The sequence below is a fragment of the Coenobita brevimanus genome, chromosome 23 (genome assembly GCF_032717465.1).
Source record: "Coenobita brevimanus isolate Jiangsu-jjx chromosome 23, ASM3271746v2, whole genome shotgun sequence".
In the NCBI taxonomy this organism is placed as follows: Eukaryota; Metazoa; Arthropoda; class Malacostraca; order Decapoda; family Coenobitidae; genus Coenobita; species Coenobita brevimanus.
This window is the reverse complement of record NC_136976.1, coordinates 11,597,062-11,669,150: the sequence shown is the minus strand read 5'-3', so window position 1 is coordinate 11,669,150 and position 72,089 is coordinate 11,597,062. Positions and strand designations below refer to the sequence as shown.

The following is a 72,089-nucleotide window of genomic DNA, read 5'->3' as shown; positions in this document are numbered from 1 at the left end:
AAGGTCAGATGAGCAGGGATGACGCATAAGTGGGGAGAGAGAGAGAGAGAGAGAAATTACTGTAAAAAGACCAAAGGCAATCAACATGAATATCACAGATATGAAAATAAATTAACACAATGAGTTGATCAGAGACAGTGGGAAGAATAAGAATGCCTGAAAAAATTGCACATTTGTGGACAAAAAAGAAATAAACTAAAACCAGAAAAAGAGAAATATATATTAATGATTGTCAAAGGATGTGATAATCAAAATATGAGTACCACAGACAGGAACTAGAAAGGCCAGTAAAAAAATAGTTTTACCCGCTACACACACACACACACACACACACACACACACACACACGCACACGCACACGCACGCGCGCGCTCATATTTAGTGAAACAGTGCAGTACGTGACAATACTGTTACCTTTCATGTTTTGCTTTCTACATCAGGGCTGAAGTACCGACACTGATTCCAAATATACTGTCTTGGCTTAAAGTTATGATAAGAAGCCAGAGTTATTGGAAGGTCGCGTCCTAACACTGTAATTATCCTAGTTCTCCAAGTCTTCATAAATCCTTCCTTCAACCCCGATTGGACACAAAGCTACAAGACGAAGGAAGTGGATGAGAGCTGAATGTGAATGTGTGTTAGTGTGAGTGTCTATGAGTGTGAGTGGGTGTTCATGTGATTGTGTTTGGATGAGTGACAGTGTGTGAGAGTGAGTGTGTATGGATGGATGACTGTGTGAGTGTGATAGTGAGTGGATGTGTGAGTGGATGGGTGAATATGAGTGAGTGTACGAGGAAGTGTGAGTGGACGTGAGGGTTTGAGAGATTGTTTGAGTGTGAGAGTATATGTGAGTGTGAGCGAATGTTTGAGTGTGACTGGATTGTTGAGTGTGTGAATGAGAGGATGAATCTATGGCTGAATGTGTGAGTCTGAGTGCAGGGGTTAACATGAGTCACAGTGTGAGTAAATAAGAGAATGTGCGACTGTGAGAATAAGTGTGAGCAGATGTGCGAGTGAGCGTGAGTGTGGGTGTATGTTTGCTTATGAGAATGAGTGTGAAATCTACTGATCAAAGCTAAAGGGGTTTTTAAATATTGCTCGAAACCTGAAGCCTGTCCATAAACGCGAAACTGATAGGGAAAGGGGAGAGGAGGCTGTACGTTTAAAGTTACATTTTATTTGAAAACCATGATATTTGGTTGACTCCAGTTTACTTGAGTAATTTAGCTTAGCAAGACATTAAAATCGAAATTATTATCAACCGGAATGCAATGAAAGCAAACAGTATACTAGAGGAACAAGCATCAGGAATGACAGTCACTAGTATCTTATTCCTGGTATCAAATTAATCAGGAATTGCATAGACTTTATTGAACTGCGATATTGTACACTGGAGCGCAATGTATTTTTGAGTTTGAAGAAATGCATCCCGCTACTCGCATCAGTGTTGTGAGTTGGTTATGCAGTACTATTTCCAAGGCCATCGTCACACTGAGGTGGGAATCAGACATACGGTGACGCAAATTGTTCCATCGTGTAAATCAAGGTAAAATCTGGGACTCATCCGTTTCATTGGGCCATGTTTGGTCATTTCAATGCTACACAATGATGCCGGTAACAGTGAGACGCGTAATGCTCGGAGCCTGGCCTTATGAAACAGTTTTTTCTTCAAACTTTTACCCCGACCTAAACGATCGCACAGTCTGCATCACAGTATGTCTGATTCCAACAATCTGAACAGGCTCTAACATGGCCGTCTGATGTCCAATTTCAGTACCCTTTAGAACAAACAAGTAATAATTATCACACTCTCGAGCTTTTTCACCTCACTATTAGACGGTACTATTAAAGATACAGTGGTGTCATTAACTATGTCATGCTCTCTTGACCCACTCATCGGTCAGTAAAATCGTCCGGTGTTGGAAACATAAAGCTGTCCCGACTATGAAGGCGATAATGGTGACAGCATTAATTTTCTCATATTTCAGATGCTCATTTACATCGGAGTAAAGTTGTGTGGCTTTTATCAAATATCACTCGATTAAACTGTGTTAAGTTGAAAACAAATGCATCTACCTGATATGAACAATATCATCATTTATCTACACACACCATGAACTGTTTCTGTAATACTCCGAGATACATTGCAAATCCAGACCTTCTTAGAGAGAGGGAAACAACTAAAAATAATCCTTTCTCATGCTAGCCAAGCACCGGCCAAGAAGACGTATCTGTGTAGTGTGGAAGTCGATGTGTTATAACTGATAAGTTATTGTCTACCAAAGATGGCATTGGAATACACCAGTAAGATCCCACACAGCAGCTGCCACTGTATATATCCGCACTTGCTTGATTTCGAACTCCAAATTAGTGTCACAATAAGATTGGGATTATTACGTGGATTATTACAAGGGGGAGCTCAACAGGTTGTTTATCGTCACCAATCAACCCATCTTAACCTAACCTACCCTAAGCTGACGTAAATTAAGCACTGACAGAATGACAATAGAAGGATAGCCTTCTCTTACAACTTTCAGATGACGTAATTATTCGGTTAGTTTGGGTTAGAGTAGGTTAATTCTGGTTAGATTAGGTAAGAGTTTGGCTAGGTGTGGTTAGTTTAGGTTAGACTCGGTAAGAACAAAACACAGATGACTACCTCAGGCTGAAAAGTTAAAGTAATGGTAGATAATGTAAATAATGTCCTCGGGCGGGATGTTATAAGTAATGGCAGCGCAGCGCTTGTGCTCTGTATACTGATATTGTTAATCTGTCTACATACTTTTTCCAGATCCTGTATCTTGTAAAAGGTGACCTCGATGTGTACATATCACCATTTCTTCCAGATCACGCTTCCCACAACATATCATATTTCTTCATGTGCTCCACTCTCATGCATTCCCCTCATCAGTTTGTCGCTCTCTTCGCTCAACGTGGTCAGTAGTGTTTCCACTATTCGCTTTTCCCTTTCATGGTAGGAGCAACTTTAGCGTCTGGTTCCAACTAACGCCAGGCAATTTTCAAACAGCTACGAGTGAGCCATGGCCGCTTGTAAATGTATAAATTGGTACCATTAACCGCCTTATGGCCGAGAGTACTCCGGGATCCTATTCCGGCAAACGACAAGCGATTTTATTCAACTGAGAGTGAATCAAAGGAGCCTGAGAGTGTTATTCCTTCATTCTCTATTTGTTCCTTGTGGTCGAACCAATTTCTATTTATTACCGGTACTGTCTAATCGCTCCATATTATATTTATCCGCTGGATTATGGGCACAGATTTGACGGTCCATTCCCTAAGGAACAACAAATTCTTCCATGTCGTCAATACTTCACTCATAACCACTGCTGGCCGAACAACCCTGATGGTGTTTCAATTTATTGTAACTAAACTAACGCATGCAACAAAACTGGCAGAAGAAGAATAGCATCAGTGTTGAATTAAGAAGTAAGTTCAGTTTTTTTCACGACAGTATCTGATTTTATGAAAGTTATTGCTTACTCTAACCTTCTTGAGTTACTGGGATGGGGATGGGGGACTGTGAGAGTTTCCGTTTTTTCTGTCTGTCTGTCTGTCTCTCTATCTGTCTTTCTGTCTGTCTGCGTATCTATGTTTATCGATCTGTCTGTTTATCTACCTATCTATCTATCTGTCTGTCTGTCTGTCTGTCATCCAATTCCTGTTTGCCTTATCAGAAGGAAGGGATCTCAAGAGTATGTTGTCTTTTTTTTTTTTTACTACCTATGTGCGATTTTTTTTTTTTTCTGTTTCAGTCATACTCTTTTCTTCAGCTTAGGAGAGCCATCTTTAGAGAGAACAATTGAAAACAGCCTCTGTTATCCTCTATGGAACTTTGACTAACATATTATTCTTCTTGAGTCAGGGAGAAGAGTCAAACATTCAGTTATTAGACCATTTGTGGGCTGCGGGTGTCCCACTCACTGGGTGCTCCTTCTTGTTCTTGTTTCTGAAATAAATACCCGTTCATAGAGGAAGGGCTTTCTAACTTTACCTAAGTAACTTAAAACTAACTTGCTCAGTATAGTGATTATATTATATTCTTGTTACGTCCAGTCGGCTTCATTCAACTTTGGAAAGACGTCTCAAAGTGAAGAAGTTACAAAAGGCTATGTATCTATTCCTTCCTTTTCAAAAAGTCTCTCGTGCTGAATAATATCAGCTGGGGAAAGAAGAATAATGTTAAAGACGTCGCCGTATTGAATGGGTTACAAACTAATCCTTATACGGCTGCCAGACATCGCCAGTTCTTTGTCTATAATTATATACATTTCAGGATGTTCCACATATCGAATTTAAAGATCTCTATATTTTCTGGGATGGTATATACACTTTCCTATTTATATCAGGTTTTTATAATTTTAAGGGTGTCTTACATAAGGAATTTTCTGTACCTTTCAGGTTACTCTACATGAAGTTTTCTATGCACTGAAGGTAGTTCTGTCGATCAATATTCTATATTCCTCCTCCTCGCCACACACACACACACACACACACACACACACACACACACACACACACACACACACACACACACCGCCTCGGCCCTCCAACACAGGAGTCCATCATTAGAGACTGAATCAGTATTTGGGCTGCTCTTCCGACCCGCTAATAAAGTATCCCAAGGAGCCTCATTACTTCCGGTTCGTTGCATCATCCTACTTGTTGGAGCTCAGGCCAGGAAAAAGGCATAACACTGAGTCATTAAGAGGGGATAGAGAGCAACAATAGTCCTCTTACCTTTCTATATTATGTGAAAATATTAAAAAGTAGGTTACGATCCCACTTTTTTCCGGGCGCTGGGCTTGTCTTAACAATATACCGTTTCGTAAGTATCATTTTTATATACTAATTGGTAGGAATGGTTAGAATAAACCGAGATACGCTACACCGGAACATACGTGGTGAAAGATGTGTTGTTGATATTACAATGAATCGAAGATGGTGAACAGTTTGAGGTGGAAACAGGGTCGTAAGGTTGAGTGGTATAGTTGGTCCACCTTAATTTTACAAATATTTCGTTCTTTTGCAGCTCATTTCCCATAGCTCAATTACAGAACTAGACCATATTTTGACTTTACATCCTTTCCATAATACCTTTTCATGACCAAACACCATTCAATGAGTGCTGAGTTCTGGCAGCGCTGGTGGCACCTAGACGAAGATGTATGTCGCTGATTGGTTGGCGCTAACGTCACCAGAACCCCAGTGTCCGTCCTTGTAACCTTTCTTCACTGATTTACGTACCCTACTCCTTTACCTGTAACTCACCTATTAGACGGGATACACAGATTTTGTTTACTGCAAAAGACACACATACACGTTCTCTCTCTCTCTCTTTCTCTCTCTCTCTCTCTCTCTCTCCCCCCTACTTGCCTCGTTCCATCCCTTCATTTTCTCCCTCTCCCACATAAATATCTCCATCTTTTCTTTCCCCCTTCTCATAGTTGTCTCGCTTTCCGCCATACCTGTCTGATGTCTATGTGTCTGGTAATATATAGCTCATTTTACTAGGTTTTCAGCAGTTATCCGAAATTATTAGCTTTTTTTTTACGGAGTTGATATGTCCGTTTTGCCTTCTGTCTGCATTAGGCATGACTCATGAGTAGCGTGCCATAAGACTTTTTTCTGGGGTGAAGGCAGATCTATCTATCTGTCTGTCTATTGCCAGACGCCTTAATCCCGTAAGGGGTGGCCACAAACAAATCCCCTCCATGTCGCTCTGTCTCCCGCCATTTCACTGCCCTGCTCCCAGCTCACACACCCCTCTCTCATATACCTCTCCACTCCATCCCTCCATCTCATCCTCAGCCTCCCCCTCCCTCTCCCTCCCTCCACCTCGTTCACATACACTCCTCTTATCAGTCTCTCACTCTCCATCCTCTCCACATGGCCAAACCACCTTAATGTGTTTCTCCTAACGCTTCCTATCACATCCACATCCACACCACAACGCTCCTTCACTTCCTCATTTGTCAGTCTGTCTCTCCATGTGACTCCACAGGCTCCTCTCAAGTAACTCATTTCCACTGCTCTCACTCTTGACTTCTGTCCCTCCAACAACGTTCAAGCTTCACTTCATACGTTAGAGTTGGTATAACAATACTATCGTGTAGTAGCTTTTTCACTTCCGTGCTCACTTCCCTGTTTCTTATCACTGCTTTCAAGGAGCCAGCAACCTTTCTTTCTTGTTGCACCCTTTCAAGCACTTCACCCTCTAAACTTCCATCCTTACTCATCACACTACCCAAGTATTTAAATGCACTATTCACCATTTCCTCCTCATCCAGTCTCACTGTACATTCACTAACTTCACTTCTCTCGAAGACCATAACTTTACTCTTCCCTATATTCACCTTTAGATTCCGTTTCTTACACACTCTCCCAAACTCATCCACCATGCCTTGCAGCTCCCCTTCGTCTTCACTTAACAACACAGTATCATCTGCAAACAACAGTACAGGGAGTTTCCAAACACTGCCCTCTCTCACTAGGACCACTCCAACATCCACTGCCCTACCTTGTATCTCTTTTATAACCCCATCCATATACAGATTGAACAACCATGGAGACATGACACATCCTTGTTTCAATCCAACCTTCAAATAGAAAAATTCACTCAGTTCACCATCCACACGCACTGCAGCCTTGTCACCCTCATACATACTCTTCACGGCATTCAACAACTTCCCATCTACTCCATATATTCTTAATACTTTCCACAATCCTTGTCTGTCCACCCTGTCATATGCTTTCTCCAAATCCATGAAGGCTGCATAGGCTACAACTTCTTTCCCTTCTCTAGAAATTTTTCCACTAAGGATTTAAGAATATCTGATCTACACAACCTCTTCCCTTCCTAAAACCTCTCTGTTCTCCTCCACCTTATTCCTCTGTTATTTCCCTAACGCTGCCAGTAAGTATCCTACCATATACTTCTCCTATTACACTAAGAAGGCAAATGCCCCTATGATTACCACACACTTCTTTTTCCCCCTTTTCCTTTGTACAGGGGAACAATTATACCTGACTTCCAATCCTCCGGGACTCTACCTTCCTCCCAGGCAGTCTGCACATCTTCCACATTCATTCTACTACTATCTGTCCCCCAGGCTTCAGCATTTCACCACACACTTCATCAATTCCTGGGGCTTTCCCCATTTTAACTTTCTTCATTGCTTCCACAACTTCTATCCTACAGATTTCTTCCTCTCTTCTCACACCTCTCCTTCTCCCAGCCATTCCCCAGCCAGTTATACTCGCATTACTTTCATTCTCTACGTTCAACAATTCATTGAAGTGTTCTTTCCATCTGCTCACTTTTTCACTCTTCTCCACTAGTAAACTACCATTTTTATCTTTCACTCCCCAACTAACTTCTTTGGTACCCTGTCTAATTCTCTTTACCTCTTTCCAGAGCATTTTCTTACATTCCCTACACTTTACTCTCAGATTCCTTCCAAATTCCTCATCCACTCTCTTCTTTCTCACACTAATCTTTTCACCTCTCTCTTCCTCTCTACATACAACACTCTCTTCCGTTTCTCAACTTCTTCCACGCCCCTGTTTCTCATCCACTCACCATATGCTTTCTTCTTTTGTGCCACAGCCTCTCTCACCTCTTCAGTCCACCATGCTGTTCCCTGCATACCCTTTCGTCTTCTCTTCACCCCACACACCACCTCACATGCTGCACAAATTTCTTCCGTGAATATCTTACACACACGTTCCACGTCCCCCATTTGCTCCAATTTATATTTACCCAATCGCTCCTCCACTTCCCTCTTATATTCTGCCTTTTTTCCATCCTCTTGTAACTTTTCTACCCTCCTTGTAAGAACTACTTCCTCCTGTCCTTCCCTTCTTCTATTTCTCCATTTCATTTGTACTTTCATTTTGACCACCACCAAGTGGTGGTCTGAAAGTCCACTCCCCCAACCTCTATATACTCTTGCATCCATTACACACCTTCTCATCCTTTCATCCGCACACACATAATCAACCATTGCCTTCCTTTCATTCAGTTCACCATCTACCCTTCTCATCATTTGCCATGTATACCTGTGGATCATTTTGTGCCTGAAGAGGGTATTAGCTATCAGCAACCCCCTCCTGGCACAAATGTCCACTAAAGCATTGCCATTCTCATCCACCTCTTTAGGCACACCCCACTCACCAACTACTCCATCCACCTTCACATTCCCTACTTTTCCATTCATATCTCCAATCAAGAACACTCTCTCATTCTTTTCAAACTTTTCCAAGCACGCTTCCGCATTTTCCAAAACTTTTCTCTCACTCTGCTTTGGCGCATACACACACATAATCACCCACATTTGTAGTCCAACATTCACTCTTACCCACACAATCCTTGAGCCAACTGATCCCTACTCTCTTATGTTTTTGTTGTTACTCACAACAATACACACTCCTTCTTTTGCCCTCTCATTCTCACCTACTCCTGCACATATACCCCATCCATACTCCCATTCTCTCACACTCTCACCTCCCCATTTAGTTTCAGTTAATCCATATACTTCCACTTTCGCAACCGCAAGCACCTGTACAATCTCTCTCTCTTTCACCTCGTCATTCGCACCCCTTACATTCCTTTTAGCTATCCGTACCAAGTCCTTTGCTCGGTCCTTAGTCGTCATCTTTTGGTCAGTCCTGGTCCGAGGCCTCATGTTCGTATTATTAGTTAGTTGTTTTCCGGGGAGGGGCACTAACCCTCCGCCAGCCCACTTGTTTTCACGTAGGGAACACGTGTTGGTTGGTTATGAGGTTACCACCCAGCGTTGTAAATTATTTCCTGGTTTAGAGGAAATCATTTGGCTTGCCACTCAATGTGGAGCTACCCCCCAAAAACAGGGTATCACCACACCAAGTGGGTGGATGATCGGCGCCCCCACCTAATACATGACGCTTGGCCGACCAGCTTTGCATAAGATTTTCCGATTAAGCACGCTACACTGTGATAACGCACGGTTCTCTTATTATGCTAGAAGACGAGTTTCTGTTATGATTCACCTATATCCCACAGAAACTGGATTATTGTGCACTGCTTTTCTTTGGCGCAGACACACGGCGAGGCAGACGTGTTAACTTCGCAACAACGACACTACAACTCACCGCTCAAGATTGTCAGTACCTCACAAAGACTGATAGTTTGTGTTTGTACCTGCTTGTATAATTAGCAAACAATTTATTCAACAAGGATACAAAATTTATTGTCTCCAGGTCTTGGTTCACCCTCCCATATATTGCATTTCCATATATTTTCCACATATTTGTCTTACCCCTCTCCTCTCCCCACTAATAACTTCCTCTCACTCCTCTTCCCTTATCTGGTAATTCATTTATCCCACTCCCTTCCTTATCTCCCCTTTCGTTATCTACCCGTCAAGCCCTTCCATCTCCTCTCCTACCTCCCAACCTTCCTGATCCCACCAATCAAATCTCATCCTTCTGAATCTCCCTTCTTCCGCGTCCACCGGAGCAACGAGAGCTGAAGTTAGTCAGGCAGGCAGACAGGCTGGGATGAAGATGAGGGATGGTGGAAGGTGAGGCAGGGTGCAGGGTAAAGCAGGGTGCATGGTGAGACAGGGTAGGGATTAGGCAGGGCATGAGGAGAGGAAACGAGAGTTATAAGTTAAGCAGCCAGGGTGGAAGATGAGGCAGGGTACAAAGTATGGCTGGGTGGGTGGCTAGCAGGGTAGAAGGAAATGCAGGGGAAAAAAAAATGTCAAAATGAGTAGAGGAATAGGATGAACGAAAGGTTAAGGTGGAGAGGTGAAACGATTTACACACACACACACACACACACACACACACACACACACACACACACACACACACACACACACACACACACACACACACACACACAAAAGCATTCCAGTATTACAGCGCTTGGATGTAATAAAATACTTTCCCGGTTGAAATGGCAAAAATTTTTCTCAGATAACAACAGGAGTGGGAAATATAACTGAAGGTAATAGGTATGTTTAACCTTCCTTTCCTATGCTAGAAGTCTCAAATAATCCTCAGCTTGATTTTTTAAAAATTCATTCACTCTCCTAATTCATTTTAAGCACAGGAAATGTCTTTCATGATGGTGAAATTGAGGAAAATGTTTAATCTGTTCAAGAGGTTTCCCTCAAGTTATATATTGCTGTTTGGAGGCGGCATTAATTTATTCACCACTCTGAAAGCATTGTCAGTTTAATGAAATCGTCTGACACTATCTGAAATTCATTACTGTTGTACTGTAGTTCTGACCATGAAAGAGAGTTGAAGATATCAGCATTAACTGTACCAGCATTAACATTCCCAGGCTCCTGTGACACGCCTAAAATCGTCTGGCATTTGCTGGAATAGACTGTTAGAGCTGTCCCGACCATGAGTATTAAAATTGGGTTCTAGTGTTGAAGGGGTAAAATGTTTCATATTCTTTATTTTTCTCTCCCCTCTCATGACATCCTCGGCTGGAAGATGTTACGCCTTCCCAATGTCCTTTTTTTTTTTTTTCCCATCCCTTTCATCTCCATCTCATGTCACTCCACGATTTCCTCCGCGTTCTCCCTCCTTTGATGCTCAGAAAATAGCTCCCCAGATGTAACCCAGCCTTCTTCTCTGTCCTCTCATTATGTAACTGTGACTGCATCCCCACCTTCTTGGGCATCTTATAAAATATCCCCACCAGCATCCGCACCATCTTTCTTTTCTTTAAAAAAAAAATAATAATACTAAATAAATTTCAACTACATTCTCTTTTTTTTTTTTTTTTTTGGTCATCTCTTAAAGCAACTCTTATGTTCATCTTCTGTGACTTACGGAATAGCTCATCACCTTCCCCTATACCATGTCATAAAATAACCACGTCCTCACCTGGCAGCGTAACTAACAAATTCATTCCCATCTTCTATATCGTTTTATAAAGTGACGTCCCACCATTATCTCTTTCTTTAATGAAATAACTCTCAAATTTATCCTCACTTAATAACTACTAACTCTATCCCGTCCTTACATAATAACTTTCAGATGCACGTCCGCCCTCTTTACGTATTTTCATAAAAGAATTCCTCACCTACATCCCATCATCATCTTCTCACAGAATAACTCTCAGCTTCCTTATCTCATAACTCCCCGCCTTCTTCATCCTCTCATAAAATAACACTCCACCCTTTTCCTCTACTCATGAAATAACATCCAACATTTTTCGTCACCTAAAATAACTCTCCAGCCGCAACCACCCCAGCCACCATCTCCTTCTTCTTCTGCCGCGTCTTCTTTTAATCAAGCTGGGTCATCTCAGGCTGTAATTTCCTTTTGGTCTCTGCCGTCTGCTGCTGCCAGATTTACCTTTCATTACTCCCATCAGCGTCCTCCCTTTCAAGCCCGTCTCCTGTTCGCTAAAAATTGGGTACGGGGTCAATCGGAACTCTTACAGTCTCCGAGGGCTTTAGTGGGGCTCTTTTGAAATGGAAGCCTGGGTAAATTTATCTTTTCTTTATACGTTCTTGTCGTTAGCTCAGACGAGGCAATGGCGGATGTTTAAGTCTGATATTGCCGAGGGGACGGGGAGGAAAAATTGAAGCTTGCCTAACGCAGAGGAATAAATTTTCTCGAATCAGTGCCGTAAAAATACACAGGAGGAATTTCTCACTGACTGTACAACCAATAAAACTGGGCTTAAAAAATAAATAAATAAATAAATAAACGAATACATGGCTAGAATATAACCTTCCATCAAAGCTTTGTAGTCTACAGTTATATTATTTCAGTAACATAGCCACGATTGGTCGCGTCTTTCGCAATATATTCCTGTTACGCGTCTGACAGTTTCATTCAGCTATGAGGATATATCATAGAAGCCAAAGAGTGTCAGTACTTTTACCGTTAATCCTCTCTTCGTCGGGAAAGCGTCTGTATTTTTTTCCTAGCCAATTTCAGACGTTTTCATTCAGCTGAGAGTTATTCGGGAAAACTGAAGATATTAAATAAATCCTTCCACCAGCAACAGTACTGTATTATGTTCATGGTACTTCCATTTCTTACCATTTACCTTCTCCCACACTAACGCCGTCAGTACGATATTTATTTCATGTATGCTTCCGACATGCAGTTATATTCAGAGTACGAGAAACTCTTTGAAATGAAGAAGCAATAAACTTGTCATAAACCCCTTCAGTACAATGGTGTCTGTTATGTATGTTAGAGACGATTTTTGTCTGGTTTGGAATGAATCCTTGTACTGAAGGTACTACAGACTGATGGTGCCTTGGAGGTTATAACGATTTCACAGATTTTCCCCAATCTCAGTAGCAAAATTGTCAGACTTCATTTGGTTTAGGTATGTGCTGTAAAACACTTAATATCAGCTGGATAGATCAGAATAAATACATACAAGGCAGTCCCTACAACGTGCCCCTCTTGTCATACACCTGGTGAATTTTCGCATGTCGTTCGACTCTATCAGTTAGGTGTCTGTGAAACTACAGAACGTGGTGAAATTTTTTTGGCCTAACTGATGGAGCCAGGATTCCCTGGGCTTGACTGATGAGTGATTGGAAGCGTGGTCCATTGAATTGGGCAAACTTAGGTTGCTACTCCTCACCCTGCCCTACGGTGGGAAAGGAGGTCCGGATGATGATGATGATGATGATGATGACCCTCGACGGCCGTATTACAAGTGCCTAACCTGCATCACTTTCCACTCCCCATATCCCTTTCTCTATCTTAGTATAATAAGTCAGAACAACGGGTCACTGGTTGCATCATTTGTACACGCATGGATAACCCACTCCCACTCCCAAACCAGCAGACTGAGCCGGAACAAACAAGATACGCAACATACGGACCTCCATGCACACCCTCCACCACTTCCACCTGTTACAGTCAGCGTTATCATTCCCGTAAGTGCGAACCCAGAGCTGGTTGAGTTGTGTTTCGAGCCACTTGTGATGAGGGGGAAAGGGCAGTCAGAGAAATTTTTGGACGATGCGTTGGGGGGGAGGAGGTAAGGAGGAGGATGACTGGGTTTGGTGTTTTAGGGGAATGAATAGAAAAGCTGGATTGGAAAAACGAAGGACTTGACTACACCAAAATACTTAATACACTTAGGAACATAAAAGAAAAAATATATAGGGTACGGTATAATATATTCTCACAATTTATTTTACCAATTTAGAGGACAGATTAATACCGCACATAACAGACTCTGAGTAAACGCGCGCACCCGCACACACACACACACACACACACACACACACACACACACACACACACACACACACACACACACACACACACACACACACACACACGCACATGTATGCACACATACGCACACACACACCTATTCACACAACCACACAACTTTACACACGCGAACGTGCTCTCTGGCGCCGCACATCTAATCGGTCGGTGTATATACCATCTCGGGCCTTCCGTCAACAGTTCGTAGAATCATTAAAGTTTCTCGTGTTGATCAGGGTAATTAATATATTTCAAAGGTTCCCTTCCGAGAACTTCTTTCGTTTATCGCAGCGCCTCAAAAACATCCGTTAACTGAAAGCCAAGACGCCAAGAAAACAGCTTGTTTATGAAGGAATTACTGTATAATGAATAAAGAATCACAGACGCTCGAGGTGTATTATGTGTTGCTGGGATCAGCCTGTTCCGTGTTATGAGAAAATAATTTTCCCATATGAACTCTTAATCATTATATACCAAGAAAAACACGATGACGACAACAGAGGAAATGAAGTGCCAAAATAAGAAATATAAAAACAAAATAGATAAATAAAACATGTTTCATAAAGTGACGGGCTATGTTTATCCTCAGAGCCGAAGAATATTGGCAGATGTTAAGCAGAATTAAGAGAAAGGAGACGTCGCGTGGCTGAAGGTGATGGAAAGATTATATATCCGAGTCAGCTATGGAATATTGATAGTCAAGCCATCAGTACATTATTCTCGTTTCTTTCCACTCCTGGGACTTATATCTCGTCTTTCTTCATTGACTTTCCCATTTTTACGTTGTATTTCATTGTTCACTAAACCAATCCATCATAGCTCCACACACACACACACACACACACACACACACACACACACAATTTAGCTAGATAGATAGGCAGATAGATAGATACTGTATATGCTCCACATTTCCACAAAAACCTATCTATCTATCTATCTATTGCCAGACGCCTCAATCCCGTTTGGGGTGGCCACAAACAAATCGCCTCCAAGTCGCATTGTCCCCCGCCATTTCACTGCCCTGCTCACAATTCACATCCCCATCTCTCATATACCTCTCCACCCCATCCCTCCATCTCATCCTCGGCCTCCCCCTCCCTCTTCCCCCCTCCACCTCACTCACATACACTCTCTTCGTCAGTCTTTCACCCTCCATCCTCTCCACATGGCCAAACCACCTCAGTGTGTTCCTCATAACGCTTCCTATCACATCCACATCCACACCACAACGCTCCTTTATATCGTCATTCGTCAGCCTGTCTCTCCATGTGACTCCACAGGCTCCTCTTAAATAACTCATTTCCACTGCTCTCACTCTTGACTTGTGTCCTTCCAACAACGTCCAAGCTTCACTTCCATACGTTAGAGTTGGTATCACAATACTGTCATGTAGTAACTTTTTCAATTCCATGCTCACTTCCCTGTTTCTTATCACTGCTTTCAAAGAACCAGCAACCTTTCTTCCCTGCTGTACCCTTTCAAGCACTTCACCCTCCAAACCTCCATCCTTACTCATCACACTACCCAAGTACTTAAACGTACTCACATTTTCCAATTCCTCACCATCCAACCTCGCTGACTTCACCTCTCTCAGAGACCATCACTTTACTCTTCCCTATATTCACCTTTAGATTCCGTTTCTTACACACTCCCAAACTCATCCACCAAGCCTTGCAGCTCCCCTTCGTCTTCACTCAACAACACAGTATCATCTGGAAACAACAGTACAGGGAGTTTCCAAACACTATCCTCTCTCACCAGGGCCACTCCAACACCACTACCCTACCTTGTACCCCTTTTATTATCCCATCCATGTACAGATTGAACAACCATGGAGACATGACACATCCGTTTCAACCCAACTTTCAAAGAGAAAAATTCACTTAGTTCACCATCCACACGCACCGCAGCCTTCGCACCATCGTACATACTCTTCACAGCATTCAACAACTTCCCATCTACTCCATATATTCTTAACACTTTCCACAATCCTTGTCTATCCACCCTGTCATATGCTTTCTCCAAATCCATGAAAGCCGCATGCCACAAAATCCCCTTCTAATAAATGCAAGAGTATTGTCACCACTTAGCATATGATTCTCCCAATTCCTCACACTAACTCGCTCACGGTGATATACTCTTGTCTTTCTTCAGGCGAAAACAATCGTCTGGAGGTAGCAAGACTATAGATCCATTTTTGGTGCTTAAGAAAATTCACTTCCATCTTCTCCACGAGACAGAACTACAGAGGGCATCATACTGTATTTGTAAAGGGATTAACTTACATACCTGGTCTCCTCTATTCTGTTTTCAGTTGGCACTCCTTTCTTTGTAGTCATCTGTTCATTCACACACTTCCTTCAAAAAGAGGTTGTGAGTGATTATCCTTCTAATCTTGTAATATCTACTCACTCCATCACCTGTATTTTGCTGTACTTAGCACATTCATGAACCTCTGTCCTCTCACCTGCCTCTTGTACTCTCACATTTAGCAGTCTTATCACACACCAAGCACGATCTATGTACCCCTTCCACAAACTTTTCTTTTATGCAAAAACAAAGTAAAATAAAAACAAAATCAAAGGGAAGAAGCTTGAAAATATGACCAGCCCATAGAAGGCTTTTAAAATATCTAAGTTCTTGATCAGTTTCTCTAAAGGTATTTGACCATAGCGTTAAATTAAGGAAAGACTGGTCATAAGCAGAGACAGTCTAACTAAGGAATATTTCTGCCTGCCTGAGGGACAGAAAATGGATGTATGTGTTTAGCTAGATAAGTTTTGCGTACCCAACTTAATGGGAAGAGATGCAGACATATTTCAGAAGAGCATTGACATCTATCTTTCATTCTAACCTACTCCTCCGCCACTTTCCTCAATTTTGCCCATCCTCCTAGATTTCTCAACCCAACTGTCCATCCATCCATCAATCCTCATTCATCTATCTATCCATCCACCAATATCCACTCATCTCTTAATCCACCTTCCTGTATTCACCCATTTATCCATCTGTCCACCAGTCTTCACCCATTTATCCATCCACCCAGCGCTCATCATCCATCAGTCCATCAACCTACCATTCATACCTAGCTGTGCATCCATCAGCCAATCACTCATCCCATCATTCTCCAACCATCCATCCATCTGTCCACCCATCGTTCGTCACCCATCCATTCCCCCACGAATCATTCTCCAACCATCTATCCACTCTTCCACCATTCTCAAAATTCATCCATCCACACACCTCTCTTCACCCATCTATCCATCCAAGCACCACCTCTCACCCACCAGTCTACCTAACCACCTCTCTTTCCCGGTAGTCCATTCAACCACCATTCTCCACCCATTTTTCATCCACTTATCTCTCTCCTCCTACCCAAATGCTCACCCAGCTGTCTCTCCACTCACGTATTCATCCACCTACCATCACTTTTCATCCAACTATCCACCCAGCCACCACTTCACCATAATCACACCTACCTGTCCAACCCACTCACCCACCTATAGTGACTCCCCACCTACCCACTGTCTCACTCTCCCAGGGTCAAAGGTGTGTAGAGTGCTTGATCACCTCGGAAGCACTCCTGGATTCCTATGATTAATTATGTCCACCGAGGCGTGCTGAGTGCCCCGTCGGTGTCTGCATGCTCCTAGGTCTGTGAGCTGGGATATGGCTGTGACTATGCGCTGCTGTGCCTTTAAACTGCTGTGTTAGTATGCTGTTGTGTTTCTATGCTGCTGTTCTCTATGCTGCCGTGTATCTATGGTGTTTTGTGTGTTTGGTGCTGTTTATGTGGTTTTTGTGATAAATCTTATTCACTTGGTCGTGCTGGGTGGGTGTCTGTGTCCGTATACTGTGCCTGTGTGTTGGGGTCTGTGTGTGTCTTTGCTGCGTGTAGAGTGCGTGGCCATCGCACGCGTAGCAACCATCAGTTCGGGATTGCTGAGATTACGTTTACTAGAGTGTGTCGAGTGCTGGGTGTGTGCCTGTGTGTGAGAGTGCTGAGAAGAGTATGTGGGTGTGTGATGATATGACAGTGCTGTGCCGGTTTTTGTCTGAATGCTGATTTGTGTGTGTGTGTGTGTGTGTGTGTGTGTGTGTGTGTGTGTGTGTGTGTGTGTGTGTGTGTGTGTGTGTGTGTGTGTGTGTGTGTGTGTGTTGCTGTGTCTGTATGATGTAGTGTCTGTCTTTCCTAGGGGCCGTCTTTCAATATATGCTGTCTATCTGTGTCGATCTGTAATTTCTTGTGTCAGTGTATGTGCGTAGTTGCGATTTATCTATTTGCTGTCATGCGATTCCATAATCTGAGTGAATCTTTGGAGTCTGTGTGTTGTCTTTGTTATAATGTGTCTGCGAGATGGGAGCTGTCTGTGTCCGTGGATTGGTGTGATTTGTGTTGGTGCAAGAGTCTGTGTGTTAAAATATCTGCGTCCTTGGTTGAATGTGTGTAAGTATGGCCGCATGGTAGTGTGTGTTAGTTGTTATGACTGTGTGGTGGTGGTGTTGCACTGCACGTACCCACTGACTATCGCCATTAGCCTGTTCAATTGATGAGTTGACAGAGGGATACTGACAATTATTGGACTGTTCACTGGTACACGGTATGGTGCTGAAGTGGTGGTGGAAGTTAAAAGTGATTATGCTTATGTAAGGAAGGCAATAGTGTTTTATTCAATAGAAGTGTTTCATTTTGTCTTTTTGAGAAGTTGGGGGTGTGGAGAGTAGATTCTTTTGTTTTACTTAATCACCTTACCAACAGGAGAAATGAATATCTACTTTAAACCTTATTTTAATATGGTCAGGGTATTAGCTTTCCGCACAGTCCCATTATATCAACATAAATGAAAGTGTTGTATTCCATTAGTGATATTAAATACAAGATTTTTCATCCAGACCTCTGCCACAAAGGAAAATAATATGATTGGACCTTCAAAGAAAATAATTGAGGAACCTTGGAATAGAAAGTTGGGGTAATCATAGAGTGATGGTTGTAGAGGCGGAGTGAGGTGAGGGCTGAAGGGGGAGGGGGTGATGAGAAGTGATGATTGTGGAGAGGAAGCCAGAATGTCTAAATGTGGGGAGAAGAGGAAGGCTTAGAGATCATGCCAATTTACTGCACCAGGGGCATTACAGCAAGCAATCTCTTACTAGAATAATACCCTCATTAGTCGGTTACCACCCAGATCACCAGTTGCAATGCTTGGTGAATGTGGATGTGGAGTAATCATTAAGTTATTTAGGAGGGAGGGAATGTTTAAGTGTGGGTAAGAGTGAAAATGTTTGGAGATCGGTGATAAGAAAACGTTCAGAGGAGAAAACGTTCTAATGAGGGCCGAGAGAAAACGTTCAAGTAATAGTGGGGGAGAAAACGTTCGCGTGGGTGGGGGAGAGAACGTTCAAGTGTGGGTAGGATGAGAAACGTTTTATGTGAGTGCGAGCGAAAACATTAAAATGAAGGCGAGGGAGTAAACGATGAAGTGTGAATTGTAAGTAAAAAAATTACGCTGGAGTAATAAGAGAGAGAGAGAGAGAGAGAGGTGAAAACTTCTAAGTGCGGATACGTGTTAGCAATGTGGGTATATCAGACAAACTCCTGACGAACTGATGGGTCGTATACAGCTGCAGAGTCAGAACAAGTGAAGTATTTGTGGGTGAAAAACCAAACCACCAACCAAAGAGCCGCCACACGTATCTATAACATGGGTAAATCGTGTGTGGAACAGATAATGCTGGCAACCCGGCTTATGATTTAGCTGGTTTTCAAAAAGTGGGAATTTGGATGGAGAGCTAGGCATAAACAACAGAAAAAAAAAAAAAAAAAGCTAGCCCTCTTATGGTCAGGGCAACTAGAGTCTTTTATTCTAACCAACGCCAGATGATTTTTTAGTTGAGAATAATTCATAAGAACCGAGTGTGTTGATACGTGCATCATTAACTCTTTTTGTCGGGACAGGTCTTCTGTTAAGTTCCAGCCGGCGCCAGATCATTTTCTTCATCTGAGAGTAAACCATAAGAATCCGGGAATGTTGATATTGGTTCGTTACCTTCCAACAATCCAAGAAGCCTATTTCAGCTATCGCTAGACAGTTTAATTCAGCTGAAAGTGAGTCATTAAGAACTCGACGAGTGTCTTAGCAATCAACAGCCATTTCTTTAGGCAGTTGCTATGTCAGTACGGTAACGTTTTCTGTATAATATTTTTTCCTGCTCTATACGATTTTATGCCGGTCAGGAAACTCCACTTGTACTGAAGGGGATTACTAAAGACTACAACTCCCCCTCTCAGCTCGAAGTCTCCCCTTCACTGAATAAAATAACATGGCAAAAACACAGTAAATAAGACGTAACGAGACTGAATATATTAAGGTAATTCTGGCGTTACTTTAAACATTCACTCATTCAACTTCTGAAGTATTCTCATCGTTTAAGAAAGCACCCTAACATCTCTCCCTTAGCGATTTATTTTTGGATATGGCCGGTTAATATCCCTTTTTACGTTACTTATGCAGAGTATGGCAATATGGGAAGGACTTATGGAACACAGAGGAGGACAGGAAAGTGTAATTTACAAAATGATCTCTTAGGGAGAGGTGTTATGGAGTTTCCTTTACCAACGAGAATACGTACCCTAGATTAATGCCTTTCGGTTAGAGGAGGATCAGTAAAGCACAGAATTATATATATGTATATTTTTCTGTAAGTCTCATTCTTTTCCCATACTACGACATCCAACCGACAAAATAACAATCTAAGTTCTTAGTTTAGTTATGGATACAAGCAAGTTAGGGTAAAGAACCTGTGAGTACTAAATATGTCGCCACATTATCCAGGCTATAGAAACACCAGTATTTTACGAAGAACATTAAGTAAGACGAGAATAACAAAAATAATTCACTTACGTTAAGTAAAATCATCAGATAATGGCCAGGATTGGTGTTAGCCACATGAATCTCCCTCAGGTAAATGTAAATGTTCAGAGTTCGTATTAAAAAGAAAAAATCATCTATGTACAGCCACAGAATCCCCCACCAACTGAATAAACTCATACGGTGTTGGCCAAAATAAAATACCAAGCGATCAGTATGGCGTCAGGTGTTGTGCCTCGTAACCACTTCACACCCTGGTGCTAAATGCTTTGCCTACTTGCCATGATGGGGAATTAGGAGAAAGGGTGGGGGTGTGAAGTGATAGTGCCACCTGGGGAAGTCTGAGGATAATTATTTACGAGTACATGACACAAAAACTAACTCCAAAAACAATGATCGCTGAACCATGTAGAACGTAATACCATAATAAAAATATCCTTAGCATGAAAGTATTGTCCACACAACTTTATAACTCTTAACAAATAATTAATAACACGACAAAAACATACGCCACCCCTCCCCCTTCCCCTCCCGCCAGGCTTCAGGACCTCGTTACTTTGAAGCAGCAGTTCACACCCAGGTGCTAATCGCTTGCCCCAGGGGAGGATTAGGAGTGGGGGAGGGGCGGCGGTATTGGGAATGAAGGGAGGGACACGCATGGGAGTTGCCTTGGTAGAATCTGTGGCCCTGGGTTCCTTAAAAAAATAATAATGATAATAAATAAATTAAAAATATGTAGATCCCTCTCACCTTTGTCCCCTCACCAGCACACACACACACACACACACACACACACACACACACACACACACACACACACACATTTTATTATTATTATTATTATTATTATTATTATTATTATTATTATTATTATTATTATTATTATTGTTGTTATTATCATTATTATTATAATTATTATTATTATTATTATTATTATTATTCACTACTATTAATATTATTGTTTTTCTTATTAATTTCATCATTACTCCCACTACTACTGCTATTATCATTATCATCAATCATCATCATCATCGTCATTATTATCATTGTTATCATTATTATTACAAGAAAAGTAATTACAATTAAAAGTAATACTGCAATTTTATCTAGCATTGGTAAGGCCACATTAAGACTTCCCAGTACAGTTTTGGTGTCCTTACAATAGAATGGATATAAACTCGTTAGAAAAGGTACAGAGAAGAATGACAAAAAGTATACATGATGTTCGGAACCTGCCATATGAACAGACTAAAAAAAAAATCTGAGTCTGCACTCAATAGAGAGGCGTAAAGGAAGACTTAATTGAGGTGCTTAAGTGGATGAAGGGTATAAATAAGGGAGATATTAGCAAGGTACTTAAAGTGAGCATACAGGAAAGAACTAGAAGTAATGGTTTCAAACTAGAAAAATTCCGTTTCGGTAAGGAAATAGGCAGAAATTGGTTTGGTAATAGAGTAGTAGACGAATGGAAGTAAAGTAGTTGCTGCCTCTTCCATTGAGAGTTTCAGGCATAGGCTAGACAAATATATGACCTATAATGGGTGCGTATAGAACAAATAAAATCTAAAAACCAGTACTAATTCATTCTTTTTCCTTCTCAGGTTACACTACGATAGTCTCTTTTTCTCCTTTCACACTTTCCTATAAAATGTCCAAGCCAGTTTTTCTATACTGCGTGGTGTTCTTTCTGACTTTTTCCTGTCGGCTTCGGCTGGAGGGTTTGGAGGGCGGGGGATAGCCTTCTTCTCTGCTATCCCTATCTCATTCTAGCAGTTTAGTTACTCTTCTAGGAGCTGCCTAGCATGGGCCAAGCGGCCTACTGCAATGTATTATTGCGAGAAATATAGCAAATAGGTCCTAGGATTTATTTCGAGAAGCGTGAGCAATAGGTCATCAAAAGTAATACTGCAACTTTATCTAGCATTAGTAGGGCCACATTTAGACTACACGGTACAATTTTGGTGTCCTTACTATAGAATGGATATTAACTCGTTAGAAAAGGTACAGAGAAGAATGACAAAAATGATGCATGATGTTCGGAACTTGTCATATGAAGGCAGACTGAAAAGATTAAGTCTGCACTCACTAGAGGCGAAGAGTAAGGGAAGACTTAATTGAAGTGTTTAAGTGGATGAAGGGTATAAATAAGGGAGATATTGGCAAGGTACTTAAAGTGAGCATACAGGATACAACTAGAAGTAATGGTTTCAAACTAAAATTCCGTTTCAATAAGGAAATAGGTAGAAATTGGTTTGGTAATAGAGTAGTAGACGAATGGAATAAGATACCTAGTAAAGTAGTTGCTGCGTCTTCCACTGAGTTTCAAGCATAGGCTAGATAAGCATATGACAAATAAGGGGTGAGTATAGAAAAAAAAAATCTTATAACCAATACTAATTCATACTTTTTCCTTTTCAGGTTACTCTACAATAGTCTCTGTTCTCCTTTCACACTTTCCTATAGAATGTCCACGCCAGTTTTTCTATACTGCGTGGTGTTCTTTCTGACTTTTTCCTGCCGGCTTCGACTGGAGGGTTTGCAGGGCGGGGGGGGGGGGAGCCTTCTTCTTTACTGTCCTTATCTCATTCTAGTAGTTCAGTTACTCTTCCAGGAGCTGCCTGGCATGGGCCAACCGGCCTACTGCAGTTATCCTCTCTTCCTATGTTCTTATGTTCTTATTTAAACATACAGTACCTGGTGAAATACTGGGCATAATGTGTGAATGACACGCAATGACTGCTATAAAATGAAAATATAGTACAGCAACACTATGAGAAAATGAGAAAATAATATAGCAAAAATATGAAAAAAGGGTGCCACTAAAATCCGAGAATATAACAATGCGAATCACGCCGAAAAACAATGTATACTACGAAAACATGAAGAAAAAATAACAAGGATACTTGGGAAAGTAATTGACGGGTATGAGAAATTATCTGAATAAAATACCTCTCAACAGCGAACAATTTATGGGGAATTCACCAGATGAAGAGTTATTAAAACGAAAGAATATCCGAGTGAGGGTAAAACGAATTTTATGGAATCACATCAACCATGGCGAACCGCAGCTACTGATCAGAACTGCTAGAACGAAAATCACCTCGGGCAGAGCAATAAATTTGGATTCATTGTCCTCCCTTTCAGTACCACGCTGGTTTTTACCCAGTTTTGTGCGAGTTCATCCTCTTCCCTCCAACCCCCTCCTTGATTTTCCTATTTCGTCTTCTCCCCTCTACCTTGCCTCGCCTTCCAATGTCCCTTCTCTGAGATCCCCTTCCTCTTCCTCCTCCCTCTCCCCAGGGTCCTTCTCTCCTCCTTCCGTCTTACTCTCTCTCCCGCCCCTTCTCATTCCCCCCCCCTCCAATTCTCCCTTCCCTTTCCCCTCCAGATCCCCTTCTCCCACCCTCCCTCCTCCCCTTTTCCGAATCTCCCTCTCCCTCTCTCTCATTCCTATCTATCCCAGTTCACCTCCTCTTCCTTCCCTCCCTTAGTACCTCCTCTCTTCCTTCCCTCCTCTATGTACCTCCTCCCTTCCTCTCCTCCCTTCAGTTCCTCCTCTCCTCCCCTTCGTTCCTCCTCGCTTCCTCCCGTCCCCCTGTGGCCCCTCTCCTCCCATTATAGTTTCCCATCCCCTCCCGTTCCCTCCTCCTTCCACTTGCGCCTCCCCCTCTTTGTAATTACCTCTCCTCCTCCTCCCCTCCCCTCCACCAACATCTTCCATTCCTTCCCTCTCTCCCTACCTCCCTCCACCAGTCTCTCTTCTCTTCCCCTCCCTAGCAAGACTGTGTGTGTGTGTGTGTGTGTGTGTGTGTGTGTGTGTGTGTGTGTGTGTGTGTGTGTGTGTGCGCGTGCGCGCGCGCGCGCGTCGTCTGTCTTTGTATAAGCAAAATAATCCAAACAGTTTTGATATTATTTTGACCAAACTTAGTGGAAGTGTTGATCCCTCCCCCCTTTTTTTTAGAACAGCAAGTGAAAGGGTAACACAGCAAAGTCATCCTGAAGCATTTTTGTTCGATTTAGACCAAAAATTGAGGAAGGGTTCAAGTAAGGCATGGATAAAGGGATTTGGCTTTGAGAATAGTCAGTCGATGGTCAGGGTTACGGGAGAGGTCAGATGTCAACGTCACAGGCAAGGTGAAGCCAGTCAGGTTTGATTCGACTTGGGGGAATTAAAGGTGAGGCTTGATTAATGCAATGCCGTCTTGAGAACAATCAGAAGGTAAAGTCACAGGTCGAAGGTTAATCTCCAGTCACTACACCAACTGGTTTTTGCGTATGTTGGAATCTCCGAGTACTCCTTCGTGTTCATATCATCTCCGGTGATTTTATACGTCTTGCGTTAATTGGAATGGCATTACTGTACCCAAGCAGGGTTTTTTTTTATCTCCCTCTTTTAACTACAGAATGTACAGGTGTGATGCATGAATGAAAAGGGATCAGTTCAATAGTAACTCTTTTATCTTCGTAACAATATTTTCCGTATGTGGGTAATACTCTTCACATGAACAAATTATGGCACTGAGTTACACAAAGCACGAGAATATCGTATTGCAGTTTTACACACACACACACACACACACACAGATAAAGTCTCTCTCTCTCTCTCTCTCTCTCTCTCTCTCTCTCTCTCTCAACTTTTCGTACCTTTCTCTCCTTTCCTCTTATCCTCACCTCCTCCACTCCAACTAAACTCTCCACTTCTTTTCCCCTCAACTTGCCTTAATGATGCTTACCTCCTCCTCCTCCTCCTCCTCCTCCTCCACCTCCTCCTCCTCCACCTCCTCCTCTTCCACCTCCTCCTCTTCCACCTCCTCCTCCTCCTCCTCCTCCTCCTCCTCCTCCTCCTCCTCCTCCTCTTCTTCTTCCTCCTCCTCCTTCTTTAAATGTTTCTCCTTGTTGTTGTTCAACGTTCGCTTTCTCCTTCTTAAATGGTCTCACCATTTTCTCTCTTAAATCCGCAATTCCTTCTACAATGTCACCTCCTCCTCCTCCTCCTCCTCCTCCTCCTCCTCCTCCTCAGGGTACATCACTGAATTAACGGGTTATAAAGCTCTCCTCATCCCTTATACCGTGCCCTTGTTTTGTTCTCCAGTGATGTGATCCATTCTTCGTTTTTACTTTTTCTGCCCTTCGCTTTTACTACAGTTGATCTCCTGTAAAGCTGAAACAGATCGTGTGACCGCACACAAAATATGTTATAAAAGACAGGAACGTATTGAGAAAATTCAGTATCTTCCCTTTTATTCCACTGAAATTTTCTTTTCTTCCCCAGTTAACCCTTCATCCAGAGGACGTCATTTTTACTTAACATTCTTGGTACCTCGCTTCTAGGGGATTATGTTCATCTTAGGGGAGAACTTTTGCAGGGATGTGGCCACTGAAAGCCATATCAAACCCCTTCTGCTTCGAACAGTTTTTCCTAAGCTGAACTAAACTGAATGTGTAATAGAGAGCAAAAATTAAATATAGAATGCGTTATCACAGAAAAGAGGTTAAATGCTGTTATCCACAGTTGTTCACAACTCTTCGCTAACATCTATTCCCCTCCTCTACCATACTCTCATCTTTCCTCCTCCTCAATTCTCCATCCTTCCTCAACTTCCCTGTTCCTCCACTCTCCTTTCTTCCTCTCTTCCAGCATCCTCTCCTTTCTCCCTTTATGATGCATCTTCCAATCCTCTCCTCCTTCCCTTCACTTCCCACCCCCTACACTACAGCCCTCCCCCCCTTCTCCACTCTGTTATCCGTCACTCACCTCTCGTCCATTCTTATCTCCACAACGCTTTTCTCCCCCACAGTCCTTTCCTTCACTCTTCTCTCCTCCAAAGTCTTTTCCTCCACTCTTCTCCCTCTACACTTCCGTTTCCGCTCTCCTCCACTTTCCTCTCCCCCACATTCCTCTCCTTAGCTCTCCTTTTCTCACCGTTCTCTCTTCCACTATCTTTTCTTCCACTTTCCTTTCCTTCACTCTCCTCTCCGCTCTTGCAGACTCCTCTCCTTTTCCTTGTAATGCTATACTCGTCCTCCTCCACCTGCTTTCCCCCTCCCCTCCCCTCCACTCTCCTCTCATACACTCTCCTCTTCTTCCTCCTTAATGCTGCGCTCCGCTACTCATCCTCTCTCCCCATCCCCCCAACCCCAAGTTGCAACCGACACCCCCCTACTCCACTCCATCAATCCCCACTCCTTTCAGTTCTTCCCCTGTCACCCCCTCCCACTGCAACCTCCCCCCACTCATGAGCAAAGGCCAAGACAACCGTGCCATTAGCAGTTCAGTCTACATAATTACTGAAGTGACCTCATGACGATTCCACGGCCTGGGATGCATTTTACGGCCCGCTTCTGACATGACGAGAGACAAATATGGAATGATCAGGAGTAAAATCAGGTAATGGATTCTGGATACGTACGTAATTCTGACAAAATTTCGTGTGTTTTATTTCGCACTTTTTTTTTTCATCATATTAGTTTTTGTATGAACTCTGAAGGGGCTAACCTCATGAGTGCATTTTTTTTTTTTTTCCCCGAGTCTTACTGCTTCCAGAGAGTTTTATACATCTTAGAAGACGCAGTGAAATGGAGGCGTTAGATACAATTTCCATTAATACCACTGCTACATCGACACTCCTCTGAGCTGAGTAATATACGGTATCTAGAAGGAAGAATATGAACTAGAAAAGTCACTGTAACGAAGTGGTCAACAACTACCGGTACTTTAGTATATAGGCTAATAATTACAGTAAACAAGGGCTGTTCAATTTGCGGGCCGCGGGTCAAATTCGGCTCTTGAGTAGTTTTGTTTGGCCCTTTGACCGACTCAGAAGAATAGGATAAACAAATAAGTATAAAATAGAAAGATTTGCCTTTTTCTTTTTATTTGTGTATTTTGCGGATGTGTAAACGCAAATAATATATGAATTTCTCGTGTCAGTTTGTGTATAAGTGTTTAAATAGTGGAATAAAATACAGGTAAGGTAAAATAATGTATGTCCCTTTTGTTAATCTGAGTTTCATAATTCTGCCCTACGTCTAGAGCAGTTCAATAGCCCAGCTGTAAACAATTTCTAGATAAGGATTTCTACCCACTGTAGCCTGCCTGTTCGGATTCACGTGTGCATATAGCAAATATATGGCACATCTAGGTGTGTTAATTCCCTTGTGTGATTCTGATGTTAGCTAGGCTGATGTTATAAGAAGGGCATATCACACGAAATAATATCAAGGTACAATGTACAAAATAAATCACTGAAGAAAAAGTTCTACCATGCCTCTAATGCCAAGAATACAGGACACGAAGAACAACCCCACCACTGTGGTTAAGTCTTGCCACCACAAGACAATTATCCTAAACTCCAGGGAGACGTTGTGAAGTGAAAGGCTCAGATAAGGCTATAACTAACTTCTTCAGCAGATAGCCAGATTATTATGAAACAAACACTGTAACACTGTGCAGCCCAACATCACAAGCGTCCCCATGAAACCTAGGCTCAGAGCAAACGCAAGTATTATAGGTAGCCCTAAAAAGATATCCGCAACAATACCAAAGTTAGACCTAAAACTGTTTGGTGTAATGAAATGCTCTCCTTTCCTAGATAACACTTTATTTATTTATTTATTTATTTATTTATTTTCATTTATTTATTGCCTTTCTAAATCCTCCTCCTCCTCTCCCTGAAAAAAGAGTACACCTTATCCCATTCCCCATGCACGCTGTAGAGAGGGAAAAATTGCTTCATTCCACACCGGAAGAGGTAATCTTTTTACCGCGAGGGTGTATTTTGTGTTTCATTCTTTTATCTCCAGGTGATTTTATTCACCTCACGATAGATTTTCGAATTGCGAATCTGAAATACAACTTCCATTAACCCTCTTGACTTCTGGGGTTCATTCCTAAATCGAAGAAACATAGACTGATACCAGCAATAAAATAAAAATGACGTGTCTTGTTGAATATTTAAGGACTTCACTCCAGCGACGCCTTTTTTCTCATTATTTTCAATTTTTTTTCTCAGCTCAGAAGGTATTAGAAACTGAGGAGTTAAATGTAGCTTTCATTAACCCCCTACCATGCGAGAGACCTTTCCAGTCGAGTAAAATCGACTGAAGGTACCAAACAGAAAACGAAAAATACGCCATCGGATTTCAGTGTATATCTTAACTGCATTACCCTCCCATCACATCTGACCAAATACGCATGTTTCCCTAAATAATTATACCCTCTAATGGCTTAATCTAAACCTAACCGCCGTGCTGATAAAATATAATTAGCTAAAGTTCATAAAATATTTACACGGACTTCTTTCACAAATTTACTGGAAACTTGCATCGTAGGAAACATCTGGCCGGACCCCCACCTATTATCAGCGTTACGTGACACAGTTGGTAAGGTGACTAGCTTTGTGTAACGTAAAAACTGCAATGGGAAGCAATGACGAGGAATTGCGGTGTGGAGTTTGTGTTTTGTGTGGTTGGGGAATTTAAATGTAGGAGAAGGAAAAAATGCTCCTGAGAATAAGGGATAATTTGTCTACTTTCCACACCATAGATTCTCAAGATGAGGGAAAAGTTGGAAGCAGGTTTTTATAACAGTTTCCACGAATATGGAAAATTTAACTACTTTCCATGTTATAACATCCGAGAACGAGAGAAAATTTAGCTACTTTTCATCCTGTAGTTTTCAAAAATAATCGGTAACCGAACTTGAAAGTTGAGTACTTTGGCACAGTTTAAAAAATACACTAATGGGTAATGATGAATTGCGGCTTTTTTGTGAGCTTTGTGTGGCTGGTGAAATAAGTGTTTTAACATGGGAATAATGTAGATATCTTTCACTATTGAAGCTTAATTTTTGGAACATTATGCTGCTTTACAATTGATCATTTTTAAGAAACTGCTTTACACACTGTTTTCACAGTGTAAGAGTACCTTACATTCAGCTATTTTCTATATCATAACTTCTGAGAATGAAGGAAAACTTTGTTACTTTTCATCCAGCAATTTCCGAAATAAGCGCTACGTGACAAAATCGCTAAGTTGTTTTGTTGTTGCATAAATTAAAAACTTCACGGTCGGTACTGACAATTAAATGCGATTTCCACGTTTTGTACGGCTGTGTAATTCTAGGTTTAGCAAGGAAAAATTTATGTACAATCAACCAAAAAGTATCACACCCCTGGGGACTGATGGTTGTCAATTTAGGCGAGTTTTGCAGACGCCTATGAATCTTTTAACAAGGTACTTCAAAAAACATACCGCTCAATATATGAAGATTTAAGCGATTTCGGGTCCTAATAATTACCAAGGACGATATTTGCATTTACGAAAGGGTTCCCCCGTATACCACAGTGCCTGGTTCATGTTTCAGAATGATACGTGCGGTAAGATGGCCAATACTTTTTCGGCTGACTCTGCTTCCCATGCCATAATGTGTTAGGGTGAGAGAAAATTTTGTAGCAAAATCCCATTTAGTAATTTCTAAGAATATGGGAAAATGAAAAACTTTGGATATTACAGCTTCTGAGAATATGAGACGATTTAGCAGTTTTCCGTACTACAGTTCCAGAAACAAAGGAGAAAACACTGTGTTACTTTTCATACTACAGTGTCCGGGAAAAATCTTCACGTGATAAAACTTGTAAATTGTCCAGCTTCTTCATTACTTAAAAACCTGCAAGACGGATGCTTTCTAAATACCCCGATGTTTCCTATGGGCACACATGCACATATTCTCAGAATCATCGGCTGGTTGATAGGAGTTTGGAAAATGTGGTTACGTCAAAATAATGGTTGGTTCAGCCTACAACTGTCACATAATTTGCCCAGCCACGCATTTCTTGTCAACACGACGGAAATTTTGGATATAGTCCTTTGTGGTACTAAAGTAGGTTGTACAGTACAGTATACCATGCCATCAGTGTGTATCCGAGAGTTTATATTACAGTACCGACTCTCTCGTTATCGCAGCAATGCAAGTATAATGTATGTTATTTAATCTAAAACCAGAGGATTTGATTCTCCTGAAAGTGAGTCTTAAAGCTCTGAGTGTTAATATTGCTACCATTAACCGTCTCATGGTAAAGACAGCTCCACAAATTTATTACGGCAGCCACCAGACCTTGTTAATCAGCTTAATAATGAGTCCTATAGTCTCACCAATCTTAAACCCAGGTTTGGGTGGGGTCTGGCGCTGGGTGCAGCCATGCCATACTTCTTAAACGAGCGATGAGTAGATTCTGTTATATATGTAATAGGCATCACAGATAGGTACACACATACTAATACAATATAAACGTAAGTATTCTAGCATATAAAAGGAAGGTAAACGTGTAATGCATATGGCTCTTGTACATCAATAAAGAAACGTGGCATACATATTTTACAGTGGTGCTGAAAAATATGTAGTTACTTTTACCGACTTTCACGGTAGTTCTAAGTTGGGTAAGTAATGTAACAATTACGTTTATAATATAATTTGAAGGAATCAGTAGAACATACGCTATTTTCTTAATAGAAATAAATAAGTTAAAACACTCACGAGCGGCAACACCAGGCCCATACTGGGAGTTAATCCATTGGAGGGAGATTTAAGCTTCTGTCAGGTGCTTCCACTATTCACTTTCTATGTTGATGCAGACACAATGGCAGCTACGCCAACTCGCTCGCATCTACATAGTCAAGCCAAAGAAATGGCCTTCAACATAAGCCAGTATTTTCTGCAGGAGAAGCAGTACGGAGGAATTTTTGGAGGAATTTTCGATGATGTTTCAAGGGCAATTCATCGAACAGCTGCAGCAACAGGATTTAGCAAGAGCAGGATTGAAGCAATACGCAGAGAAGCAAGAGATAATGAAGAAAACAACTCTCCAGAGTTTACGTCTCCCAAGAAAAGGCAACGTGTAAAACCAATTGCAGACTTTTTTGATAACTTCAATGAAGATGTGTTACGCAGGACTGTTTTAAATTTCTATGACAGAAAAGAAATCCCTACCCTTGAAAAAATCCACGCAGAAATGAAGAGTAACCTTTCTTACCCCAGCGGCCGTGAAACTTTAAGAAAAGTTATGAAGAAAATAGGATTTCGGTACGCAAGCGTTGATGGACGGAAATTTCTAATGGAACGCAGCGACGTAACCTCTGCCAGGTGCAAGTTTTTGAAAGAAATGAAGGCACTTACAAGCTCTGACAAGACTATCGTCTACTTAGATGAAACTTGGATAAATCAGAACCACACGGTTTCTAAGTGCTGGGTAGACAGCACCTCAGGAAAAGCCGAGGGAGTGCGGGTACCGACAGGGAAAGGTGGTCGCTGGATTATTCTGCACGCCGGAACCAAAAATGGATTTGTTCCCGAAGCTGCCCTGATATTCCAAGCAAAAAATGTCGGGGATTACCACGATCAGATGAATGCCGAGACATTCGAGAAGTGGTTTCAGGTACAACTGTTACCTAACATTCCTCCCTCTTCAGTTATTGTGATGGATAATGCATCCTATCACTCAAGGAAAAAGCATAAACCACCAACAGGTTCCAACAATAAAGCAACGATAATAGAATGGCTGGAGAAGAAGGGGATAACAGTACCAGAGGGTCTCCTGAAAGTGGAACTTATGGAACTTGTGACTCGCCACATCACTGCTGCCGATACAAATTACGTCATCGACAATACTGCCTCAGAGCACGGCCATCGAGTTGTACGCCTGCCTCCTTATCACTGCCAGTATAACCCAATAGAACTCATATGGGCTCAGCTTAAAGGCTATGTCTCAAAAAGGAATACATTCCGGAATGCCGATATGAAGCCACTTATTCATGAGGCAATTGAGAAAATTACATCAGAAAACTGGAGAAATGCCGTTATACACGCAGAACAAATTCAAACAGATGATGCAAAAAGAGATGTGGCAATTGATAATTTCATTGATTCTTTCACTATCACTCTCACCTCTTCTGATGAGGAGGATTCATGATAATTTCTTACATGCTGTAAGAGAAGAGGAATAGGCCTATCGGGGAAATCTCTTAAAAAAAAAAAAAAAACGCGCCGTGACTTTTACCTCTTGGGTGGTGTGGAAAGAAAGTCTAAGTTTTAATATGTAGAGTGTAATTTAAAGGCTATAACCAGGTAAAAAATCATAAATTATATGAGAGAGAGAGAATGCGACTTTTAAATTCATTATTTTGATTATATTTATAACTTAAACTAGTTTGTCTTTACACACACACACATACACAAACACACACACACACACACACACACACACACACACACAGAAGTGGGTGAAGTCATGTCAGGCCAGGTGGCGAGATGGGAGCGGACGAACTCTAACGGTGTCAGGTCAGCCACTAGCCAATGAGAGTATAGGAAACAAGGCAACGCTGTACGCCGGGAAATCCCCGGCTAGACTCCACCCAAACCTTGGTTTTAGATTGGTGAGACTATAGGAGCTTGAGTGTTTACCTGTATTGGCGTTCTTTGTCAAAAATGAAATGATAAACAAATCCCTTACTTCCTTTCCACTTGAATACCGTTACATCTTTCCTGACAAAATGTTGAAGGCAGCAGCAGCAGCAAAAAGAAAATCGCCACAACACTGAAGGAGCTTGTAGATTCTAATGGATTCTGCAGTCAGACAAGTCCTTTATTGGCTTAGTAAAATCGTTATAAGTAACAAAGCAAAACAGAAGGGTGTAAAAGTTTTGAGGTTAAAGGGTTAAAAACAAATATTGAGCCTCCGATTTTGCAACCTCTTCTGCATCTGCATTAAAGACGAAATTATCTTTATTTTTCAACCCTCAGATAATGTCCTTCATTTACATAATGTTGCCCAGGGATAGCAAAATCTTAAAAAAATAAAATCCTCACGATGTTGTCCCTCTAATCTTGCTCGCGTCGCCATTAAGGACGGGAAAGAAAAAAAAAAAAAAAGGTCCTCAGATTTCACAGGTCGAATGAGCACTCAAGCCCCGGAAAGAGGTTGCCAGGGGTCTACAATATCACGCAAGATTGTGAGGTTATTAGACCCCCGTGTGGCCTCCAGTCCTCACCCACCCTCATCCCATGGCCCTAAAATTATCCATGCTGCTTCCTTGGATTTTGGTCTAATTCTGTCCTTCCTTGTTTTGATTTTCTTTGTTTAGCTTGCTCTCCTTCCTCTTGTTGGTCGTCGGTTTGGGTGTTACCCCTCGTCTGATCCTGTTCTCTGATTTTTCCTTCCTTGGTATAATTCTGTGTTTTTTTAATATAATTCTCGATTTCTTTTATCTGATTATCTTTCTTCTGTTGACTTTCTGTGCCCACCATTCTTCACCTCAGCGTGTAATTGTTTCACAACAAGCACCCCCTTCCCCCTACACACAAGCTTCAATTGTCCACAGTGCTGCCTCTTCCCTTGCTCTTATACTTCCTTGGCTTGGCTCATTCTTGATTCTCCGCTTCTTTTAGCAGATTCTCTGGCTTAGGTCGGACACTTTTTTTTTTTTTTTCTTGGGCTTGTTCTCTTTTCATTGTTTGACTTTCGCTCTTTCTCTAGTTTTCCCTGACTGGTCTGTTTTTCACACTGGTTGATCTGATTCTCTTCTTAATCCTCGGCTTGATTCTGTATTTTCGTCTGATTCTCTGTGACCACCAGTATTTATACTACCGTACTGTATACTTAGGATGCCAGTAGTATCTACACACGGGTTTTAAATATCCCTAATGCCACTTCTGCTCCTTTTCTTATTCTGTTTCTATCCATGGTTCTCCTTTTCTTCCTTACCTGGTTCCTTCTTATTCCTTGATTTGATTTTGCTCCCTTAGGTTACATCTCTTTTTCTTATTCTTTTGTCTGACTTTGTTTTCTTGGTGTGATTCTCTTGCCTTGTCTAATATCTGTGACCTCCAATTATCATCCTTGCAGTGTAATGTTTGCAGTACCAGCATCAACATCTCCTTATCTCTCTTACCCCTTCAGATTATTCCTCCTTTCTTTAGTTGACCCTCTCCTTCAACTTCTTCTCATCTTATCCAACAACCTTCAGGAAATTCTCACTCACCTCTCAATTCTTTGCATTAATTTCCCTTCAGTGTCGCTCCTTTTCATCTCCTATTCCTCTATATCTCGTCCATTTCCCATCCTTCCCTCACTTCCATCCCTTCCCTTCCTTTCATATCTCGCTCCTGTCCTTACTCCTTTAGCCTCACTCTTTTTCATTCACTGTTACTTCATATTTCTTTATTTTCCCATCCCTTCCCTTCCCTTCCCTTAAATATCTCGCCTCTTCTCATGCCCATCCCATCATACTTTACCCTTTCCCGTATCCTCCCCTACACAAATAATCGACTTAATATCCTTTCCTCCCTCCCTCTCATCCCTTTCCCTCCCTGTGCACATGATCCCTGCCCTACCCATCCCTATCCGTTTATTTTCAACCTCTTCTTGAATCCTTCTTCTCACACATCATGATTTACCCTCCTCTATCCCACCCCTTACCGCTCTCTCCTCTCCGTACCACGCTTTTTCACATCTCTCCCTCCTACCCCTTCTCTTCCATCTCCTGTCTTTTCAGTTGCACCCCTTCCATCTACGTTTTACTTACGTTATTCCCCATCCTTCTGTCTCACTGACCCCTTCCCTTCCCTCCGCACTACATATTTCGTCCCTGTAAGCTCAACTCTTTCCAGTCTCCCCTTCATTCATATCTGGCCCATTTTCATCCCTCACTCCTTCCTATTTCTTCCCTTCCCTCACCTTTTCAGTACATATTTCACATGTCTTCATCCCCATCCCTTAAATCATTGCTCTTTCCTGTCTCCATTTCTACGCATTTCGTCCATTGTTCAACCATTCCTACTTTTCTGTCTTCCCTTCACTTTTCCTTCCTTTACACACCTTCCTTTTTCCCATCTCTCTCTCTCTCTCTCTCTCTCTCTCTCTCTCTCTCTCTCTCTCTCGACCATATATCGCCTTATCCCATCACCGTTCCTTCAAAATCCACTCTATCCCACATCCTCTGCTTTTATAGTACTGTCCACTTTTCCTTCCCTTCTTGTTAACCTCTTCCTCCTCTTCAGTCCTCCTCTGTGCTGTCTCCCCCTTTACCACACACCTGCCAGAAAATTATAGAAATACTCTCCCAACACACACACAGACACAGACACACACACACACACACACACACACACACACACACACACACATACACAACGGGTATAATTACAAACAAGCCCACAACACACACATTTACATGCAAACTCACGCACACAAACATTTGCAGCGAACCATAAACTCACCACACTCAAAACCTCACACAGCCACAGTAAGGAGACACAGGCAGACACAGCATCAACTGAGTACACACACACACACACACACACACACACAGAGCAACAATCGCGATAAGTAGAGGAGGAGAGAGCGACCCTTTCCCCTTTACTAGACGAGAGAGGCTTGCCAGATAAGAAGATAAAAGCTGCTCTCTACCTGGGAATATAGGTAAGTAGGTAGGTAGGTAATGGAGGGACGTAGGTAGGTATGTAGGTAGGTGGGACGTAGGTAGGTAGATAAGAATATAAGAAGAGAGGATAACTGCAGTAGGCCGGCTGGCCCATGCTAGGCAGCTCCTGGACGTAAGTAGGTAGGTTGATGGCTAGGTAGGTAATTGAAATACGTACGTTAGTAAGTGGGTTGGTAATGCAGGTACGTACTAGAGGTAGGTGGGAAGGTAGATAATTAGATACATGATTTCAGAAGGAAGGTACTGACGGTCAGTAGGCACAGGAAGTAAGTAGGCAGATAAATAGGTAGGTCGGTGATGTAGGTAGGTAAGAAGGTAAGCCAGTACAGGAGACAGGTAAGTAGGTAGGTAGGCAGGTAGGTAGCGAAGGAGGTAGGTAGGTAAGTGGATAAGTAGGTTGGTCGGTATGTACCTTGCTAGCTAGGTCAATAATGGGACAGCAAAGTAGGTAGGTCGGTAATGAGGGTAGGTGGGTAGGTCAATAATAGAGGTAGGTAGGTAAGTCGGTAATGGGGGTAGGTAAGTAGGTCGATAATAGGGGTAGGTAGGTAGGTCGGTAATGGGGGTAGGTAAGTAGGTCTTTAAAAAGGGTGATAAATCAGCTGCGTCGAATTATCGTCCGATAAGTCTAACGTCAATAGTAGGAAAAATGTTAGAGTCAATTTTGGCAAATAGGATTAGAGAACACTTAGAAAGATTTAATCTTATAAACGAAAGTCAGCACGGATTCAGGCAAGGACGATCCTGCCTCACAAATTTGTTGTCATTCTACTCGGAGGTCTATGAGGCAGTAGATAGCGATAAAGCTTACGATGTTATTTATCTGGACTTTAGTAAAGCTTTTGATAGAGTCCCACACGAAAGGTTAGTTAGAAAGGTTCGAGCACACGGTATAGACGGCGATATCTTAAAATGGATAGAATCCTGGCTGAAAGGACGAAAGCAGAGAGTATTAATAAATGGAACTAAGTCGGACTGGGGATTAGTAACTAGCGGTGTACCACAGGGTTCAGTACTCGGTCCCTTATTATTTATCATATATATAAATGATCTAGACTTAGGAGTCAATAGCAGAATCAGCAAATTTGCCGACGATACAAAAATAGGGCGTATCATTAACTCGACTGACGATTGCCATTACTTACAAAAAGACCTCGATACATTGTCCAAATGGTCTAAAACTTGGCAAATGGAATTTAACGTTGAAAAATGTAAAGTACTTAACGTAGGCAAGACCATTGGAGATACTAAATACAGCTTAGATAACAAAGAAATTAGCAAATCTGAATGCGAGAGAGATCTAGGAGTTATGATTAGTAACGACCTTAAACCTAGGCAACAGTGCATTAATGCGAGAAATAAAGCAAATAGGGTCCTAGGATTTATTTCGAGAAGCGTGAGCAATAGATCATCTAAAGTAATACTGAAACTTTATCTAGCATTGGTGAGGCCACATTTAGACTACGCAGTACAGTTTTGGTGTCCTTACTATAGAATGGATATTAATTCGTTAGAAAATGTACAGAGAAGAATGACAAATGATACATGACGTCCGGAACCTGTCATATGAAGACAGACTGAAAAGACTAAGTCTGCATTCGCTAGAGAGGCGTAGAGTAAGGGGAGACTTAATTGAGGTTTTTAAGTGGATGAATGGTATAAATAAGGGAGATATTAGCAAGGTACTTAAAGTGAGCATACAGGATAGAACTAGAAATAATGGTTTCAAACTAGAAAAAATTCCGTTTCAGAAAGGAAATCGGTAGAAATTGGTTCGGTAATAGAGTAGTAGACGAATGGAATAAGCTACCTAGTAAAGTAGTTGCTGCCTCTTCCATTGAGAGTTTCAAGCATAGGCTAGATAAGCATATGACAAATAAGGGGTGGATATAGAATAAAGAAAATATTATAACCAATACTAATTCAAAAATAAATTTTCTTTTCAGGTTACACTATGATAGTCTCTATTCTCCTTTCACACTTTCCTGTAAAATGTCCACGCCAGTTTTTCTATACGGCGTGGTGTTCTTTCTGACTTTTTCCTGCCGGCTTCGGCTGGAGGGTTTGGAGGGCGGGGGAGAGCCTTCTTCTTTGCTATCCTTATCTCATTCTAGTAGTTCAGTTACTCTTCTAGGAGCTGCCTAGCATGGGCCAACCGGCCTACTGCAGTTATCCTCTCTTCTTATGTTCTTCTTATGTTCTTATGTAATGGGAGTAGGTAGTACGTAAGTCATAAGCAGGTATATAGATACTTGAAGTGTGCGGATAGATAGATGCTGAAAGAAGGTAGACAGCTAACCAGGAAGCTAGGCAAGCATTAAGAGTAGGCAGATAAGTAAGTACAGTAGGTGCTGGAAGTATGTAGGCAGGTATGAAAAGTAGGTAGGCAGAGAGATACCGGAAGTAGGTTGGTAGGTATGGAGAAAGGCAAGTAGGTAGGTAGGTAGGTACTGTGTGTAGGTAGGTATTTGGGTTGGGCAGGTAGGTCGGTACAAAAACAGTAGGTAACAGGTATTGGGTAATCGAGGTATTGTTGGTAGGCTGGAGTTGTTCAAATTCAGAGACAGCGGTAGGCAGGTCAGTATTCAAAATAGGTAAATTGCTTGATATTTAGTTGGTCGGTAAGTCGTTTGCTAGAAGGGAAGGTAGGTGAGTTCCTAATGAGGTAGATATGCAGGAGGGAGATTTTTTCCTTCCCTCTTTCCTGTTACATTTTCTTCCTCGTAGTCAAATCTTACCCTGAGAAGGAAGTTGCCTATTACGGAACAGTAGGACTACAGCAAGTGTCTTTAGTTTTGCGTAAGTAATGAATTATTAAGTAGGTATGTGCCGTGGTGGAAGACAGGTAAGACATGAGATAGGCAGGTCAGTATTAGGAGTAAGAGTTCCCTAAGTAAATACGCATTAAAGTGGTCGGTAGGTCGATACTGACGTAAGAGGCAGGTAAGTACTAGCAGCATGAGGTAAGTACTGAGGCTGTAGGTAGACTGTCACTTAGGATGTGGGTAGGCAACTAGTACTAAATTTGTAAGTGACTATAATACTTTCACCTTAACCTGACGAGGAGTTTCCTTGTATAATATATTTCAAGCAGCTCATATGCATAATAATACAGTACTACGGCTATATGTCCATGCCTTAGTACTTCTCTGTCCGCCCATCTATCTGTCTGATAATATGAACATTATGAGGAAAATCACGCAATAACGGTGAGAGATATCTACAAATTCCAAGTTGTTACGGACCATTTGTGTTCTTGTAGCAATAGAAAAAAAAAATAAAGGAAATTATCCCCGTTTGTCTTCTAGCTCTACTAAGAAAATGGGGGAGGGCCTTTCTCTTGTGTCACGCATCATTTATATTTAATAGATACTGAAACTGGCTCGTTCCAGACTGATGTGATGTTATTAGCTTTAGAGTCCCTCGTCACTTATTAATTTCTTCAGTAATGTGATTTTTTTCCACATAAAAAGTAGGTTTTCGATTTGAGGGGTAAGCTATCCCCTTCACTAACCTCTTCACTTCAAGACTGCTTACTTATCTGGAGTGAAAGCGTCTGGAAGTAGTTATCACCAACATCATCAGCATCGTCAGTCTGTGTCAGTTCAATGCAAGAAAAAGATCTGTTCCATCTTTTTTTTCCACTCTGACCTATTGACTATTAGCCTGCTTCCTATAATCTCAGCAAATCTCGCAATCTCACTTTACCATCTTGCTCTGTCTCTTCCTCTCATTTTATTTTTGGGTTGCCAGACAGGTACACTGGTTATCTGTCATCTATTCTACGAAGGAGATAACCTGCCCACGTCGATTTCCGCTTTATAACTCTAGTGTACATATCCTCTACTATCGTCTACTTCCTCGTCCGGGAAGCGCTCTCTCTCTCTCTCTCTCTCTCTCTCTCTCTCTCTCTCTCTCTATATATATATATATATATATATATATATATATATATATATATATGACATCTAACATAATCCTCCCATTCCTTTCTGAGCACACCAAAGCTAAATGTTCCAAGGATTATATATTTCCGATCCAGAAAATTTTACAGGAAGAACATATTGATTACAGTATATAACCGTATAGTATAACGACAAACGCATATCCTCCATCCCATGCCCATTCTCCGCTTGATTTTGTTGTGAATTGCGTCTGTCTGAACTGTCTGCCCTTCAACACGTTCTAGTTCTCCATCTCTTTTTACTGGAAGGGAATGAACATGTCTTTTGAAAATCATTTATGTCTTATTAATATTTGTTTCCAAGCCTATCTTCAGACGTTCATTGTTCAGGTAGCTATAAATTCTTTTAGTTCTTCCCCTATTGCGATGAAAAGGATTGTGTTCTTTCCAAATCCAACACTGTTTAATCGCTCACCGTAGTGTTAATTAATTTCTCATCCCAAGCTAAAATTCTCAAAACACTCACTATAGGCATTCACTTAATAATCTTGGTGGAATAATGTCTCCTTGTCTTCTTCTTTGCTATCCTTATCTCATTCTAGTAGTTAAGTTACTCTTCTAGGAGCTGCCTAGCATGGGCCAACCGGCCTACTGCAGTTATCCTCTCTTCTTATGTTCTTATGTTAACACCTTTCCTTTTGGGTATTCCCTGGTTGTCGTTTTGGCGTTAATGGATGATCCTGTATGTAAAGTATCTTCTAGAATTTTCACACAAGTTTCTTCTACACTTCGTTCGTGAATTCATCTCCTTACTGCGGTACCTAAAACAGGAGTAAATGTAGGTCATCGTATTAAAAAGGTTAAGCTTATAAGTTGTTGGCCAGTCCTCCAGCTAAACACCTACCCCCTCTGCGGATCACTGCTATAACTCCCCCCCTACCTTTCTCTCTCTCTCTCTCTCTCTCTCTCTCTCTCTCTCTCTCTCTCTCTCTCTCTCTCTCTCTCTCTCTCACACACACACACACACACACACACACACACAGCTGCGCCGCCGTCTCTCGGGAGCAATAAATGAGGATATTTATTTGACCGGTAAACAGAGACCCTCCAGCCGCCAAGAAGTTAATACTTTAATAGTTGACATCAGGACGGGGATAAGTAGGAGGATTCTGCGGCTGCTTTGGGATGGACCACATGTATTAAGAGGATAAAGGGTTCATTAAGGTTCATTACTATTAATCCATTTGGCGGGTGAGAACTTTAGATGTGGATTGACTGTTGAACATACTGCAAAACTAATGGAGATGATGACACTTGGATCATTTACACACGAAGCTGACAGACGATGCACATTGCACGGTGAGGAAAGAATTGTATGGAGGAGGAGGAGGTATTTATGAGGTTCTGAGAAGCTGCTAAAAGTATGCCAGTATTTAGTTAATGTTTGTGTGTGTGTGTGTGTGTGTGTGTGTGTATATATATATATATATATATATATATATATATATATATATATATATATATATATATATATATATATAGGGAGGTGAATGCAAGAGTTTTTAGGTGGTCTGAGTCTGGTAAATGTTGATGGAGGAGAGTGGAATCTGAAGCAGCTGCTGTTTGCAGATGATACTGCACTGGTGACTGATTCAGAGGAGAGATTGAGACAGTTGGTAGAGGAGTTTGGAAGGGTGTGTGAAAGGAGGAAATTGAAAGTAAATGAGAATAAGAGTAAAGTGATGAAGTGTACGAGGTTGATAGATGGTAGGGGGATGAATATAATTTTGAATGGTGAGTTGCTTGAGGAGGTAGATTGTTTTAAATATCTAGGGTCACATGTTGCTGTGGATGGAAGAATAGATGCAGAAGTGAAGTTTAGAATAAATGAAGTAGGAAAGGTACTGGGAGGAATGAAAAAAGTGTTTAAATGTCGTTCGCTTAGAATGGATGTAAAGAGAAGACTGTATGAGGGTGTTGTGGTACCGACTGCATTATATGGGGCTGAAACATGGAATATGGGTGTAGCAGAGAGGAAAAGTTTGAATGTAATGGAGATGAGATGTCTGAGGAGTATGTGTGGAGTGACGCGTATGGATCGAGTGCGAAATGATGAAGTGTGAAGGAGAACTGGAGTTGTTCGGGAGATGGCTGGTAGAGTTGAGCAGAGGGTGTTGCAATGGTTTGGGCATATGGAGAGAATGGATAATGAGCGATTGGTGAAAAAGATAACTAGATCTGATGTGAGAGGTGTAAGGCTGAGAGGAAGACCACGAATAGGATGGATGGACAGTGTGAAGAGAGCGCTGGATGCCAGAGGGATGTTTTTTGAGCAAGGAAGAGTGGCTGTGCGTGACAGAAATAAATGGAGAGAAATTGTGAATGAATAAGTGATGACGCAGCCCTGAGGGGATATTCTCCCGCATTTGGTCTGATCAGCTAGTCAGGTCAGGTGCGGGTAAGGGGATGGGTCTGTTATGATGTGGCAGGGGTAAACCAGTTCTGCTGTCGGGCCCTGCCGCGGATGTCACTGGTTGCATTGCTCAGTTGACCCTTGTGCGGTGTGATGCGGTGAGGATCTGTCCGTTCTCCCCTTTGGAGCTAAGATGCGAATGAATGTGTTTGAATGGATGAGTAAATGGAGAGTGAGTCGTCCTGTCTCGGCTACCTCCCTTTCCCTGGGGGAAGCAGCCTAGGTATATATATATATATATATATATATATATATCGTTCACGAAATGTGTGCCACAGTGGGAAAAAAAAAAAGTAGAGAAGCTTTTGAGCATCAGTGACCCCCCTTGCAGCTGATGCTGGTGATGATCATGGTGATGCAACCAGTTAAGTGATGCATCTTGCGGTAGTCAGGCGTAATGCAATGGAGGGAAATGTGGACAATGCTACTAATCTGGGAACGCTATAACATGAAATCTTTTCTGTCTGCCTGCTACATTATACTTCATGCAGTTCACTCTGCCTTGGATATTTGACTTAGCAAGCTTGGTCCTATGGCTAATTTCTCAGCTTCTCTTCTCAGCATCCATATTGCCTAGGGAGCAGAAGGTGGGGTGGGGGTGAGATGACAAAGGCAAAGTGGGGAGAGCTGCCAAGTGACCCCAGAGAACAGAAAGGGTCATGGTCGGCGGGGCAGTTGTCATGATGATGGTAGTGATTTTTTTTTTTTTTTTTTTTAATGTCCAACTCTAGGCAAAGGCTTCAGGGCCTATTCCAAGACCCAGTAATCCTCCTACACACCTCCACATGTCACCACTTCGGCGATTACACCCACCGTCCATACTAAATACATCCAAGGGCTGTCTTATACAGGACTGGTGCGGTGGTATTAGTGGGGTTTATTTTACATGTCAGCGGCTCTTCTGGTAGATCAGTAAGGTCTGCTTGTATGAAATTCAAGTCCTTAAACTGTTCCCTGCCCCAGCAGGGATTAGATCCTAGGTCCATTAGGACTGCAGGCCGCCTGCTTACCGATTCAGCCACCACCTCCCCCAATGATAATGAATGATGGGGAGAAAGATAACCACAGTGGCGATGTTGGGTATATTAGTAACCATAATAATGTTACGTGTGATGACAACGATGGAGATAATGCTAAAAGTATGCTGTGACCGTAAGAACGATGATAATGATAACACTGAACACTAAGAACGGCATGAATGCCAGAAGTAGTGTCATTCTGTCTATTGATACAGATTATAGTCGGACTCGCGCCCGTTTGCGGCTGTGGTGTGGCCCACACCTGTGTACAATGGTGCCACGTGTCCCCAACTTGCGATGTGAAACGGAAGCTATTTATGTTCAAGGCATCACAAATTCGATAAATTCAGATCAATAAAACTTACACTTGTGTATTTTGATGGATGAATCAACAGTAATCTTATTATGCATAAAATATTTATACAGTAACACAGAAACATGGCATACATATTGTACAGTGTTGCTAAAAGAAATTGTAGTCACTTTTAATGTTTTTTAGCATAGTTTTAGGGTGGGTAATAATATTACAGTTATGGATATAAGAGAATGAGCCTGAAAAAAGAAGAAATATGCCAATATCCAAAGTAAAAGAAATAATTCATATAATTCTTGTGAGTGGCAGCACTGACACACCCAGTCTGGCTTAAGATAAAGTACGTACCCCTCCATAGACACAAGGATAGCTTGTACAGGTGTTGCTAGGGAAAAATGCTCACATTTACTGGCTTTTACCGTAATTTTAAGGGCGAGGAATAATCACATTTATAATCATAAGCTAATATGTAGGACAAAATAGTAGCCATATGCCAATACTGAAGTAAAAAAAAAAAACACATTATTCACTCGCGAGCGGCAACACTTCCACACCCAGTCGGTGGCCTTGACCTCAGGGGTGGTGTGGAGAGAGAGAGATGGAGGAAGGGGAAAGAGAATGAATGAATGAAAATCAATCATGGTACTGCAATAACGGGTCATCTGTCTCCGTATACAAAAAATGATAAATATCACTAAATACAACAAAACCAAAATAACAAATGAAAGCACAATTATAAACAACTTATAAAAGAATCAAAAGTACTCAGGGTGGCTCACATCTCCCGCCAGAGAGAGAGAGAGAGAGAGAGAGAGAGAGAGAGAGAGAGAGAGAGAGAGAGAGAGAGAAAGAGAGAGAGAGAGATAACGGTATAGAAAACGTGGCAACACTGTACACAGGTGCGGGCCACACCACAGCCGGAAACGGGCGCGAGTCAGACTATAGTGCCATTTTAACTATTGATACAGATACGTTTTTTAGTTTATAATTGCAAGTCAGAACTAAATGGAGAGAGAGAGAGAGAGAGAGGGGGGGGGAAGAGGGAAATTCAGATAAGGTATTCTCTTCGGTTGTCAGTATCCTTACTGCATAACTTTTACTGATCAGTATTTACCTACTCTAAGCATGCCTCCATTTTTTAACACACACACCTCCAACGGAAGAGTTCACAAACCCGGGAGTTGCCAGGGACCGTCGGGTAATTTAATTAGGAACTACTTGCGGTTCGCTCTGTCGTATATTTTCTAAAATCCCTTCCATGATATATAGTGATGAAGAATACATAAATTATTCAACACTGTAATCAGTGGTTATTGTACCAGTTTTCTATCTATGATTTACTAAGTATAATACTGCAGAAAAGTTATCAGAATGCATGAAACGACATTTGGTCCGTTAGCATTCATCACATGATATCAGAAGTCTCGCTGCATGTTTAATTCGAAACATCTATCGTTTAGTGTTCAGAGATTAATGTTTCATCTGGCAATTGCTGAAGAGCATGTAGGCTACAAACTATTAGTTAAAGAAAAAAAAAAAACTAATTTGAGAAACCGAAAACATGCAAAGACGAAGCCGCCGACCGAAATCGCAAGTACCGATGTTTCCAGGATTACAACAAAACATGACGAGGGCGTGTGCCTGTACAGTAATCTTCATCTGATTCCTGTGATTATTTTGCAGCCAACGACTTCATGGTTGTATTATATATAGATGTATATGTCTGAAAACTTTATTTGATTAAAATCATATTAAAAGACTTGGCTGAGAATGTGAATAATCACTTTTAATCTACTAACAATAATGTATTTGTCCCGAGGTTTGGACAGTATATTAGTTTCAGTTTAGTGATTCCCTTCAACTGTGTCATACTGACGCTTCTTTTCCTCATGTCATTTGAGTAAATATGTTCATCAAATTAAGCTTCTAAACAATGTGATATAGGAAACGCTTACAAAACAGTAGTTTAGTTGATCACGTTTTTATTTTTCAAATCAAGTGATCAGGTGAAGACTGGCAATTTTGGGGAGCTTGCGAACATTCTCATCTTCACCTGACAATCCTCTAATCCTTCCATCTCTCCCTTCATCTCCTCTCTCTCTCTCTCTCTCTCTCTCTCTCTCTCTCTCTCTTACTTCCTGCACCTGTTCTTCCCCTCCTCTTCCAACCCTGCCTTCTCCTCCTCTCCCACCCCTCCAGAATACTCTCCTCATTCCCTCCACACGTCTCTTCGCCCTCACTCCTTTCACCTGTGAGTCACCCCTACAAACACTTGCATTACTCTGACCACTTTAGTCACACATTGTTCTGCATACCTCATTATCCCTCTCATGGTCGGGATAAATCAGTTATTCTATTTCAGCTAAAGCCTAATTTTATTCAGCTGAGAGTGAGCCGTAAAGTTTAAGAATGTTTTTAATTTATTATTATTATTATTATTATTATTATCATCATCATCATCATCAAGAAGATAGGGGGAAGGCGGTGGCTGAATCTGCAGAGGTGGCCTTTAGTCCTAAATAGGTTTGATTCCTGGCTGGGGCAAGGAACAGCTTAAGGGTTTTAATTTCATAAAGTAGACTTTACTGATCTACCAGAAGTCCCGCCGACATGTAAAAATACCCACGGTAATACCAGTACATCAGTCCTGTATCAGACAGCCCTAATATATATTCAGTACGGACGGTGAGTGTTAATGCCGAAGTGGTGACAAGTAGAGACCTTATAGAAAGATTTTTTTTTTTTTTTTTTCCCGGCCTATCAACCATTGGGGCCGAAGCCCCTGGTTATTAAGGCCGTGTATAGATATATATATGTATATACATTCAAACATATATACATATATATACAAACATATATATACACATACATACACACAAACACACACACTTCCATGCATACATACAGACACACTTTCATCCAAACGTACATATATATATAATAATTTAAATCTTATTTATTTATTTATTTTTTTTGTATTTTTATTTTTTTAATTTTTTCTTGTTTTTTTTATTTTTTATACCTTATATTATAAAGGAAAACTAATCTAAAGACCCTAAAACTAATCACCTAACAGACAAATCGCTAACCTATACTAAATCTTACAGAGACAAATAGCTAGACCTACACTAATGGTAAAAATACCTCGACTAACAGAACACCATCGACTACAGATATGTAATGCCTTTCTACATTACATACCTGCACTCATCACCTGGTGACTGTCAGTCGAGGCACAACCTAATATAGGGGACATCAATATATGAAAGGGAACCAGACGAGTCAGGAACATTTCCATATACGTCAGCTGTCGTCCCTAATTAGAATAACTTAAGCCAGATAATATAATGTATTTACATAATTTGTACAAAAAGTGAAGAACCTCGCCCAGCAGACCACCATCGACTGCAAGTGCCCAATACCTTCCTATATTGCACACTTGCACTCATCATCTGGTGACTGTCAGGCGAGGAACTTGGCTTAATGTAGGGGACATCTATATTAGAAATAGATCGGTGGGAGGAGGAACTATTTAAAATATGTCAACTGTCAATCCTAATTAATATTACAAGATATACATATTTACCGTTGATAAAAACCATAACCACACAGTAAAAAAGTCACATCACTCTGATCAGTCCGGTCTCTCTCAAGAAAGCCATCAATTTATCAGTCATAACAATGTCCCCATCACCCAGGATGGTGGAAAGGGTGAAGGGGGCGTCTACTGCGCCGCAGTAATTTATAAGTGAAGCGCGTTCACGAATAAATCGCCGACAGCGCAGGATATGACTAATAGATAACACCGCATTACAGATGTCACAGTGCGGTGGGAAGCGTCTTTCCATATATGGTTTTATGTGGGTTACAATGGTGGCATTAAGCCGTAACCGTGCCAACACTTTTTCTTCTAGGCGACTGGGACGGTTGGCAGTATCCCAGTCGCCCAGGTACGGCTTACAAGTTGGAATATTTAGTCTGGTCCACTGACCTTGCCACAGAAGATTTATTGATTTCTTTCCGAGAGATAGACTCGACCGTAGATCACGAGGAACGTCCCAAGTCTCCTCGAGCTCTACAGCCGACTTTGCAAGTAAGTCAGCCTGCTCATTGCCGTAGATACGACAATGACCAGGCACCCAGATCAGCGTGAATGACTTGTTGCATGAATGCAACTTATTAACGATGCGGCCCTGGATCTCATGAGAGTCCGTAGTGCAAGATGCAATTGCCTGAAGGGCTGATTTTGAATCTGAAAATATGACAAATGAGTCATGTCTAGAATTGAGAGCACAGTCTATGGCTTTGTCAATAGCAAAAAGTTCTGAAGTAAACACAGATGTATGAGTCGGCAACCGATACCTGAGGGCACATTCAGTCGACCACACACTTGCACCCACACATTCACTCGACTTGGAGCCGTCGGTGTACAATTGATGGGACCCCAAGTGACGAACAATGATGTTACGAAACAAGTGGTGGACCTCGCCTCCGGCGCCTTGGCCTTTGGTGCTGGGAGCCATGTAACATCGACTGTAAAGCCGGGTGGCTCCCAAGGCGCTATATTTTTAAGCACCAACTTGTCACAGTCACTGGGGTCCACATCAAGCTCCTGAGTCAGTAAGTGGAGGCGAGCGGCAAGTGGCCGACGCACCCCCCGCAGAAGGTGGTGGTATTGACGCAGGGGGGTACAGGCCACATTGCCGATATTACTTTTTCTTAATGTCCTTATGCCGTAGGACAAGGCCAGGTGGTCACGGCGAATACGGAGGGGAGGCACATTCGCCTCCACTTCCATACGAGCCACACAGGCACACCGTACAGCTCCAAGACACATTCGCAAGCATTTATTCTGTAACACATCCAATCCTTTCAGCGTGGCATCAGATGCCGAGCCATACACCTGTGCGCCATAGTCTAGCTTTGATCGAATAAGGGACTTATACACCATTAATAAAGATTTTCTGTCGGCACCCCAGGTAGTACCCGCTAGGTACTTGAGGACATTTAACGGTTTATCACAACGAGCAAGCAAAGTATTAACGTGAAGTTTAAAATTCATTCTACGATCAAAATGTATTCCTAAAAATTTTACAGAATTTTGAAAAGGTACCGCCTGATTATCTAAAGTTAAGCACAAATTAGGTACGTTACGATTAGTGAAAACTATAGCGGCACACTTACGTACGGAAAACTTAAATCCCCACTGCAAGGCCCATTGGTGGACGGAGTCAAGGGCTGCTTGAATCCGCCCAGCCGAAAATTGTGCATTACGGGAAGAGTGCCATATTGCACAATCGTCAGCTTAGAGTGAGTATTTAAGATTCCTCGGGATGGGAGCTGATGACAGAATATCATTGATCATAATACTAAATAAAGTAGGACTAAGCACACTTCCCTGCGGCACCCCGTTTTCCTGGATAAATATATCCGATGTTACGTTACGGGGCAATTTGACAGAGAAAGTTCTGTCCCTTAAGAAATTTGAAATAAAACAGGCAAATTTCCTCTTAAACCATAAGCATAGAGCTTCATTAATATACCGTGTCGCCATGTCATGTCATAGGCTTTATGGATGTCCAAGAACACCCCTATCATGAATTCTTTATTGGCAAATGCCTCTGCAATACAATGCTCCAAATTCATTAAATGATCTAGTGAACTTCTGTATTTACGGAAGCCACATTGTTGATCATTTAACAAATTCTTCGACTCTAAAACAAAAAGAAGCCTATTGTTAACCATTCGTTCCATGACCTTACATAGACAAGAAGTCAACACAATAGGACGAAATGAAGTGGGATTCATAAGACGACCAGCCTCTTTGGGTATCAGTATGACGTGCGCAAAGTGCCATGAGTTTGGGAACGTTCGAGACGCCCAAATCTCATTGTACAATGCTAACATCTTAATCAGGTTGTCCTGATTAAGATGCTGGATCATACCGTACGTGATGGTGTCTGGTCCAGGGCTGGTGTCTTTACAGGATTTAAGGGCAAGGAGCAGTTCATCTAGCGTAAACTCTTGGTTGTACGGGGAGTTTACGTCTTCTGTGGCAAAGTCTAATATCTGTAGCTCAGCCGTGCGTTTATGATGTTGGAAACGCGGGTCATAATTGGCTGAGCTACTTACATGAGAAAAACTCCTGGCGAGGATGTTAGCAACGTCCACGGGCTTGTCATAGATGTTATTATTTACTTGCAAGGTGGTAATGGGGAAATATGGGCCTTTATTATTTAATATTCTTTTGGTGGACCAGACTTTACGTAATGGTGTTGTGCGAGTCACCGTGGACACAAAGGACCGCCTGGAGTCACGTTTGGCCCTTATTATTCTCCTTGCCTCAGCCCGTGCCTGTTTGTATGCAATAAAATTTTTCTCAGTGGGCTGACTATCAAAAATCCTGTATCTCCTATTGCGTTTTCTTAATGCTTGTCGGCAATCCGGCGTCCACCAATGTGCTCTATGCTTCGCATGAACTGTAGAAGTCTTGGGAATAGCAGCCTCAGCTGCGTGTAATATGGATTGGGTTATATTTTCGACCTTAACATCTATGGTCTCCCCAGATATATCTAAATTGGCGATCCTTGAGAAGGATCCCCAATCTGCTTTCTTATAGTTAAATTTTGGAGGTGGAGGGTCCGAAATGATGTCGCGTGTATAAGAAAGACAGATGGGTAAATGATCACTTCCCAAGGAGTCGTTGTAAGGGTCCCAAGAGAGATCTTGATGTATACCAGGGGAGGCCAAAGATAAGTCAATGGCCGAAAAGTTACCAGTACGATCATCTACACGAGTCGCTCTACCATCGTTCAGAAGACAGAGGTTGGACTGTAGTATTAGGTCAGCTACTTGCTCCCCACGACCATCAATCCTCAAGCTACCCCATTGATAGTGATGGGCGTTAAAATCGCCCAACACTAACTTATTTCCAGGGAGATGTTCCACTAGTGAATTTAAAGCATCACTATCAATGGGGCCATGTGGAGGACAGTACAGAGAGCAAATAGACAGATACGTGTTATTAAATTTTACTCTGCACGCGACAGCTTCCAGAGTAGAATTTAGAATCACTTCCGTTTGTGGGTGTGATTTGTGTGTGTAAATGGCAACTCCGTGACCTTCATATCTTCTATACGAGTGGTAGTGTTTGAACTGTGGAGGATCAGGACGATCCTCCAGGCGTGTCTCCTGTAAACAAACAACGTCTGGCCTGTGTATAGAAAGCAAGATTACTATATTTTGTAACTTATTCCCAATACTTCGACAATTCCACTGTAATACAGTGAAAGCGACGGTTTAAGATTTTCGTTGGGGGCCAGTGTGCTTTGTCTTTTTTTGTCGCCCGCCGGCAGGCGAGCGACTACCGGGGGACCTATCCCGGTGCTTGTTAATGGAAACCTCCATATTATCATCAATAACTAGGTTCCCAGCCTCCCCCGAGGAAGAGCTAACCTTTCTCTCCCTCGCTGGAGTAGGAACCGGAAGGACATGAGGACGTGACTGTTTCGTGAGGGTGGTCATGTTATTCTTAGTAGGCTTGTCAGGCTTCGTTTTAGGCCGTACTGATGGAGAGGCAGCAGCAGCCTGAGAGTAAGTTGAAGCTTTAGGGATGTCAGTGAGAGAGTTGGAACGGACAGGAGGTCGAGATGGAGATGTACTGTGAGCGGCAGGAGGGAGAAAGACAGGGTCAGTCTGCGTCTCGACAGAGCACATCACAGGACGGGATATTACCGCCGAAGCATAGGACCTATTCGGCGTGGGAGTTGCATGCAACTCCTTCACCTTTTTCCTAGCTTCGTAGTAGGAAATACCCTCAGTTGCCTTCACTGTGCAGACTTCCTTCTCCTCCTTCCACTTGGGACAATCCCTAGAGGAAGTGGAGTGAGTACCCTTGCAGTGAAAGCAACGTACTGTCTCTGATGTGCAACTTTCCGCATCATGACCCTGGCTTGCACACTTGCCGCACACTGGCTGGGAAGCCCGACAAGTCTTTGTACCATGCCCATACAGTTGGCATTTCAGGCAACGCAAAGAGTTAGGGATGTACGGCCGAACGTGAATAATTTCGTTACCAACTTTTATTTCATTAGGAAGAGAAGATTTGGCAAACGTCAAGATGATAGTTGCTGTCTTCGTCCTTATGCCTTCCGAGTAGCGAGTTATGAATTTAGCCTCTATGACATCTTGCTGCGCCAATTCACTTACGATCTCGTCCTCGCTCATCACCATGAGATCCCTGCAAGTGACAACACCCTTGCAAGAATTCATGGAGACTGGGATTTTGGCTTCGACATCGTAACAATGGAATTTGCGCAGTTTCAACAAATCCTTTACTTGTGCCGAGTTTACAGTTTTGACCAGGAGATCTCCATTAGCAAGTTGTTCGACTTCTCCCGCACAGTGGTCAATCACCTTCTTGATAAGGAAGGGATTGAGACTGGACAGGGGAGTGGAACCTAGCGCATGGATGGTGACGTAGGTCGCATTTGCTACTGGGATATCAAGTGGGGCTCGAGTCTGGCGTCCGTCAGTCTGGGGGTGGTCAGTCCGGTCGTTCCTACTTTCGTCAGGACCACCTCCCGCCCTGAAGGGGGGGGAGGCAGTAGGGGCGTCCGTCATAGCAACCACTTCCCCCTCACGGGGGAAGTGGGAAGAAGGAGAAAAACAAGCAAGGGACAAGGTACCTGGGAAAGACACACCTAGCCTGAGATTACCCTCTCAAACCACTCTCGGGAGGACGCGCCCGTGTATAACTCACACCCCAGAGCGATCAGTGGGGGGTACACTCCAGAGGTGAGTAAGCAAAGGCAATCTCAGGAAACAGATATAGACACTTACTATATCTCTAAAGGGCTGGGAGGAGAATTAGTACTAGCTAACCTAACTCTTAATCGCTTTATTTACAAAACTAATGCCAGTGAGGCAGCCCTGAAAGCTAGAGGAGAGCCAGAAAAACACGTCCGAACTCCCCACGACCATGCATCAAAGTCCTGTTGTACCGACTGGGAGATAGACCTCTATAGAAAGAGAGATTGAACAGCCAATAGCTTCTGCTGCTCGCTGATTGGTTGGATTTCATGGGCGCCATGATGGGTCCAACGTCAAGAAGTCTGTCTGCAGATTTGTCATAGAGTATATCTCGCCACCTACTGAGGAATGTGACTAATTGCCTAACAAGATGTCATTTTAATTATAAGGTTTAGTCCTTATTTGAACAAATGAAGATTTATGTTAAATATAAATCCCTACATATCTATTGTATTTGATTGCTTCCGTAAAAACCGTCATTAGTGCCGAATGGTAATGTTGACAAATCAGACTGTTGGTTGGTGCTAAATAAGACGTGATGTGCTGTGTTGCTGGTACTTTTTTGCCTGTAAATATGGTTGGTTGTGCTGCATATGGATGTACAAACAGAACTGGACCACATATGCGTCTTTTCTGATTCCCTGGAGATCCAAGAAGAAGGAAAATACGGGATAATAAGATCGAAAGAGCGAACTGGTCTGCCAGCGACAATCATCGACTTTGCTAGGTTAGGTATATTCATTTTGTGTAGTTTTCCCAGTAATAAAAAGATTTGCCATACTGTAATATCTATCTAAATATATACCTAGGCTGCTTCCCCCAAGGAAAGGGAGGTAGCCGAGACAGGACGACACACTCCCCATTTACTCATCCATTCAAACACATTCATTCGCATCTTAGCCCCAAAGGGGAGAACGGACAGATCCTCACCGCACCACACCGCACAAGGGTCAACTGCGCAATGCAATCAGTGACATCCGCAGCAGGGCCCGACAGTAGAACTGGTTTACCCCTGCCACATCATAACAGACCCATCCCCTTACCCGCACCTGACCTGACTAGCTGATCAGACCAAATGCGGGAGAATATCCCCTCAGGGCTGCGTCATCACTTATTCATTCACAATTTCTCTCCATTTATTTCTGTCACGCACAGCCACTCTTCCTTGCTCAACAGACATCCCTCTCGCATCCAACGCTCTCTTCACACTGTCCATCCATCCTATTCGTGGTCTTCCTCTCAGCCTTACATCTCTCACATCAGATCTAGTTATCTTTTTCACCAATCGCTCATTATCCATTCTCTCCATATGCCCAAACCATCGCAACACCCTCTGCTCAACTCTACCAGCCATCTCTCGAACAACTCTAGTTCTTCGCACTTCATCATTTCGCATCCAATCCATACGCATCACTCCACACATACTCCTCAGACACCTCATCTCCATTACATTCAAACTTTTCCTCCCTGCTACACCCATATTCCGTGTTTCAGCCCCATATAACGCAGTCGGTACCACAACACCCTCATACAACCTTCTCTTTACATCCATGCTAAGCGAACGACATTTAAACACTGAAGAAGACAGTGTTAAGGAAACTGGATATTTTCACAAATAAAATGGAAGTAAAATACATTGGATGAGAAGCTGGACTTCGTGTTTTGCCGCGAGGTAAGACACTAAGATTGATGGCCTCATATTCCAGTTAGAAGTCTAAGTTAAGGATTTTCAACAAACAGCAACCTATATAGAGTGATTATCTACTATGGGATTTCTTGCTATCGCTTCAGGGCCAGGTACTGGAGCACTACTAGTGTTAAGCTGTTAGCTAGGCAAAATGATTATGTAAACACTCGGTATTCATGTATCTAACGTCGTCTGCAAACTCACTCACTCATCTTTATATGCTTGGATATTATCCTACGTAATGTATAGAGGAATATATCATATTGTTGCATCTTTATATATTAAAGACAACACCTAGTGCAAAAACAGAATTAAAAATATTCAAAAACCGTCAATAATACGTGAACAATAGTTAACTGACTGGTGGTATCTAGCAACGCGCCAGTGGTCTCTACAGTATATGAACGCAAGAGCGACCCAAACGTATCGATTAGGTATTTTGTTTATAAGTAATATAAGGTTAAAAATATAAAAAATAAATAAAAATAAAACTACAAAAAAATAATAAAATAAAAATTATTATATATATATGTACGTGTGCATGAAAGTGTGTATGTTCATATGCATGGATGTGTGTATGTATGTATGTATGTATATATATATGTTTGTATATATATGTATATATGTGTCAATATATATACATATATATATATTTTCCTTAATGATCAGAGGCTTCGGCCTCAATGGTCGATAGGCAAAAAATAATTTAAAAAAAAAAAAAAAAAAAAAAAAAAAAAAAACGTATCGGGACTTTGATGCATGGTCGCGGAGAGTTTAGACGTGTTTTTCTGGCTCTCCTCTAGTTTTCAGGGCTGCCTCACCGGCATTAGCTTTTTTTTTTTTCACCCTTCTGGTGACACTTAGGATAGCTAGTATTAATTTTCCTCCCTACCCTTGCTAGAGATATAGTAAGTGTCTATATCTATTTACTAAGATTACCTTTGCTTACTCGCCCACGGAGGGTCCCCCCCACTGATCGCTCTGGGGTGTGAAGTAACACGGTCGGGCCTCCCTCGAGTGGTTTGAGAGGGCAATCTTAGCCATAGGTGTGTTGTCCTGGTTTTTTTGTCCCTTGTTTGTGTTTTCTCCTTCTTCCCACTTCCCCCTTTAGGGGGAAGTGGTCACTATGGCGGACGCCACTGCTGCCTCCCCCTCCTTCAGGGGGGGAGGTAGTCCTGACCGACCCCCGACTGTCTCACGGAATAACTACCCCCAGACTGAACGGCCTCGGACACGCCCTTTGCTAGACATTAATGTAAAAAATGCGAGTTTTGTTTTGTTGCACGCAGTTGGTTCTACTCCCCTGTCCAGCCTCAATCCCTTCATTATCAAGAAGGTGATTGATGGATGTGCAGGAGAGGTAGAACAGGTAAAAAAAACTTGCTAGTGGAGATCTCCTAGTAAAGACTGCAAATTCGTCCCAGGTTAAGGATTTGATGAAGATGAGCAAATTCCATTGCTATGATGTTGTGCTGACGATCCCTCACTCCATGAATTCCTGCAAGGGAGTCATCACTTGCTGGGACCTCATGGTCATGGAAGAGGACGACATCGTACGTGAATTTGCTCATGAAGATGTAATTGAAGCCCGTTTCATCACGAGATTTTCCGAGGGCAGGAGGACGAAAACGGCAACGGTTATATTGACTTTCGGTAAAGTGACTCTCCCAACCCATATCAAGGTGGGGTATGAAATTGTTAACGTCAAGACATACATCCCTAACCCACTTCGTTGTTTACGATGTCAGTTATATGGACATCATGAAAAGTCTTGTCGGGCTTCTCAATCAGTCTGTGGCAAGTGCGCAACGCAAGGTCATGATGCTGACCATTGCACATCGGAGGGTGTCAGCTGCTTTCACTGCAAGGGTGCTCACTTCACTTCCTCTAGGGATTGTCCCAAGTGGAAGGAGGAGAAAGAGGTCTGTGTGGTGAAGGCGACTGAGGGCATCTCTTTCTACGAAGCAAGGAAAAAGGTGAAGGAGTTGCATGCAACTCCCACACCAAATAGGTCCTATGCTTTGGCAGTGATGTCCCGCCCTGTGATGTGCACTGTGGAGACGCAGACTGATCTCGTGCTTGTTAATCAAGTCACTCACTCTACCTCCACCTCCACCTCTAAACCTCCTGTACGATCCAACTCTCTAACTGACCTCCCTAAAGCTTCATCATACTCACAGGCTGCTGCTGCTTCTCAGTCAGTTAAGCCTAAATCGAAGCCTGACAAGACTGTAAAACATAACTTCACCACCCTTTCAAAGCCACGTCCTCATGTTCTCCCTGCTCCTAGCCCAGCGAGGGAGAGGAAGAATAGCTCTTCCTCGGTGGAATCTGGGAGCCATGTTATTGCCGATAATATGGAGGTTTCCGTCAGCAAGCACCGGGAAAGGTCCCCCGGTAGCCACTCGCCTGGTCGCGGGGGGCATGAAAAAACTAAACACACTGGCCCCCTTCGTAAATCTTAAACCGCCGCATTCACTATACTACAGTGGAACTGTAGAGGTATTGGGAATAAGTTACACAATATAGCAATCTTGCTTTCTATACACAGGCCAGACGTTGTTTGTTTACAGGAGACGCGCCTGGAGGATCACCCTGATCCTCCACAGTTCAAACACTACCACTCGTATAGAAGATATGAAGGTCACGGAGTTGCCATTTACACACACAAATCACACCCACAAACGGAAGTGAGTCTAAATTCTACTCTGGAAGTGGTCGCGTGCAGAGTAAAATTTAATAACACGTATCTGTCTATTTGCTCTCTGTACTGTCCTCCACATGGCCCCATTGATAGTGATGCTTTAAATTCACTAGTGGAACATCTGCCTGGAAATAAGTTAGTGTTGGGCGATTTTAACGCCCATCACTATCAATGGGGTAGCTTGAGGATTGATGGTCGTGGGGAGCAAGTAGCCGACCTAATACTACAGTCCAACCTCTGTCTTCTGAACGATGGTAGAGGGTCCCGTGTAGATGATCGTACTGGTAACTTTTCGGCCATTGACTTATCTTTGGCCTCCCCTGGTATACATCAAGATTTTTTATGGAATCCTTATGACGACTCCTTGGGAAGTGATCATTTACCCATCTGTCTTTCTTATACACGCGACATCGTTTCGGACCCTCCACCTCCAAAATTTAACTATAAGAAAGCAGATTGGGGATCCTTCTCAAGGATCGCCAATTTAGATATATCTGGGGAGACCATAGATGTTAAGGTCGAAAATATAACCCAATCCATATTACACGCAGCTGAGGCTGCTATTCCCAAGACTTCTACAGTTCATGCGAGGCATAGAGCACATTGGTGGACGCCGGATTGCCTACAAGCATTAAGAAAACGCAATAGGAGATACAGGATTTTTGATAGTCAGCCCACTGAGGAAAATTTTATTGCATACAAACAGGCACGGGCTGAGGCAAGGAGAATAATAAGAAGGGCTAAACGTGACTCCTGGCGGTCCTTTGTGTCCACAGTGACTCGTACAACACCTTTACATAAAGTCTGGTCCACTATAAGATTATTAAATAATAAACGCCCATACTTCCCTGTCACCACCTTGCAGGTGAATAACACCACCTATGACGAGCCCGTGGACGTTGCTATTATCCTCGCCAGGAGTTTTTCTCATGTAAGTAGCTAAGCTAATTATGACCCGCGTTTTCAACATCATAAACGCACGGCTGAGCTACAGATATTAGACTTTGCCACAGAAGACGTAGACTCCCCGTACAACCAAGAGTTTACGCTAGATGAACTGCTCCTTGCCCTTAAATCCTGTAAAGACACCAGCCCTGGACCAGACACCATCACGTACGGTATGATCCAGCATCTTAATCAGGACAACCTGATTAAGATGTTAGCATTGTACAATGAGATTTGGGCGTCTTGAACGTTCCCAAACTCATGGCACTTTGCGCACGTCATACCGATACCCAAAGAGGCTGGTCGTCTTATGAATCCCACTTCATTTCGTCCTATTGTGTTGACTTCTTGTCTATGTAAGGTCATGGAACGTATGGTTAACAATAGGCTTCTTTTTGTTTTAGAGTCGAAGAATTTGTTAAATGATCAACAATGTGGCTTCCGTAAAGACAGAAGTTCACTAGATCATTTAATGAATTTGGAGCATTGTATTGCAGAGGCATTTGCCAATAAAGAATTCATGATAGGGGTACCTTTTCAAAATTCTGTAAAATTTTTAGGAATACATTTTGATCGAAGAATGAATTTTAAATTTCACGTTAATACTTTGCTTGCTCGTTGTGATAAACCGTTAAATGTCCTCAAGAACCTAGCGGGTACTACCTGGGGTGCCGACAGAAAATCTTTATTAATGGTGTATAAGTCCCTTATTCGATCAAAGCTAGACTATGGCGCACAGGTGTATGGCTCGGCATCCGATGCCACGCTGAAAGGATTGGATGTGTTACAGAATAAATGTTTGCGAATGTGTCTTGGAGCCGTCCGATGTACCCGTGTGGCTCGTATGGAAGTGGAGGCGAATGTGCCTCCCCTCCGTATTCGCCGTGACCACCTGGCCTTGTCCTATAGTGTAAGGACATTTAGAAAAAGTAATATCGGCAATGTGGCCTGTACCCCCCTGCGTCAATACCACCACCTTCTGCAGGGGGTGCGTCGGCCACTTGCCGTTAGCCTCCAATTACTGACTCAGGAGCTAGGTGTGGACCCCAGTGACTGTGACAAGTTGGTGTTAAAAAATATAGCGCCTTGGGAGCCACCTACCTTTACTGTTGATGTTACATGGCTCCCAGCACCAAAGGCCAAGGCGCCGGAGGCGGAGGTCCACCACTTGTTTCGTAACATCATCATTCGTCACTTGGGGTCCCACCACTTGTACACCGACGGCTCCAAGTCGAGTGAATGTGTGGGTGCAAGTGTGTGGTCGACTGAATGTGCCCTCAGGTATCGGTTGCCGACTCATACATCTGTGTTTACCTCAGAACTTTTTGCCATTGACAAAGCCATAGACTATGCTCTCAATTCTAGGCATGATTCATTTGTCATATTTTCAGATTCAAAATCAGACCTTCAGGCAATTGCATCTTGTACTACGGACTCTCACGAGATCCAGGGCCGCATCGTTAATAAGTTGCATTCATGCAACAAGTCATTCACGCTGATCTGGGTGCCTGGTCATTGTCGTATCTACGGCAATGAGCAGGCTGACTTACTTGCAAAGTCGGCTGTAGAGCTCGAGGAGACTTGGGACGTTCCTCGTGATCTACGGTCGAGTCTCTCTCTTGGAAAGAAATCAGTAAATCTTCTGTGGCAAGGTCAGTGGACCAGACTAAATATTCCAACCTGTAAGCCGTACCTGGGCGACTGGGATACCGCCAACCGCCCCAGTCGCCTGGAAGAAAAAGTGTTGGCACGATTACGGCTTAATGCCACCGTTGTAACACACATGAAACCTTATATGGAAAGACGCTTCCCACCGCACTGTGACATCTGTGATGCGGTGTTATCTATCAGTCATATCATCCTGCGCTGTCGGCGATTTATTCGTGAACGTGCTTCACTTATAAATTACTGCGGTGCGGCAGACGTCCCCTTCACCCTTTCCACCATCCTGGGTGATGGGGACATTGTTATGACTGATAAATTGATGGCTTTCTTGAGAGAGACCGGACTGATCAGAGTGATGTGACTTTTTTACTGTGTGGTTGTGGTTTTTATCAACGGTCAATATGTATATATTGTAATATTAATTAGGGTTGACAGTTGACATATTTGAAATAGTTCCTCCTCCCACTGATCTATTTCTAATATAGATGTCCCTTACATTAAACCCCGTTCCTCGACTAACAGTCGCCAGCTGATGAGTGTAAGTGTGCAATATAGAAAGGTATTGGGCACTTGCAGTCGATGGTGGTTTGCTGGCCGAGGTTCTTCATTTTTTGTACAAATTATGTAAATACATTATATTATCTGGCTTAAGTTATTCTAATTAGGGACGACAGCTGACGTATATGGAAATGTTCCTGACTCGTCTGGTTCCCTTTCATATATTGATGTCCCCTATATTAGGTTGTGCCTCGACTGACAGTCACCAGGTGATGAGTGCAGGTATGTCATGTAGAAAGGCATTACATATCTGCAGTCGATGGTGTTCTGTTAGTCGAGGTATTTTTACCATTAGTGTAGGTCTAGCTATTTGTCTCTGTAGGATTTAGTATAGGTTAGCGATTTGTCTGTTAGGTGAATAGTTTTAGGGTCTTTACATTAGGTATTTTAGTTTATAAGTAATATAAGGTTAAAAAAATAAAAAAATAAAAAAAGATAAAAATAAAATTACAAAAAAATAATAAAATAAAAATTATTATATATATATGTACGTGTGCATGAAAGTGTGTATGTTCATATGCATGGATGTGTGTATGTATGTATGTATGTATATATATATATATATATATATATATATATATATATGTGTGTGTGTGTGTAAATATATATACATGTATATAATTTGCCTTAATGACCAGGGGCTCCGGCCTCAATGGTCGATAGGCAAAAAAAAAAAAAAAAAAAAAACGTATCACACACACCACAAAGCCAGTCAGGAGACAGGACGTGTGTGCTGAGCATTCCCCAGGTCCTGTCCTCCCCACTTACTGTTTTTTAATCAGCCCATACACCACTGACCAGACTAATGTATGGCCCGGCCTGCACTATATGTGCAGGGAATCTTTCAACGAACGAACGAACCAAACGTATCACACACACCACAAAGCCAGTCAGGAGACAGGACGTGTGTGCTGGGCATTCCCCAGGTCCTGTCCTCCCCACTTACTGTTTTTTAATCAGCCCATACACCACTGACCGGGCTAATGTATGGCCCGGCCTGCACTATATGTGCAGGGAATCTTTCAACGAACGAACGAACCAAACGTATCACACACATCACAAAGCCAGTCAGGAGACAGGACGTGTGTGCTGGGCATTCCCCAGGTCCTGTCCTCCCCACTTACTGTTTTTTAATCAGCCCATACACCACTGACCGGGCTAATGTATGGCCCGGCCTGCATTATATGTGCAGGGAATCTTTCAACGAACGAACGAACCAAACGTATACACGTTGACACATAATGGCGGCTGTCCAGTCTCTCTATAGGGTCTCTAGTGACAAGCGGAGGTGTATGGCATGTAGTACTACTGGCCCTTGGGAACAGGCTGTGAAGCTTATGCCCAAAGTCTGACCAAAAAAAAAAAAAATGCCCCCAGAGCAGTGGATATAAGAGAGTTTGGCCATGCCAAGGCCACCAGGTGTCAGCAGGCATAAAGTGATTGGTCTGGTCAGATCACGTGACCACAGGGCGCCATATTGCCTCCATTCCTTTGTCCTCCTTCCCGCAGCCTAACCACAGTACAACGAATATGTTATCTGTTAGTTATGAGTGACCATATTTGATATGGTTTCATGTGTAGCAAATAGGTTGTCTCGCACAAGGTGGGATAAGTAAAACTATGTAAAGATTTCCCAAGTGGCATTCCCGTAAGAAGTGAATATTATGTATATGACATTATACTAGCAAACAATTACCAAAACACGTGTTATGGAAGTTTCTCAAAGAAAGGGGAAACACGTGTTATGGAAGTTTCTCAAAGAAAGAGGTGTACCATATTCGGGGTACAACAAGGAAAAACTCAAACAGATGGTGAAAAAGGACAGGCACCCGAGAGCAGTACGTCAGGAGGGTAGCATATGGAAAGGTGCTGCCAAATCAAGACCCATTCGCCTAAAGATTACTGGACATATTAAGTTTCAAGGACTCGAGGTTCATTCACTCTAGAGGATATCTTCGTACTGAAAAGATTTTAAGTATCTTGGATTGTAAAATACACTCTTTTTGTCGCCTATTCTCTCATCATTTTTCATATATAATTAATGTAGCGGTATTAGACAATGGCATAATGTAGCAGGGAAGGACAGATACATAATACAGACGGAGAAACAGAAGATAATAGTATTAGGCAGAGGTATCACGTAGGCAGCATACTTAATTGTTTGCGGACAGACATTAATTAGTTTGTTAGTGTCCTTCTCAGTGTTTCAAAGAATTCGAACTCAGACAGACTTTAATTACTTTGTTAATGTCCTCCTCACAGTTTCAGAAGTCAAAGAATTCAAACTCACGGCACTGTCCTCAGAGCATGAAGCCAGTACAAAACCGACCGAGCCACAGTCTCTGGACACTATTATAGGCTACTATGGGGGTGTGTCTCGCCATCTACTGATGCTTTAGCACACTACTGGACCCCACACACACACACACACACACACACACACACACACACACACACACACTATAGTAACACCCCGACCACACGCTGTTTCTGTTGCAATAATTGTGAAGACTGATGCAAATGGGATAATTTTTAACCAACCGTCACAAGTCAGTTGTAAATCAGCTTGTATATAAACATGTAAATAAATTTACCCAAACTTTAACAAATTTCAAAAATGTTTTACTCGTTCGCATTAAAGCGATAAAAGAACTAACGATTTGCTTCAGAGAGATAAAACTACAGGCATTGTTGAGGTCTCGTCCCCAGCCAGTGTGTGTGTGTGTGTGTGTGTGTGTGTGTGTGTGTGTGTGTGTGTGTGTGATATGATATCCTGCCACTTAGCGCCTGAAGGTAGGGTAGTGGGAGAGGTCATGTCAAGAGGAAGGTGACAACAGCCAATCATAGGTCATTGTGGGAGGGACAAATCTCGGTCAGGACAGTGGAGTAGTGTGGCCAACTTAATAAATGGGCAGGAGAGGCTGTTGTGTGAGTATTGTCCGAGTGGGATGAGACGAACCTACATGGTCGTGTACTGTCATGTGGAAAAGTTGAGCTGCGTAGTTTTGGCATGACATGGACCTTGTGATATTTTTTATGTGTTGCGCTGTGGCCTGCTGATAATTAGAACACAAATCAATACACAGTGGTGAAAGACGACTTCAAATTAGCGCTTGACAGTAATGGTGTGCCGGCCAGGCGAGCACAACAACTTCACATACAAGTACCACGATAAAAAGGAAAACCCATCGCCTTCAGTCACCATGCCGACCTCCCATGACGTGCCGACAGAAAACCCGCCGCCTTGCGTCACCATGCCAACCTCCCCGGACCTTGATGGCAACTGTAATGGTAGTTGCCCTTGGTTACCTGCAAACGTCCCCCATCAGCCTGAGACCAACGGACAACAACAACAAAGGCGGCAGCAGCACCAGCCCCTACAATCTCTGGACAGATCCATTCCCCTTGGTAAGCCATTTATTCACTCTGCTCCTTTTAACTTATTTTGAGTTAGAATATTTGGTTCGTTAATTTTAAGGCTTGTCACTACAATAACTTTTTTTTTTATACGATGCCTCTCAAATTTCAAGGGTTTTTAGTCTCTATTAACCACTTCCTTACGATGAAGTTATTTTTTCCTGTTGTCTCCCGACGATTTTATTAAGCTTTCGTGTGGCTTCTTGTAGTGAAAGATTTCATGTGTAGGCAACAGTCTCTGTCAAAGAGTTATTTCTACAGAAAGACTGGTCATTTTTCACCATATAATGTGTTTTGTCAAAATGCTTATTCCAGTTAATACTACCATTGGTCTCTATTGCATGCTGAGCTGTAACAAAACATGAACGACAGAATATGGCGCTAGTAAGGAAGTGGTAGGGAAAGAAAGTAACGCCGTATATCGCCTTAACATTATTTTGCCATAGAACTTCGGGATGTTGGTTGCGAAACGATGAAAATTTCCGCCAAATTAGAGTGGACAAACTACAGTAGTCATTTCTGTCCATCAATGCTCACGTAATCATAGAAAACGTAGAGATAATTTTAGCGTTTTGTCTTCTGTAATACAGTCGTATAGGCTATACTTACGGCAGAACGTTCTGGCATGGTTCAATACAGTAAGTCCTCGCTATTTATTTATTTATTTTTTTAAAGCAAAGCACAAGGAACCAAAAACCTGAAGTCCATAGATTCCCCACCCCCTGCAGAAAAAATAAAAACAAAATAACAGAGATTTATTGCAAAATTTTTCATCTTTTTACCATTAATACAAATGAAAATTTGATGCCATTTTTTTGCCCAGAGTTGTTGCAAAAGTCAATTAAATGTAACCAACTTCTGAAATTCGCCGAAGCATCCTCATCAAAGGCCCCCTAATTGCCTCTGCTGTCTCTGAGTATGGCTTCTAGCTGTTGGAAATTGCCTCCTGGTAAGCTGAAAAATTGTGTCGATTGACATAAGTTGGGCGACTCTGTATGAGGCAGGTGTGTACGGGGGTGAGTTTGTATGAGGCAGGTATGTATAGGGGCGAGTTTGTTCGAGGCAGGTGTGTACAGGGAGGAGTTTGTTTGAGGCAGGTATGCACGGGGTGAGTGTATGAGGCAGGTGTGTACGGGGGCGAGTTTGTATGAGGCAGGTGTGTACGGGGGCGAGTTTGTATGAAGCAGGTGTGTACTGGGGCGTTTGTATGAGGCAGGTGTGCACAGGGGCGAGTTTGTATGAGGCAGGTGTGTACGAGGGCAGTTTGTATGAGGCAGGTGTGTACAGGGGCGAGTTTATGAGGCAGGTGTGTACGGGGGTGAGTTTATGAGGCACGTGTGTACGGGGGCGAGTTTATGAGGCAGGTGTGTACGGGAGCGAATTTATGAGGCAGGTGTGTACGGGAGCGAATTTATGAGGCAGGTGTGTACGGGGGCGAGTTTGTATGAGGCAGGTGTGTACGGGGGCGAGTTTGTATATGGCAGGTGTGTACGGGGGTGAGTTTGTATGTGGCATGTGTGTACGGAGGAGAGTTTGTATGAGGCAGGTGTGTACGGGGGCGAGTTTGTATGAGACAGGTGTGTACGGGGACGAGTTTGTATGAGGCAGATGTGTACGGGGGAGAGTTTGTGTGAGGCAGGTCTGTACGGAAGCGAGTTTGTTTGAGGCAGGTGTGTACGGGGGCGAGTAGAATGTAAGACGGGGTTTTTGTGATTCACTGTGAAATCTGCGTAAACTAGCTGACGAGAAGTAATCCTGTTTCTAAATATTCGATTTCACGGGGAACTTCAGCATTATGAAATAGTCAGTGTCACAGTAGTAAAACGTTCGATGCTTCAATCCCAACCCATCAGACAGGTGAATAAAACAATAAATAAACTCTAACCTCCCTCGACAGTCCAATTAAGTCAGTTCTTAACATGAGGAAAAAAGTTAAATGCAGTAGGCCATTTGACTCATGCTTGGTACCTCCTGTAAGAGTCTAATTTCCATCTTAAATTCAACTAGCCTAACTGCGCTTCTAGATACTCCACTTTTAGACACTCCAGTAACGTTGAATATGTGATGTTGAAGTGGAAGTGATGGGCAGTGCTAGAGGTACCCTGAGACTGTTCGAGGATGGGGAGGGAATGGAGAAAAGGTTTGCTAAGAGAGTAAATGTGAGTGATGTGCTGGGGTAGAGAGAGAGAGAGAGACAGTGACAGAGACAGAACAGAGACAGGGGGAGACAGACAGACAGACGGGAGAGAGAGAGAGATGGGGAGAATGAGGTGGAAGGATGGATGAAGAGGTGCAGTATATGAAGGGGGGGGGTGAGATGGATGGAGGGCATCCTGATGGCTGAGGACAGACTGACAAGGAGGCGGTTTGTCTGTGGCCCCCTTTTTTTGGGATTAAGGCGTCTGGCCATAGTTAGATAGGTAGATAAATTCCATGCCTTCCTCTTTGATATCCTTACGAGTATCTCATTGTAGTAGTTTGGTTACTCTGGTGCGAGCTGCCTAGCATAGGCCAACCGGCCTACTGCAGTTATCCTCTCTTCTTATAACTGGTTAACTTTTAATCCCGGTGCTTTAAACAGGTGAATCCGGGTGAGGTCAGGTCAGGTCATGTGACCGTTCAGTTACGGGGAGTAGAGAAGTCTGGATTCGGGGGTGGAAGTGAGGTGTTGACATGGGTGTAGGAAAGACCAGGAGTGACGTCAAACAATTAGTGGATCACCTAAGCCAAAAAATGTAGATGTAATTGGTTTGTTTTTATCGGATCTAACTTGGCCACTCTCACCACCTGAATGCAAGGTAGTGATTGCATATGGGCGCTCATCATCCACTCACTCGATGTAGTGCTGCTCTCGGGTTCCCTTTCGTCTCCTCCACTCTTCTTTCCTTTCTGTTTTTCTTTCCTTCATTCTTCCCTCGTCCTGCCTACGGGTGACTTTACACTCCCTCTTCTGTCTTTCTTTCCTTTATTCTTTCCTCTTCCTTCTGCCTGTGGGTAACTCTACACTGAGTGACAAGCCAAATAGTTTCCTGTACACTACGAAACCATTTGCTATGCTGGGTGGTAACAATATAACCAAAAGTATGGCGCCTGGTGGTTTAGTGGGTAATTACGGCGCTCTAGTCGGATTGAGCCAGTGAAGGTTTGTATCCAAGGGGTGGTTGGGGTTGATTGCTTACGTAATGCCACTCAGGAATGAGCGAGGCTGGTCATTCTCATCTTAAATGTCAGGACCATCTGCCTAGCCTCGGGCCCCTTCGCTGCACATGGGGCAACGTAGGATTGGGTGATGGATGGATGAATGGACCTATCCGATCCGTACCCGTACCTACACCTCACTCCCACCTCGGAATACAGACTCATCTCCTCCCCGTAACTGAACGGTAAAGTGACCTGTCCTGACCTCACCTGGATTCACTTGTTTAACTCCTGGATTATAAGTTCACCCTTTACGGTCATACAAGGAATTTATCTACCTACCTAACGATGGCCAGACGCCTTAATCCCGAAGACGGTGGACACAAACAGAGAGAGAGAGAGGCGGGGAATGAGGTGGAGGGATGGATTGAGAGATGCCCTTCATCCATCTCACCCCTCCCCTTCTTTTCAAATACCTTTCCATCCAAGCCTCCACCTCTCTCTCTCTCTCTCTCTCTCTCTCTCTCTCTCTCTCTCTCTCTCTCTCTCTCTTATTCATTCCTCTACCTACATACATCTTTATTTTACCTGTTCATCCACATCCCTCTCTAGCGATCTAGCACTGACCCGAGTACACTTTTCTCATACCCATTCATTTAACACACAACCCTCTGTCCTGTCTCCTCTGTCCTGTCCCCTCTGTCTACATTCCTGTCTTACCCTTTCATCTACTCCTCCCTTTCCTGTCCAGTTATAGATCAGACGGTCCGGGGACACAAATTCATGTAATTCTGGATAACTTTTCTAGCCACTCAGCGCTAACTCGTGGTCGCTTGAGGTGAGCGTCTTGTATGGGAGGTGAATAATCTGGTAGTGTCTGGCATATCCCACGCTCGTATTTATAAAGGACCCTGACCAATTTTTACTACAAGTCTCCGTAGCGTTTAAGTATTATTACAAACAGGCGTCACTTCATTAGCAACACTAATTTTATTGTGAAATTGTTGATAGTTGTATGAATGAAAACAATCGCCTATACAAGCAATCCTTTGCACGACCTAAGCTTACGAGTCAATAAATGCGTTCTCAGGTCAAGGTCGGTAAGGCAAGATGCAATGAAGGTCACAGAACACAACAGATTTTGCGCCACTCAGTACGCTGAAAACGTTATATTCATTACGTATACATACCTATGTATTTTTTATATTCTTATACACCAGAAAAAGGCATTCATTATTTATCTTCATAAACCATGGTAAGTTGATGCACTGCTTTATTTTATATTAAGTCCCAAATTTGTGAAAAGTCCCTCACGACTCGGAAGAGAGGTAAAAAGAATTCTAAAGGGAAAGGCATTGCAAATTAAGGCAGATAAAGCACCTGTGAAAAGAAATAAAGAACAAAGCAAATGACATGAAAACCAGACACAAAAGACGAAGGATGGTTAGCCCCTTGAATCCCGGTGACGCCCTGTGTCGTCAGATGTAAAATTTCTTGTATGCAAAAGGGTTCACTGAGACTTTAATCAGTCCATTTCGAAAAGTCCGTCCTAACTCAAAGTTGTGCAGATTGTGAGAATTAAATGAAAAGACGTTCACGGACTGAATAGTTTGTATACCTTGCATAAATAATCACGTATAAGCAAAATGCTCTCACTAAAGACCCTCACCGGTAGGACAAAATAATCTAAACTGGCGGCTAGGGTGGGGCACGAAGCTCTGTACAGTGATGCCACGTTTTCTATAGCGTGATTCCCCCCCCCCCTCTCTCTCTCTCTCCCCTGGGGGAGATGTGCGTCACCCTGGGGAATTTTATTTCTGTTGTGAGTGACTTATAAACTTATGCTTCCATTTCTTTATTTTTTTATTATATCTAATTATATTTAAAAATATTTATTATTGTTTTACATTTGTCGCCAGATCACCTCCCTGGTGCGGCGCCATGATTTTTCATTCAATCACTCTCTCCTCCCTTCCTTCCCTCCCTACCTCCAACTCTCCCTCAACACCTCCCCTGGCCTGCCTCCCCCCCCCTCTCTCTCTCTCATCTGTGGTGTTTTAGGATACATTTTGGTTATTTTCTTTTACATTATATTGTACATATTGTAAATCGGACTATTTCCACACCACCCAGGAGGTATGAGTCTGCCGCGTTAGTCTGGGTCTCTGTGTGTTGCCGCTCACGAGGAGTAATGTATTAATTTTTTAAACTAAGAAATTGGCATATTTTTACTTATATTCCTGCGCATTATGTTATAATCATAACTGACTTTATTACCCACCCCAGAAATACGGTGAAAGCCAGTAAAAGTGACTACATTTTTTTTAGCAACACTGTAAACTATTTTGCCACGTTTCTGTATTGCTGTATAAATATTTTATGCATAATAAGTTTACTGTTCTTTCATATATAACATTGTATTCATATGTGTTTATCTTATTTTTAATGCCTTTTACATATATAACAGCCGTTTTACATAGCGGGTTTGGGAAACATAGCAACACTGTACAGAGGGTCGCGCCACACCCTAGCCGCCAGTTTAGAGTTGTACCACCCTGTAGACGCATGGCCGTGAGAAATTCCCATGGGTGGAGAACGCGTAGGCTACTCCCGAGAGGACAAGACTAATATTCTGTGTGATAAAATACCAATATGCCGGGAATCGAACCCGGGACTCTCAGGTGAGAGCCAGGCAGCATACACTACACCATGACCAGGTAAAAGTTAACTCACGTTGTCACAATCTTGTAACCAATGTCCCTCCGCCCCCACTGTGGGCATCAAGAGGATGAGTTAACCCCCTGGCACTCGGGCAAGTAGATGCTTTTAATCTATCCCAAGCACTTACGGCGTCTCTTCAAGACTAATATTAGTGAATGTGAAAATGATCCATGTCTTGCCTACCACATCCTGCTACCACATGTTATCCCCCCCCCCCTGCACACTCATTCTCTCTCATCACCTTCCACACATCCGTACCCTAACTCCTTCCTTTACCCTTTCAGTTTAGATTTTTCCTTCATACCTTTCACTGTCCTATCACACTAAGCCATCCACTCAACTTTCCCTCACACACCATACCTGTACCCTCATCTACCTATCCTTTCCCTACCGCAAAGCTTCGTTTATCCCTCTGTCTAGATGTTTCCTCCTGCATTTCTCTATTCTAAGATGTTCGCTCTATTCCTTCTTCATCCTTCCTTCATATCATGCCCACTACATCCATCTTCCTCCTCCACTTTCTCCATACTGTTCAACTACATCCATCTTCCTCCTCCACTTTCTCCATACTGTTCTTCGCATCAATTAAGCTGCATTCCTTTTTACCCTCTTTCAGTTTAAGCCTTTCACTTAACTCCGTCTTTATCCATGCCTAAACTTTTCATTCAACTCCTTCATATTCATTCATTTCCACCACGCTTACTCATCTACCTACACATCTTAGTCCATATTTTAATACACTTAAGTCTTGTGCTTCCCGCTATTCATTTTTTCATTCAATCTTATCCATCTCTGTTCATCCACCTACATCTCTATTCCCACTCTATATTTCCCAGCTCGTACAGCTGTCTCCCTTTCTTCACTTCTCCAGCCCTATTTATTGTTTTACCCAGCATTTCATCCGTGCTCATTCATCCACTTACATATTTTCGTCTTCATATTATCCTCTTCACCTTAACTGAATATAGATAAAAATACAGACCCTAACTTGGCGGAGACTTTCCCCCATCTGGAGCTTATTTCCCATACTCAGTGGCAGAGTAAGAGAGTACTTTTGTCTACATCCTTTACATACCACATCTTCAATACTAGCACCGTATTCTATAGTTAATATCTTGCTACAGTTCAACTCCGAAAATGAAAAAGGCAATATTTAAGCTATGATAAACTTAACAGACCATAACACCTACAGCTTCCCTCCCTTCACCCCTTTAAAAATTTTCGCCCCATCCCATCTTCATCGTCTTCCCAGCATCTCATCTCCTCCTTCATACTTCCCAAAACTTATCAAAGTAAACAATAGAGCTACTGTTTCTCATTTTAAGTCAGGGACGTTTATTTTTTAAAAATGATAACTTTTCCACATAAGTGTTGCTGTAAGCTGAGAAAAACTGACCAGACATATGTAATGACAGCAATGGAACTTTAATAAATTTACTGCAACTTACGTATGAGCTAATAGAGAAATATTATGTTGACAAGACAACTTATAAAGATGATAAACTGCAGATCTTCAATGAACTTCTACAGCTTCGTCCCTTCGTTCACTCCATCTTTCTAACCCTAGCCGTCGTCTCCCTGTATAACCCTCCCTCTGTCCGTTCCATCTTTATCCCTGTCTATCGCCCATCTTTTCCCTGCATACATCCCAACTTTAACACTTTGCTAGGATTTCTCTCATCTGAATGCCGTCGTCTGGTGCCAGACAAAAACAGAGAAGGACTATGTGAGATAGCTTGTGAAGTCCATGATTGCTAGGATTACTCTTAGCACAACATATTTTTCTGCTGTTATCCTGAATCAAGTAGGTCTAATGCACCGGTCACAGCGAAAGGGTTAATCTCTCCAACTCTGTCCTTTCCCTTACTCATTATCGTGCAAATTAGTTTTCTACTCCACCATCACTTCGTACGCTTACATCTACAACCATCTGTCTTCCACTCCTCTACATATATCCCTCATTACAACCCCTCCATTTCCTTCTCCTATCCTTTCTATTTACACTCCTCCACCCTCCATTCACATCCCCGTCCTTCCTATCCCTCAGTTTATAGCACTGTCCTTTTCTTCCTCCATCTTTTTTTTTTTAAATAACAGAACGGAGGAAGGAAAAACAAATGGGGGGAAAAAAAATAATCCATACACCAGACTACTGGTGTCCTCCATTCATAAAATATCTGTAACAGTTAGACTTGAACAGTTGTGGTTTGAAATTTGGAGGAAAACAACTCTGGGGAAGCGAGTTCCAGAGAGATGCAGTTCGGGGAATGAAAGAATTCTGATAGGCAGTAGTTCTGCAATATGGTTGAGTGACATTCCAGTCATGAGCGCTACCAGATGCCCGTGTAGCACGAGGGAAGGCATGGAGAGGCGGCACCATGGACGCAACCTCGTCTGAGCACTTGCCAAAAAAATATCTGTAAAATAATGCAAGGGAGGCAACATTCCTTCTTACTTGCAGGGGAGGTAGTTTATATGTAATGGCAGGGTTGTTAATGATTCTAACAGCTTTATTCTGAATTTTGTCCAGTTGTCTCAGTGCAACCTCTCCACAACCATTCCACAAGGGTGAGCAATATTCAAGCTGAGAGCGCACATGACTCTTATAAATTATAGCTAACTGCTCATCGGCGAAGAAGTTACGGACTCTGTACAATAATCCAAGTTTCTTTGAGGCGGCCTTAGCAAGTGATCTGACATGAGAGGTCCAGCTGAGGGCACTGTTAAGTGAGACACCAAGAATTTCAATACTTTTGGAGATGGGAATATTAGTAGCACTGAAGGTAATGTACGAATCTGGCAATATCTGTCTATTAGTAAACTGTATATATTTAGTTTTACTAGCATTAAAAGAGACAAGGTTGTTTTGTCCCCATTCACTGATTGTAGCTAGATCTTGATTTATGGAGATGGCTGTACTGAGTTGAGAGGTAGAGAGATTAGACTTTGTAAATGGATGTCTGAGTGTGAATGAACTATGTAGTGCTGAGTCATCTGCATATGAGTGAACGGGATTGTGAGTGACAGATAAGAGATCATTAATATGAACCAGAAATAGGGTTGGCGCCAGAACTGATCCCTGCGGCACGCCG

At 42.5% G+C, this 72,089-nt stretch overlaps 1 protein-coding gene across 1 annotated transcript; it reads left to right on the top strand.

Annotated features, from left to right (window-relative positions):
• The first annotated feature begins 31,258 nt into the window (after nt 1–31,258).
• LOC145392646 (uncharacterized) lies at nt 31,259–62,120 on the top strand. Its single transcript, XM_080266969.1, has 2 exons — nt 31,259–31,901; nt 61,984–62,120. The coding sequence occupies exons 1-2, from the start codon at nt 31,259–31,261 to the stop codon at nt 62,118–62,120; spliced, it is 780 nt and encodes a 259-aa protein (XP_080123095.1).
• Nucleotides 62,121–72,089: the final 9,969 nt, after the last annotated feature.

Coding starts and splice junctions, on each gene's coding strand:
- LOC145392646 (XM_080266969.1), top strand. CDS start 31,259: ATGGAACGCAGCGACGTAACCTCTGCCAGGTGCAAGTTTTTGAAAGAA. Junction 31,902..61,983: donor CATATGGGCTCAGCTTAAAG/GCTATGTCTCAA, acceptor TCCTCCTCACAG/TTTCAGAAGTCAAAGAATTC.